Here is a 72,089-nt window from a genome sequence, read left to right as displayed (position 1 = left end):
GGTTTTTGAATCCCCGTAAATCCTAAACTCACCAGAAAGTCATCAAAGGTGGCATGGTGTTTGATGTCTACTACGCAACTTTATTCTTGTAGACACGTGTTGGGCCTCCAAGCGCAGAGTTTTGTAGGATAGTAGCAATTTTCCCTCAAGTGGATGACCTAAGGTTTATCAATCCGTGAGAGGTGTAGGATGAATATGGTCTCTCTCAAACGACCCTGCAACCAAATACAAGAAATCTCTTGTGTCCCCAACACACCCAATACAATGGCAAATTGTATAGGTGCACTAGTTCGGCGAAGAGATGGTGATAAAAGTGTAATATGGATGGTAGAAATATATTTTTATAATCTGAATAAATAAAAACAGCAAGGTACAAAATAGTAAACGGGCACAAAAACGGTATTGCAATGCTTGAAAACGAGGCCTAGGGTCCGTACTTTCGCTAGTGCAACCTCTCAACAATGCTAATATAATTGGATCATATAACCATCCCTCAAAGTAAGATGAAGAATCACTCCAAAGTTCCTATCTAGCAGAGAACATAACAATAAATTGTTTGTAGGGTACGAAACCACCTCAAAGCTATTCTTTCCGTTCGATCTATTCAAGAGTTCGTACTAAAATAACATAAAGCTATTCTTTCCGTTCGATCTATCCTAGAGTTCGTACTAAAATAACACCAAAGAAAATTCATATTCATAATACTCAATGCAACATAAAGAACTTCAAAGAGTGCCCCAAGATTTCTACCGGAGAAACAAAGACAAGAACGTGCATCAACCCCTATGCATAGATTACCCCAATGTCACCTCGGGAATCCGCGAGTTGAGTGCCAAAACATATATCAAGTGTTCTCAAATCCATAAAAGTATTCAATCCGATAACAACGAAATCTCAAAGGGAAAACTCAATTCATCACAACAAGATAGAGAGGGGAAAACATCATATGATCCAACTATATTAACAAAGCCCGCGATACATCATGCTGGGCACAACCCACCTGGGCGCGCGCTTTGGTGGGTTGTGCCCCCCTCGGGGCACCCCCCGGGTGCTGCTCTAGCCCATCCAGGGTGTTCTGGTCCATAAAAAATCTCCAAAAAGTTTCACGGTGTTTGGACTCCGTTTGATATTAATTTCATGTGATGTAAAAAACAAGCAAAAAACAACAACTGGCATTGGGCACTGGGTCAATAGGTTAGTCCCAAAAAATGATATAAAGTTGCTATAAAATGATTTTAAAACATCCAAGAATGATAAAATAACAACATGAATACTTCATAAATTATAGATACGTTGGAGACGTATCAGCATCCCCAAGCTTAATTTCTACTTGTCCTCGAGTAGGTAAATGATAAAAGAAATAATTTATAAAGTGTGAATGCTGGCAAAGTGCATAAGTTTGATCAATGACAATTTCAATCACTTTTCCTAGCATCATAACAACAATTCTTTCTCATAAAATTTCTCATGTTAAAGTAGCAACCAATTCACAGGTTAAGGTTCAAACAATGAATTCTCTTGAAACCCAACAACCTATGTTCTTAGTCACCAAGCAATTGCAATTCAACTTATTCAACAGTGTTTAAGTAAGAGCTTCACATACTCAACCATCATATAGTCTTCTATGATTGCTAACACTCACCGCATACACATGAGCAAAACGTTTCAACCGGACACATAGAAAGATAGGGGCTTATTATTTCGCCTCCCAACGTATTCGCCTCAAGGGTGATGTCAACAATAATAACTCATGCTACCCATATTCAACTGGACATATGTGCCTAGATCTTTCCTCACCACATGATGCTTGCCAAAGGAGAAAAATAAAAAGGAATAGAGAGAAAAACTTTGACTCTTTGCATAAAAGTAAATACTGAAAAGTAAAAGATAGTCCCTTCGCAGAGGGAAGCAGAGGTTGACATGCGCTTATTTGTTTGTATGCTCAACCCCTTAGTGCAAAAGAACATCATGTTATATTTCCCCTTATGATAGCAACCTTTATTATGCAGTGTGTCACTTTTATTCTTTGCCATCACAAGTTCGTACAACACTCAATTTTCTCTTACACTAAATGATCTCACACTTTTAGAAGCAATTTTTATTGCCTTATTGCACCGATGACAACTTACTTGAAGGATCTTGCTCAATACTTAGGTAGGTATGGTGGACTCTTGAAAATAAGATTTGGGTTTAAGGGTTTTTGGACGCACAAGTAGTGTCTCTACTTGGTGCAGAATTTTTGGCTAGCCAAGATGGGGGCAAGCACCACATGTTGAAGGATCTATGACAGTATAACTTCTATGTGAATATGAACAACCATAAACCATTACGTCGTCTTCCTTGTCCAACGTTAACAATTTTGGCATATAATATTTTGATGGGGGCTCACAATCACAAAATATTTCCATGATAGTGTATTTGCATGTGAAAGTTCTCTTCCTTGTACTAATTATTCGTGAATTGCTTGTATGACCAATATTGTGATTGTCAAGCCTCAAAAGATTTCACTTTCTAAACCCAATGTGAAGCTACCACTAGGCAAGATATGATTTCAACTTCATGATATTCAATTCATTCAACAATTTACTCATAGGATATAAGTGAAGCACAGGAGTAAATGACAAACTACTCCAAAAAGATATAAGTGAAGATCATGAGCATAATATTTCTTTCTCTCAAATTAATTTAAGTGAAGCAAGAGAGAATTTCTTCAAAAATACTAAAGCACACCATGCTCAAAAAGATATAAGTGAAGCACTAGAGCAATTCCATAGAAAAGAGCTTCGTTGACGGGATGTGCGTGCTGCTTACCTAGCCTCCCTGGCAACTATTTGAGGACTCTATTTTATTTAAAAACTTTCAGATCTAAGTATTTTATTAAAACAGCAAGCAAAATGGAAATAAAATGACATTTCAAGGATAGCACAACTCATGTGAAGAAGCAAAAACTTAGGCTCAACCGATACTAACCGATAATTGTTGAAGGAGAAAGGTGGGATGCCTATCGGGGCATCCCCAAGCTTAGATGATTGAGACTTTTTGGAAATATTATCTTGGGGTGCCTTGGGCATCCCCAATCTTGAGCTTTTGTGTCTCCTTAGTTCCTCTCATATCACGGTTTTCCTAAATATCAAAAGCTTCATCCACACAAAACTCAACAAGAACTCGTGAGATAAGTTAGTATAAACCAATACAAAAACCTTATCATTCTCTACTGTAGAAAATCACTAAATTATTATTCAACACTGCATACTAAATGCCTTTGCATATTTAATACTCCTATCCTCAAATAGAATCATTAAACAAGCAAACTTATGCAAACAATGCGAACATAACAGCAATCTGCCAAACCAGTACAGTTTGTAAAGAATTCAAGATTCATCATACTTCCCTAAATCCAAAAATTATGAAAATTTAACACACTGTAGAGAATTTACCAGATATTATTTTTCAAAATGTTTCAACATTTTATCACATTCTGACTTTTCTAGGGAATTTTTGCAACAGCGATAAACTTTCTGTTTTCAAACAGCAACATGTAGACTTGCAAAATAAGCATGGTAAAGGCTATCCTTGACATTTTTATTGAAATGAAAGATGCAAAACTTTATTATAAGTAACGGGAAGAAAATCCTAGCAAAATAAAATGACGCTCCAAGTAAAACTCATATCATGTGGCGAATAAAAATATAGCCTCAGGTAAGGTTACTGCTAATGTTGAAGACGAAAGAGGGGATGCCTTCCGGGGCATCCCCAAGCTTAGTTGCTTGGATCTTCCTTGGATATTAACTTGGGGTGCCTTGGGCATCCCCAAGCTTAGGGTCTTTTCACTCCTTATTCTCCTCATATCGACATCTCACGCAAAACTTGAAAACTTCAATCACATAAAACTTAATGGAACTTCGTGAGATAGGTTAGTATGATAAAGAGCAAACCATTTCACTTTGGTAATGTCAAAGATAAGATTCATAATTGTATCCACACAATTCCTACTGTAGCATATCATTTCCACAATTTATATTGAACAATATAAGCCATATTAACTAGGAAACAAGCAAACTATGCATTGAAAACAGAATCTGCCAAAAACAGAACAGTTTGTAGTGATCTGCAGAATAACCATACTTCTGCTAATCCAAAAATTATGAAAAACTTAGGAACACGTGAGCAATTTGTATATTAATCTTCTGCAAAATGAATCAACTCAAAATCACTCTTTTGTTAAAAATGAGAATTATTTTCGTGTGCGCATAAGTTTCTGTTTTTCAGCAAGATCAAAGCAACTATCACCCAACAAGATCCTAAAGGCTTTACTTGGCACTTTATTGAAACAAAAGCAATAAAACATGATCAATACAGTAGCATAATCATGTGAACACACAAAAACTGTAAGTAAAAAATGTTGGGTTGTCTCCCAACAAGCGCTTTTCTTTAATGCCTTTTAGCTAGGCATGATGAGTTCAATGATGCTCGCATAAAAGATAGGAATTGAAACATGAGGAGAGCATCATGAAGCATATGACTAGCACATTTAGGTCTAACAAACTTCCTATGCATAGGGATTTTGTGAGCAAACAACTTATGGGAGCAAGAATCAACTAGCATAGGAAGGCAAAACAAGTGCAACTTCAAAACAATCAACACATAGAGAAGAAACTTGATATTATTGAGATATGTAAGAGCATAAGTTCCTTCATCATAATAATTTTCAGAAACATCATGAATGGATTCAACAATATAACTATCACATACAACACTCTTTTCAAGATGCGCAAGCATAGAAGATTTATCACTCTTTATGGCATACATGTTATCATAATAATCATCATAGATAGTGTCGATGGTGGAAACGACACCTATGGGATCACTGGCACCCCTTCTACGGTTGGCGGGCGCGGGGTTGTGCAAAGAGCAGGTCTAGGAGCCAGCACAAAGATCATTTACCCAGGTTCGGGCCGCGAGGATGCGTAAAACCCTAGTCCTGCTTTGGTGTATGTATTTGAGTGTTCTCGAGTTCTTGAACTAGCTACGGTGTGTGTCTAGTCCAAAAGATCCGAATCCCTCTCCTGGTCGCCTCGGGCCTCCTTTTATAGACAAAAGGGGTTGCCACAGTGGCACACAGAAGGTGGAAAGGAGCATAGTACACAAGCTTATCGCTTGTCATTACGGGACAAGGCGCATTAAATGCGCTCCTTAGGTGTCCCATTGCTTTATTGGGGACGGCAACGAGGCCCGTCCCGTCCGTCGCCGCTCCGTCTTGCTCCGACACGTGTCCAGGCCAACGAGGCATGTAGTGCCACGTTGGCTGGCTGGTTGCTGAGATGGCGTGGTGGTAGGGTCTTCATGAAGATTTGCATCCCATCACGTAGGTGTTTGCTGAGCTGGCCTGGAAGCTGCATGTCGCCATGCAAGTGCCTACCCAGCTGGTCGGGCTGGCAGCTGCATGGGAGCGGCGGTGGAGTCTTGGCAGACGCGGGCCTGGCTGCGACCCCGTAGGTGTCTTGGGCAAGGGCCTTGCCGGGGCCCCGGCAAGGGCCTTACCGGGGCCCCGGCAAGGGTCTTCCCGTGGCATCGTGGTCGTCCCCGACAAGCGTCTTGTCGGGGGTCTTGTGGATTTCCTCGGCTAGGATCCCGCCGAACATCGTCGTCTTCTGGTCCTCATCTGATCTTGTGTGTTTATGATCTTGACAAAGATCTGCATGCCACCACGGAGGTGCCTCCCGAGTCCTGGTTCCAATGTGGTTGTTGGCGTCTGGAACCCTTGGGCTCAAGGGTGGTTCTCTCTGCTGGTGTTGGGCAAGTTGCCCCGGCAAGGCTCTTGCCGGGGCCGTGGAGGCCGCCTCGGCAAGGGTCTTGCCGGGGGAGTCCACCTCGCCCTCTTGCTCTTTGTGTCTCCGGTCTTGGCGTTGTTTTGCCCGTCTTGTGCTTCTGATGCTTCCCTTTGCCCTGCTCAGGGTGGCCGCACGCGCGACTCTGACTGCCCGTGCACAAGTAGAGGGGTAAAAAGGGGAGCCCCTACTTTTGTACACCGACAGGAGCCCCGGGGCCTGGGCCACACATAAGCGCAACGCGTTGTTGGGCGAGGCCCAGAATGGTGCGCGGGCAGGCGGGGGGGGGGGCGGATCTTTACCGCAGTAATTTTTTCATTCGCTGCGCTTCCCCACGACCCGCGTTGAATGCGCGACGTGGAGGGTCATGCGTGACGTGGGGGTCATGCGTGGGGCGGTTCCCGCATGCATGCGTCACATCAAAGTAAAGAGGCGGCTCACGCCTTCCCCATAAAAAGAGGAAAACGCAGAGGCGCGGCTCATTTACTGAGTGGACTCGGGTCATGGTCTTCAAGGAGTCCGCGCCCCACGATCACGGGGTGGAGAACGGTCGCGTCACCCGTCCCCTTGATTTCTGCTTGCTCGCCACGTGTCCCCCATGCCCCTAAGGTGGCAGGCGGTGGAGGCGGGAAACCGGTCATCGCTGATTGGAGCATCGGGTCGGTCTCGATTCCCTGCGCCCCCGATGGCGAGATTGGTTGAGTGGGGCGGCCGAGCCCCGACCCCGCCCCTTTATAAGAAGGGGGAGGGGAATGGCATCCCACATTCTTTCATCACCCATCTCCTTCCACCTCGCCTCCTTCCTTCTATCTGCCATGGCGAGAGGGGGCGCTGGCCCTTCGACGGTGGCGGCGAGGGTCTCTGCTCGATAGCTCGTCCCTCCTTCCCAAGAGCTGGCGGCGGCAGAGCCGGCCAAGAGAGGAAGGGGGAGGGGGCGAGGCCGAGGTCGCCGTGGCACTCGGGGAAGAGGGGGACCGGGCGGCGCACCGGCCTTGCCTCCGCCGGCGATGCCTCCCCCAATGGAGGGCCACGTCAAGGACCAGCCCCGTGAGTTCTTCATCAGGCTGCGCCGGCCACCGCGTCGTCGTCTTTGTCTCCCTACTCCATTTGCTCGGGAGATGGAGCTCGACCCGCCACAGACCCTCAGGTTGCATATGAGGGGCTGCGGAAACGGCGGCATGCGGGTCGACGTCGACTTTCCCGCTCCTCACGTCATGTACCTTCGTCGCGGATGGAAGACTTTCGCTCGTGTCCATAGCCTGACGGCGGGGCTCGTTCTCTACTTCAAATTAATGGAGAACGGCCTGCTCTCCGTCAAGGTCTTCGGGGACCTTGGAACTCGCCTGAAGTGTTGTGTGGAGAGCTCCTCCGATGATGAAGAGTCCTCCTCGAGCGGGAGTGACGAGGAGGACAGCGACAGCGTAGACGAGGGCGTCGAGCAGGGGGGCGCCGACCTCGACTCCAACTGACCGCGTCGCCCCTCCCTCGGCCATGCGCCCTGCCGAGGGCCTTCCTCGTCAAGCTCTCCATCGGCGTGTCCCCCGTCGCCTCCTTGGGCGGCTGGCGTAGGAAGGTCGGAGAAGACGAAGAAGGTGGGTGGCGGGCCATCAAGTCGGAGTACACGGGCACCGACGCCTTCGTCGCGTATTGTCGGCTCGCTGCCTCATCTTTTGGCTCCTCTCCCGGCGTCTTCTGCTGCTCGTACCTCGCCTAGGCGTTCTTTTTGCCCTCCTGCTATCTCGTTCCACCTTCTGAGGAGAGGGACAAGAAAGGGATTACGGGCATCTTATCTGTTTTTAGTTTGTAAGCCCGTGGGCATTTGTTAAATTTAAAACTTGTAATCCCCTTGCTCATGTTTTTCATTCTGTATGAACTGTACCTGTATGGGATGTTTTTTAATGAAAAAGGGTGCTTGCCGGGTTCTTTGTGCGTGAGCGAGGCCCATGCCAAGGAGTGAATCCTTGTTATTTTTAAGATAAACATTGTCGCCCGGCAACAGGCCTTGCCGTCCCCTTACTTCATTCGACCATTCTCACGCTCTTGGCGGAGGCAGGGGTGAAGTAGAGTTAGGCCCATCGTTTATTTCCTCGTCACCGCGACTACGACCCAGTTCCGAACCAGGGAATAGTTCTTGGGTATAGGAAAAAGGGGGAGCACGGTGGCCTAGGAATAAAACGAGGTTTCATATGTCCCAACTCCATACGGAATGCACAATAGGGGATCAAAAACTTATCTGGATCTGCAGCCCTCGGCAGCCTTGGCTTGCCATGGTTGGATTCTTGTGTCTGCAGCCCCCGGCAACCTTGGCTTGCCGGGGCCGGAGTACCGGCTTGTTCTCTTTCTTCCAAACGGCTCAGCAGAAACGTCCATGTACCCTGCAAACTAAAGAGGACAGAAAGGAATAGAGAGACGCACACTCGACCTCTATGCTAGGGGTTAGTCGCCGCTAAGCACTATCAACCCTAACCGAGGGAGAGACTTAACCTAGCATGCATGCTAAAACTTAGGGCGCCAGCACTTCATTTATTCATGCTCAGGGTCTGCGCCTGGCTTTGTACAGAGGGTTACATGCCTTGCCGGCAAGGCTTGTACAAAAGGTGGTTTGCCGGGGGGGCCGGCAACCGCACCTTATGGGTAAAACTTGCGAAGATGTTCAATGTTCCAGGAGTTGCTCACTGGAATAGCATCTTCGGTCTCCAGGCAGACTGCGCCGGGCCTGGTGACTCATATTACCCGATAAGGGCCTTCCCACTTCGGCGTCAACTTGTTGGAATTCTTGGCCGATTGAACGCGCTGAAGAACAAGGTCGCCTTCCTCAAAGCTTCGGGCATGAACCGCGCGGCTATGGTAGCGGCGCAAGGCTTGCTGATAGCGCGCCGCTCTCACAGCCGCCCGAAGACGATCTTCCTCAAGGAGCGTTGCTTCATCTTGCCGCAATTGCTCTTGCTCAAGCTCGTCATAAGCAAGCACTCGAGGTGACCCGTATGTGAGTTCCGTGGGGAGAACTGCTTCTGCCCCGCATACCAGGGCAAAGGGTGTCTGGCCGGTGGCTCAATTTGGCATTGTTCTGATTGACCAAAGAACCGCCGGCAACTCATCAATCCAGCGCCTTCCGCTCTTGTGCAGCCTGTCAAAAGTCTTTGTCCTCAGGCCTCGCATTACTTCAGCATTTGCCCTCTCCGCCTGGGCGTTGCTCCGTGGGTGTGCCACGGAAGCGAAACAGACCTTGCTGCCAAGGTCTTGGATGTATTGCATGAAGGTGTGGCTTGTGAACTGCGTGCCGTTGTCGGTGATGACTCTGTTTGGCACACCAAAACGGCAGACTAGCCCCTTGAAGAACTTGACGGCTGACTGTGCTGTCACCTTCCTCACTGCTTCCACCTCCGGCCACTTTGTGAACTTGTCGATTGCAACGTACAAGTACTCAAAGCCCCCAACAACGCGGGGAAAAGGGCCCAATATATCGAGCCCCCAGACCGAAAATGGCCAGAACAGAGGAATTGTTTGAAGGGCTTGAGCTGGTTGATGAAGCTTCTTTGAATGGAATTGACACGCTTCACACTTGGTTACTAGTGCCGTTGCATCCTGGAGGGCAATGGGCCAGAAGACACCTTGCCGGAATGCCTTGCCGGCAAGGGCCCTCGACTCGATGTGGGAACCATATATGCCTCCGTGTATCTCTGCCAACAGCTCCAGTCCTTCCTCCCGGGGAATGCACTTCAATTTCACACCGTTCGGTCTTTTTCGGTACAGGACGTCGTCGACGAACTGATACAGGGCAGACCGATGGGCTACTTTCTCTGCTTCTTCCTGCTCCTCAGGGAGTTCCCCTGTTTGGAGGAATCGGACGGTATGCCATGCCCATGCCGGAGCCTGGGGCTCGACGGCAAGGACTAAAGGCATTTCCTCTGCCATGGGAGCGACCGTCTCTACAGCCAGGGCTTGACGCCCTTCGGGAGTCGGTTGCCCCTCGGTAGGCTCAGTGTCCACGGCAACACCCTTGCCGGCGGCTCCTGGGGGCTCAACGGGAAAGTACTTGTCGGGGCTTGATTTACTTTGTTATTCTGCTCTGTTGACAGTTCAACGGATGGTTGAGTTAACCGAAGCACAAAAGTACCTGGTTCCACAGGTAGTTTGAAGGCAGCACGCTTCGACAGGTAGTCGGCGATGTCGTTTTTTCTCCACTCGGGGAACATGCTCTGCTTGTATACCGTCAAAGCGCTCCTCCAGCTTCCTCACCTCATCTACGTAGGCCTCCATCAACAGGCTTTGATAATCTTTGTTGACTTGCCTGACGACAAGATGTGAATCACCCCTGACGATGAGCTTCTTGATCCCGAGGTCTGCCGCGATCCTGAGACCGGCAAGCAACCCCTCGTATTCAGCCGTGTTGTTCGTGGACATCTCCCTGGGGAAGTGCATCTGGATTACATACTTGAGGTGCTCTCCGATGGGTGCAATGAGTAGCACACCGGCACCGGCGCCTTCCAGTGAGAAAGCCCCGTCAAAGTACATAACCCAGTTGCGACTTGTTTCCTTGCCGAGGAGAGAGGTCTCCTGGAAATCTTCGTCGGGCGTTGAAGTCCATTCGGCAATGAACTCTGCCAAGACTCTACTCTGGATTGTCGAAGTACTTTGAAACTTCAAGCCAAAGCTTGACAGTTCCAAAGCCCATTCCACAATCCTTCCGGTTGCGCCTGGGTTATGCAATATCCGTTGCAACGGGAGGCGGGTGATGACGGTGATTTCGTGGGCTTGGAAGTAATGACGCAGCTTCCTCGAGGCCATAAGGAGGCCGAAGAGCAATTTCTGCACGCCGGAGTACCTTGATCTAGCCCCCTACAATAGGGAGCTAACAAAGTAAACCGGGTGCTGCATCACCTTCTTCTTCTGCACCATTCCATTCGGTTGCACGGGCCCTGTCCCGCTGGCGTCAGACTCCGCCGGGGGCCTCGCCTCGCCAGCACCAGGTCCCGCCGGGGGAAGCTCTGGCTCGTCATCCGCCCGTCCTGCCATTGCCGCTGCCTCTTCGTCGACCTCCCTCTGTGCCACTAGCGCGGCACTAACCACTTGGTTCGTTGCCGCAAGATACAGCAGCAACGGCTCTTGTGGTTTAGGCGCAACCAGTATTAGCGTAGAGGAGAGGTACTTCTTCAAATCCTGCAGTGCTGCTTCGGCCTCTGGGGTCCACTCCATTGGGCCCGCCTTCTTCAAGATTTTGAAAAAGGGGAGGGCACGCTCGGTAGACTTGGAAATGAACCTGCTCATGGCGGCAACGCAGCCAGTGAGCCGGCGCACATCCTTGATCCGCTTAGGTGCCTCAATTTGCTCAATGGCCTTGATCTTATCTGGATTCGCCTCGATCCGGCGCTGTGGCACAAAGAACTCGAGAAGTTTGCCGGACGGAACACCGAAGACACACTTCTCAGGGTTCAGCTTGAGGTTGATCTTGCGCAGATTTGCAAACGTCTCTTCTAAATCTTGCACGAGTGTCGCCTTGTCCTTGGTTTTGACCACTATGTCATCCATATAAGCTTCCATATTTCTATGTAGCTGGGGCTCAAAACCTATTTGGACTGCCCTTGCAAACGTTGAGCCAGCACTCTTCAACCCGAAAGGCATTCGCAAAAGCAAAATGTACCACATGGGGTGATGAATGTTGTCTTCTCTTCATCTTCTCTCATCATGAAGATCTGATGGTATCTTGAGTAGACGTCGAGGAACGATAACAAGTCGCACCCGGCCGTGGAGTCAACAATCTGGTCAATGCGCGGCAACGGGAAAGGGTCCTTTGGACAAGCCTTATTGATATCCGTGTAGTCAATACACAGCCTCCACTTCCCATTCGCCTTGCGCACCACCACTAGATTGGCCAATCACGTCGGATGGAGTACTCCCCTCACCAAGCCTGCCGCTTCCAACTTCCTGATCTCCTCTGTGATGAACTCCTGCCTTTCCAAAGCTTGCTTCCTGGCCTTCTGCTTGACGGGTCGCGCATGAGGACAGACAGCAAGATGGTTCTCAATCACCTCCCTGGGAACGCTGGGGATGTCGGATGCTTGCCATGCAAACACATCGGCATTCGCCCGCAGGAAGGTGACGAGCGCGCTTTCCTATTTGCTGTCGAGGGTGGAGCTTATGGTGAAAGCCCCTCCCGTGCCATCCTCCTTGACGGACACCTTCTTGGCCTCTGGCGATGCAGCTCTGGATTTCTTGCTCTTGCCGGTAGAGCTCTCTGGCACGTCCTCAATGGGAGCACGACACTCCGAAAGAGGTGCGCTTGCCGGAGTGGGTGCGAGAGGTTTTGCCGGTCTTCTTCCCTCCAGGAGCATCAGCGGCAGGAGCGAGTGCCTTGGCGGCAGTCGCCGCAACTGCTTTCCGATAGAGTTGGTCGGCGCAGATCAGCGCGTCCTTCTTGTCGGAGGGGACGGTGATGACGGTCATCGGCCCAGGCATCTTCAGTGTGTTGTAGGCATAATGCGACACCTCCATGAACTTGGCTAGTGTCGGGCGACCGAGGATCCCGTTGTAGGGCAAGGGGATCTCGGCTACGTCAGAGACAATCCTCTCCGTCCTGTAGTTCAACTCGCCTCCAAACATCACAGGCAGCGTGACCTTACCCTTCGGCTGACTCCTTCCCGGGTTGACCCCTTGGAACGTGCCCGTCTCCTCGAGGTCTCCATCAGGAATCTGCAGCCTTTTGATCACAACGGGCGAGATCAAGTTCAGGCCGGCCCCGCCGTCAACTACCATCTTTGTCACCTTGAGGTTGTGTATCGTTGGTGAGACCAACAACGGCAAACACCCGACCACAGTTGTGCGATCAGGGTGGTCCTCGGTGTCAAAGATGATAGGCGTGTTGGACCACTTCAGTGGCTTCTGAGCATCAAATGATGGCTCTGCTGCTGTGATCTCACATCCCCACTGCTTGAGCTGGCGGTGAGAGGTATGCAGCGAGGCACCACCATTGACGCACATGGCCTCCGTAGCTTTCTAGAACTCATGCTCGCCGGACTCGTCGTCCTCGTCATGATCATCATCTTCTGCTTCTTGTCGCGGCCCCGAGCGGGCCTCTCTTGCTGGTTATCCTTGCTGCGGCAACCTCCTTGGCCGCCACGCTTCTTGCCGGATCCTTCGGCACCACCCTGAGCCTTCTCCTTGTCCCGCCTCTCATACTCAGCTTTTTGCTTTTCAGCAAGCAGCTCAACTTGTCGGCAGTACTGGAGGTCGTGGCCCTTGGTGCGGTGAATCTTGCAATACTGCTTGTCGGAGCCTCCTGGCTTGTCGGCAGCCGCCAAGGCCCGGCAAGTGGCGCACCCGGCAATCTCCTTGTCAGGGTCATCTACCTCAGCCTTCTTGGCAGTGCCGGTGTCGTTGGATCACTCGACGGCAAGCACGGCCTTGCCCTTGCGCTTCCCGTTGTGACGCCAGCCCTTCTTCGTCGAGGCGGCGGTGTCTTCGTCCGTAGAGTCGGTTTCCGCACCGGCGTCCTCGCCGGGGTACTTCCTTCCCTCTTCAGCTCGAGCGCATCTATCGACCAGAACATAAAGTTCGACCACATCTTGTTCATCGCCAGCTCTTCACGCATCTTGCGGTTGCACACATTCTGATGGAATGTGCTGATCACGGCGGCGGGATGAACATCTGGGATGTTGTATTGCACCCGGCTGAATCTCTGTATGTACTTGCGCAGGTTTTCACCTTCCTTCTGGGGAATGATATGCAAATCGCTTGCCTGGCCATGAGCTTGGTGGCCTCCAGTGAAGGCACCAACGAATTCATGGCACAAATTCGACCAAGAAGAAATGGAATCCGCCGGCAAGTGCATCAACCACGACATGACATTGGGTTTTAGTGCCAATGGGAAGTAATTGGCGAGCACCTTGTCGTCGTGAGCTCCAGTGGCTTGCATCGCGATGGTGTAGATGCTGAGGAACTCCGATGGGGGGGGTCTTGTCGTTGTACTTCTCGCCGACGTCAGGCTTGAACGTGCGGTAGGACGGCCACTAGAACTGCCGCAGCTCACGGGTAAAGGCTGGGCAACCCACCTTGTAGGGTAGGCCGCCAGAACCCCCTGGTGCTGGGTGGTCCATAGTGGGCCCCTCCCTCCTATCTGACTGGTGGCGCGCATCGCGCCAGCGCTCGATGGTGGTTCGAGCGTCTTCATGGGCTCGCTCCCGAAGAACTTGGCGCTGATCGCGGTGGGTCCGTGGGTCGGACGACGCTATGGAAATGTTATCACAAGCGTCATCACGACGGAACAACGCCCGTGGTGGCTGGCGTGGCGGAGGAGAGTGCATCGTGGCTGCAGCACCTCCGGTCCTTCCACCACTGGCATGCGGTGGCTCGACGGAGCACCGGCCAGAGGGCCCCGCTGGTTGTGGCTCATCTTTGTTGGCAACGCCGACGAGGCTCCGGATGGTGGCTCTCCACTCGTCGAGCTTTTCCGCATCAGGGGGAAAGTCGAGGAGCAATTGCGCGCGCACCAAAGCTTCTGCAGGCGTGGGTGGTGGCAAAAGCTGCATGGACCGTGATGCGCTCTGACTTCTAACCACGTTAGAAGGAGCTCTATCATGGCCTGCGGCTGTGCACCATTTTTGCCAGCGTCTCGGAGCGCATGCTGGCCTTCTACGCCCCGCCAATGAGGCGCAGGACTCTTCCCACGGTAGCGCCCAGGGTCACCGGCGTGGTGACGCTACTCATCGCGCACAACCTGGGAGGAACGCGTCATGGGCGCTGGCATAGGCGTCTTGGAGGTCACCGCGCCGCCCGCAGGCGGTACGACGCTGCCCCTGGAGGGCCCCGCGCCGCCTGCGGGGGGCCCTGCTCTATCTTTGGATTTGGCGGCATGCGGCTTGTCATCTCGCGCACGAACGACGCCGCTCGCCCGGCTTTGACTGCCAGAGCGTTGCGGGTGTTCGCGGGGCACGCCTCGGCTTCCGTCCGCGACCGCCCAGCCACTCGCCTGCACTAGTACGGGCCGTTCGGCCCCCGACGAACCGATTGTCGTGATCGTCTTCTTCTTGGGAGCCATGGTGATGAAGAACTGCTAAACTAGCTGCTAGACCAGATTTTCACAACTGCGCCCCCTACCTGGCACGCCAAAGATGTCAGTGGTGGAAACGACACCTATGGGATCACTGGGACCCCTTCTACGGTTGGCGGGCGCGTGGTTGTGCAAAGAGCTGGTCTAGGAGCCAGCACAAAGATCGTTTACCCAGGTTCGGGCTGCGAGGATGCCTAAAACCCTAGTCCTGCTTTGGTGTATGTATTTGAATGTTCTCGAGTTCTTGAACTAGCTACGGTGCGTGTCTAGTCCAAAAGATCTGAATCCCTCTCCTGGTCGCCTCGGGCCTCCTTTTATAGACAAAAGGGGTTGCCACAGTGGCACACAGGAGGTGGAAAGGAGCACAGTACACAAGCTTATCGCTTGTCATACGGGACAAGGCGCATTAAATGCGCTCCTTAGGTGTCCCGTTGCTTTATTGGGGACGGCAACGAGGCCCGTCCCATCCGTCGCCGCTCCGTCTTGCTCCGAGACGCGTCCAGGCCAACGAGGCATGCAGCGCCACGTTGGCTGGCTGGCTACTGAGATGGCATGGTGGTAGGGTCTTCACGAAGATTTGCATGCCACCATGTAGGTGTTTGCTGAGCTGGCCTGGAAGCTGCATGTCGCCACGTAGGTGCCTGTCCAGCTGGTTGGGCTGGTAGCTGCATGGGAACGGCGGTGTAGTCTTGGCAGACGCAGGCCTGGCTGCGGCCCCGTAGGTGTCTTCAGCAAGGGCCTTGCCGGGGCCCCGGCAAGGGTCTTGCCGTGGCATCGTGGTCGTCCCCGGCAAGCGTCTTGCCAAGGGTCTTGTGAATTTCCTCGGCTAGGATCCCGCCGAGGATCGTCGTCTTCTGGTCCTCATCTGATCTTGTGTGTTTATGATCTTGACAAAGATCTGCATGCCACCACGGAGGTGCCTCCCGAGCCCTGGTTCCAATGTGGTTATTGGCGTCTGGACCCTTGGGCTCAAGGGTGGTTCGCTCTGCTGGTGTTGGGCAAGTTGCCCCGGCAAGGCTCTTACCGGGGCCGCGGAGGCCGCCTCGGCAAGGGTCTTGCCGGGGGAGTCTGCCTCGCCCTCTTGCTCTTTATGTCTCCGGTCTTGGCGTTGTTTTGCCCATCTTGTGCTTATGTTCCTTCCCTTTGCCCTGCTCAGGGTGGCCGCAGGCGTGGCTCTGACTGCCCGTGCACAAGTAGAGGGGTAAAAGGGGAGCCCCTACTTTTGTACACCGACAATAGCAACTTTATTGTCATAGTCAATTGAAACCTCTTCCAAAATAGTGGATGTATCACTAAATAAAGTCATGACCTCTCTGAATCCACTTTCATCAATATTCTAATAAGATTCAACACCCTCCAAAATAGTGGGATCACTACTACCTAGAGTTGACACTATTCCAAACCCACTTTTATCAATGTAATCATCATAAGTAGGAGTCATGCTATCATCAAAACAAATTTTCTTATCGAAAGTAGAATGAATCAAAGGATCATATCCATTAAGCAAAGCATCCCCAAGCTTAGGACAAGCATTATTTCAAGCAAATAAATCTTCAAACATGTCATACTCATTAAACATAGCATCCCGAAGCTTGTGGTTTTGCATATCATCACAATCATTCTTATCAATAGCATGAATGGCACCAATAGTATAGCAAACATTATTATCATATTCTTCCAAGCAAGTGCTAAAAAGGTTTTCAAGATCATAAGTGATATCGTTGTTTTCCCAATCATAATCATTACAAAAAGTAGTAGGTATCACAAAATTATACTCAACATCATCATCCTCCATCAACATATTTGATTCACTTTCATGAGGCACAATGGTGATAGGAGCAACATTATTTGGGAGAGATACCTTTATTCTTTCTTGTTTTCTTCTTCTTCACCACATCATGTGTGGGTTTAATTAATTTTTTCAAGCTTCTTGTTGAAGAGATTGATTGGATAGGAAGCTCTCCTCGTTACCTGATTCATCATAATAAACACTAGGAGGGTATTGGGAAACATTTTCCCTTTCATTAGTACTCTCTTCATATTCCCTTTGTTTTCTTGTCTTTAGGTAGTTGGCAATATAAGGATTCTTAATTCAATTTACCACACAAAACATATAAATTTCTTCTAGATCAAAATCAAGAAATCTCTCGGGATTTGGAAAACCCTTAGTTATACGTTTCATTTCTTCATACCCCAAAAGAAGACTAAGCTCTTTAAGATGCTCAAGGGTAATCAAGTTATCACAATTTTTGGACACGATTTGATCATGAAATAATTTGCATTGGAGATTTAAATGACCATGTTCATTGCAAAGTTCACAAGGATGGCAAAAAAATTACATCTTTCAGCACAATTATCTAGCCTCTCTTGCAACTTTTTCGTTTCTAAATATTTATGCCTCTTACAAAATATATCTTCCCTTTTTGGTGTGCAATTGCACTCCCAATTCACTCCGCAAAAATTGACATGCTTATAAGAAACATTTTTATCATGATTTGTGTAATCATCATTAGCATTTTGGATATTCAAAGAATTCATACTAACAACATTGCAATCATGCTCATCATTCAAATATTTTGTGCCAAGCATTTTATTGACTTCTTCTTCTAACAATTGAGCACAATTTTCCGAACCATCATTTTCAAGAAAGATATTATAAAGATGATCAATAATATGATGCAACCTCAATTCCATTTTTTATGTAATTTTCTTTTATGAACCAAACTAGTGATAAAACAAGAAACTAAAAGATTCAATTGCAAGATCTAAAGATATACCTTCAAGCACTCACCTCCCCGGCACCGGCGCCAGAAAAGAGCTTGATGTCTACTACGCAACTTTATTCTTGTAGACACGTGTTGGGCCTCCAAGCGCAGAGTTTTGTAGGATAGTAGCAATTTTCCCTCAAGTGGATGGCCTAAGGTTTATCAATCCGTGAGAGGTGTAGGATGAATATGGTCTCTCTCAAACGACCCTGCAACCAAATACAAGAAATCTCTTGTGTACCCAACACACCCAATACAATGGCAAATTGTATAGGTGCACTAGTTCGGCGAAGAGATGGTGATAAAAGTGTAATATGGATGGTAGAAATATATTTTTATAATTTGAATAAATAAAAACAGCAAGGTACCAAATAGTAAACGGGCACAAAAACGGTATTGCAATGCTTGAAAACAAGGCCTAGGGTCCGTACTTTTGCTAGTGCAATCTCTCAACAGTGCTAATATAATTGGATCATATAACCATCCGTCAAAGTAAGATGAAGAATCACTCCAAAGTTCCTATCTAGCGGAGAACATAAGAATAAATTGTTTGTAGGGTACGAAACCACCTCAAAGCTATTCTTTCCGTTCGATCTATTCAAGAGTTCGTACTAAAATAACATAAAGCTATTCTTTCCGTTCGATCTATCCTAGAGTTCGTACTAAAATAACACCAAAGAAAATTCATATTCATAATACTCAATGCAACATAAAGAACTTCAAAGAGTGCCCCAAGATTTCTACTGGAGAAACAAAGACAAGAACGTGCATCAACCCCTATGCATAGATTACCGCCATGTCACCTCGAGAATCCGTGGGTTGAGTGCCAAAACATATATCAAGTGTTCTCAAATCCATAAAAGTATTCAATCCGATAACAATGAAATCTCAAAGGGAAAACTCAATTCATCACAACAAGATAGAGAGGGGAAAACACCATATGATCCGACTATATTAACAAAGCCCGCGATACAACAAGATCGTGATATCTCAAGAACACGAGAGAGAGAGAGAGAGAGAGAGAGAGAGAGAGATTAAACACATAGCTACTGGTACAAACCCTCAGCCCCGAGGGTGGACTACTCCCTCCTCATCATGGTGGCTGCCGGGATGATGAAGATGGCCACTGGTGATGATTCCCCCTCCGGCAGGGTGCCGGAACAGGGTCTAGATTGGTTTTCGGTGGCTACAGAGCCTTGCGGTGGCGAAACTTCTGAACTTGGTTCACCCTGAGGGTTTTTGGAATATTTGTGAATTTATAGGGTAAAGAGGGGGTGCGGGAGGCCACCGTGGTGGGCACAACCCACCTAGGCGCGCCCTGGTGGGTTGTGCCCCCCTCTGGGCACCCCCCAGGTGCTGCTCTGGCCCATCCTGGGTGTTCTGGTCCATAAAAATCTCCAAAAAGTTTCGCGGTGTTTGGACTCTGTTTGATATTGATTTCTTCGATGTAAAAAACAAGCAAAAAACAGCAACTGGCACTGGGCACTGGGTCAATAGGTTAGTCCCAAAAAATGATATAAATTTTCTATAAAATGATTGTAAAACATCCAATAATGATAAAATAACAGCATGAATACTTCATAAATTATAGATACGTTGGAGACGTATCAGTGTCACGTCATGGCACATATATGTCTCGGTAAAAATGTTGTCCAATTTGGGCCAAGCTTTATTACAAACCTCTTACAAACCGGAGCTTCTCTCAAAGAAGCCTCGTGGTTCCGATAGGGAAACATGTTCCCCTTGTGGGCGAAATGTAATCACTGCCCCTTTTCGCCTTGTATTTTCTTCGACGGGCAACATGGAACGACATGATATCCGTGCTGAAATTTAAACTTATTCAGGCTTTGTTTGGCCTTTTTATACACTAATTGAGTTTCCTAGGCATTTAATTTCGATAATTCAAATCTGAACTACAAATACATGCTCCAGTTTACCAAAATGGCTAGAAAAATTATAGATGTGTCCTTGAGTGCATGTTTAGGTCCCATGCCAGGAATGGGAACGAATTACAAGCGTACCGGTGTCCTGGCTCATCCTCAAACATTTCGAATCTCGGTTTTTAAATCCCCATAAATCTAAAACTCACCAGAAAGTCATCAAAGGTGGCATGGTGTCACATCATGGCACATAAATATCGTGGTAAAATCATTGCCAATTTGGGTCAAGCTTTATTACAAACCTCTTACAAACCGGAGCCTATCGCAAGAACCCTCGTGGTTTCGACAGGGAAACGTGCCCCATTGTGGGCCAAACGATAATCGCTCCCTCTTCTAGCCTCGTATTTTCTTCTACACGCAACACGGAACAACGGGAGATTCGCGCTGAACTTTGAAATTATTCAGGGCACGTTTGACCTTTTTTATTCATTAATTGAGTTTTCTAGGCATTTAATGTCCATAATTAAATCCGAACTACAAATACATGCTCCAGTGCACCAAAATGGCTAGAAAAAATGTACATGTTTCCTTGGGGTGCATATTTAGGTCCCGTGGAACGAATGGGAACGAATTCAACTATCTCGCCGTCCTGGCTTCGCCACAAACATTGCGAATCTCGGTTTTAAATCTCTGTAAATCCAAAACTCACCAGGAAATCATGAAACTTGGCATGGTGTCACTACATGGTACATATAGTTGTCCAATTTGGGCGAAGCTATATTACAAGCCTCTTACAAACCGGAGCCTGTCGCAACCCTCGTGGTTCTGGTAGGGGAACATGCCCCTCTTGTGGGCGAAACGATAATCGCTACCTCTTCTTGCCTTGAACTTTGTTTTCTACAGGTAACATAGAATAACAGGAGTGGCTGAAATTTGAAACTGTTCAGGGTTCGTTTGGCCATTGTATATATTATTAATTACTAAGTTTTGTACGCATTTAATGTAGCCCATAATTCAAATTTGAACTACAAGCACATGCTCCAGTGAAGCGAAATGGGTGGGAAATCGTACATGTGTCATTGGGTGCATGTTTAGGTCTCATTTAAGGAATGGGAATGAATTACAAACTTGTCATTGTCCTGAAACATTGAGAATCTTGGTTTTTAAATCCCAGTAAATCAAAAAGTCACCCAAAAAACATGAAACTTGGCATGGTTTCATGACATGGCACATATATGCCGTGGTAAAAAAATCGTCCAGTTTGAGAGGAGGCGCACACATTAGTGGCCAACGAAGTCCTTTTTGAAACAAAAAGCTCACACGTTAATATCACAAATGGTTGTATTATATTAACCGTGTCAAAATTTAAACATACTCGGTGGCGTGCGTGCAGCTACTTGATTAGATGGGACGAGCGCGAGAAGTCTGTCGTGCAGGCTCGACGGGACGCGTGCGAGCAGTCCGCCGCGCAGGCTTGACGGGACACGTGCGAGCATGAAAGCCGCCCATGCTCACCGAGAAGCGAGCTCTTTGACCTCCATGCACCGGCCGCCGCCCGCCTCGCTCACAACTTCTCCATTAATGGGTTAATTAAAACACCTGGATGGAGGGTGTTTGCTTGTGATCCCATGGCAACATTTGCTTTGTTCGTGTTATCAACTCGTATTCCGCCCAAATTTAAATTGCCACATAGGGCAACGGATAATACGACCACAAATAAAATGGCAACGGATAATACAATGACAAATTTACAATGGCGCAGATAATAATTGTCTTACATATTCCGGATAATTTAAAATGCCACATGTGGCAAAGCCCGGAAGACATGGGAGCAAGAGAAGAAGGAAATTGCAGACAACGATCTGGGTCGCTACTGTCTCTACTCGTCGATGGATCACCGGGCGACAAAATCCTCCAGCTCCTTCTTCAATTCCTCACCACTTTGCTTGAAAGCAGCCACAGATTCCTCCACCTCCTACTCGCGCTCGATCCGAGCTTCCACAAGCCACCCATCAGTTCGTCGACGACCGCTTTCAGCGTCATCTCCGAGGCACTGCTATGCTCATGCAACATCTTCTAGCCGGCGGCCTCCTCCTCCTTCTCGGCGACCAACTTGAGGAGCTTCGCTTTGTCACCCATGAGTTGCTCGACAAGGTCGGTCGCCGTGTCAACCGAGGCATCGCTGATCTTGAGTAGCTTCATCAAGCCGTCGACCAGCTCCTGCTGCGTAGTGACGCCAGCGAGAATGTCGTCGTTGCTGGCAAAGGACTTCAGGAACGCCGGCTCGTCGTGATGGCCGACGCCGCGAATGCGCTTGTGAGAGCCCTTGCGTGCCCGTGAGAGCTTGTTCGAGGGCTCCGCGGACACTGGGACATCTCTGCTGCGGCTGCGGCTTCGCAGCAGGACCTCTCTAGTGCTTCCGCGGCCTTGGTCTTTGCTGCCTGGTTATATGTCCACCCTAAACTCCTCCTACCGGTCATGGTGGAATGACTTGACAGGAAAGACCAGTTTTGTGGGTGATGAGCAGAGGAACTGTGAAGTAATTTTTGAGTGGGTAGTTTTTATAACCCGGTGCTAAGTGTGAACACATATTAGTTTGATAGGTGTGAACAGATTTGCAATTACTTATTGCGTTGTAATCTGCAATGTGACGAGAAACAAGGTCAAAATTTATTGATGGCAGAAGGTTGACCACGTGGTTGCTCGCCGTTGAGTCGGCTGTTTTCCATGTATCACACACATCTTGTTAAGTTGATTCGTTTCTGTTGTGTTCGCTAATCGAAAACAGTTCGTCCGAGTGAACCGTATGTCCTATATCACACACACCTTGATCTGGCTAACCATTTCTGTTGCACTCTCTAATAGCAAACAGTTCATCGGAGTGAATTGTATGTCGTATGTCGCACACACATTGATATGGCTGACCGTTTTTATTGTTCTGCCTCATCGCAAACATTTCGAACGGGTTAACCGTGTGCCCTGAATCACACACACAACTAAAATCTGAACCGTGTTTGATGGCTCCGCCATTGCAAACGTTTTGCACCTTTTTGACGGTTTTTTTACAACCCCGTTTGTGATTAATGCATCGCACACAGTTTCGTCAAAGGGCCTCTGATCGTAGTGTCACGTTAGCAGCATCCTGCAGTAGTGTAAGCTTCTGAGTGGGAGGATTGCTCTCCACTCCGAGTAGATTTTTAAGTTAGGCAAGTACGGGCCCGCGGCTAAGCCCCCGAGTGGGAGGGTTGCTCTCCACTCGGAGTAGATTTTTAACTTAGGCGAGGACGGGCTCGTCGCTAAGCCCCCGAGTGGGAGGAGTGTCTCCACTCGGAGTAGGTTCTTAACCTAGGCGAGGACGGGCTCGCGGCTAAGCCCCCGAGTGGGAGGATTGCTCCCCACTTGGAGTAGATTTTTAACTAAGGCGAGGGCGGGCTCGCGGCTAAGCCCCCGAGTGGGAGGATTGCTCTCCACTCGGAGTATGTTTTTAACTTAGGCAAGGACGGGCTCGCCGCTAAGCCCCTGAGTGGGAGGATTGCTCTCCACTCGGAGTAGATTTTTAACTTAGGCGAGGACGGGCTCATGGCTAAGCCTCTGAGTGGGAGGATTGCTCTCCACTCGGAGTAGGTTCTTTAACTTAGGCGAGGACGGGCTCGCAGCTAAGCCCCTCAAGTGGGAGGATTGATCTCCACTCGGAGTAGATTTTTAAACTTAGGTGAGGATGGGCTCGCGGCTAAGCCCCCGAGTGGGAGGATTGCTCTCCACTCGGAGTAGATTTTTAACTTAGGCAAGGACGGGCTCGCGGCTAAGCCCCCGAGTGGGAGGATTGCTCTCCACCCGGAGTAGGTTTTTAACCTAGGCGAGGACGAGCTCGCGGCTAAGCCCCTGAGTGGGAGGATTGCTCTCCACTCGGAGTAGATTTTTAACTTAGGCGAGGATGGGCTCGCGGCTAAGCCTCTGAGTGGGAGGATTGCTCTCCACTCGGAGTAGGTTTTTAACTTAGGCGAGGACGGCCTCCCGGCTAATCCCCCGAGTGGGAGGATTGCTCTCCACTCGGAGTAGATTTTTAAACTTAGGCAAGGACGGGCTCGCGGCTAAGCCCCCAAGTGAGAGGATTGCTCTCGACTCGGGGTAGATTTTTAACTTAGGCGAGGACGGGCTCGCGGCTAAGCCTCCGAGTGGGAGGATTGCTCTCCACTGGGAGTAGGTTTTTTAACTTAGGCGAGGACAGGATCGCGGCTAAGCCCCCGAGTGGGAGGATTGCTCTCCACTCGGAGTAGGTTTTTAACTTAGGCGAGGACGGGCTCGCGGCTAAGCCCCCGAGTGGGAGGATTGCTCTCCACTCGGAATAGATTTTTAACTTAGGCGAAAACGGGTTCCATAGCTAAGTCACCCACTAGGGGATTTGAACACATGTTTATGCAAGAACAATCATTAAGGAACTGCAAGAATAATGTCTTGCTAAACGATCTAACAAGTACTCTTATTACATCCTCACAATCTGGTTGTCAAGTATAAAACGACGAAGAAGATCTATATTCCAGGAGCGTGGCTCGTCTTTCTTTTGAGCTAGGTTGTAAAGGTGATAAACTCCATTGTGAAGCACCCTGGTGATGAGGAAAGGGCCTTCCCACGCCGGGGGCAAGCTTATGTGGTCGTTGCTGATCCACTCGGAGCACTAGGTCTCCTTCTTGAAACGCTCGACCCTTGACGTTCCTTGCATGGAATCGAGGGAGATCTTTCTTATAAATAGTCGACCGAATCAAAGCCATCTCTCGTTCTTCTTCCAGTAGGTCTACTGCATCCGGACATGCTTGCTCTGCTTCAGCTTCTGAATAAAGTTCCACTTGGGGTGCATTGTGAAGCGGGTCACTAGGAAGCACGGCTTCAGCCCCGTACACCATGAAGAAAGGGGTTTGGTTAGTGGATCGACTGGGAGTTGTCCTCAATCCCCACAGAATAGACAGCAATTCAGTTACCCAAGCTCTAGCTGCGTGCTTAAGGCCGCGTATGAGTCGAGGTTTCAGACCTTGGAGGATCAGACCATTTGCTCGTTCAGCTTGGCCATTCGACTGTGGGTGCACAACGGATGCGTAATCCACCCGAGTGCCCTAGGAAGCGCAGAACACTCTGAATTCTTCCGGATCGAAGTTTGAGCCATTGTCTGTGGTGATGCTATGCGGAACTCCATATCGGAATATCAGCTCTCTTATGAAACTGATGGTTGTGCTCGAGTCTAAGTTCTTGATAGGCTTGGCTTCAATCCACTTGGTGAACTTGTCGACTGCTACAAGCAGATGAGTGAAACCACTTCTGTCGGTCCTGAGTGGACCAGCCATATCCAAACCTCACACAACAAATGGCCAGACGAGTGGAATAGTTTTCAAGGCAGGTGCGGCTTGTGGGACATGTTTGTGTAGAACTGGCAACCTTCACACTTCTCAACGATTTCTTTTGCAGCTTCATTGGCCCGTGGCCAGTAGAATCCTGCTCGGTATGCTTTGGCCATGATGGTCCGAGAGGACGCATGGTGACCACAGGTCCCCAAGTGGATCTCATCCAATATCAGTCGACCCTCTTCTGGAGAGATACATCGCTGAGCTATGCCAGTAACACTCTCTCTGTAGAGCTGTCCGCCTATTACTGTGAAGGCCTTGGACCTAGGGACGATCTGACGTGCCTCAACTTCATCTTCTGGAAGCTCCTGCCTGAGCAGATACGCGATGTACGACACAGTCCAGTCGGGGGTGATTACTAGGATCTCCATAACCAGATCAATAACTGCTGGTACCTTGATTTCAGTCGGATTGGTAGGACTTATTGCTTGGGGAGGTTCTTCAGTAAAGGGATCCTCTTGCACTGACGGGGAATGGAGATGCTCAAGAAACACATTGCTGGGGATAGGCTTCCGAGTGGAACCTATTTTCGCCAGATCATCAGCTGCTTGATTCTTGATTCGGGGAATGCGGTGAAGCTCCAAACTCTCAAACTTTTTCTCCAACTTCCTCACTGCATTGCATTATCCAGTCATGGCAGGGTTTCTGACATCCCACTCCTTCATCACCTGATTGACCACCAAATCTGAGTCGCCGTCGACCATCAGGCGACGAACGCCAAGTGAGATGGCGATACACAACCCGTAGAGAAGTGCTTCATACTCAGCTTCGTTATTAGAGGAATCGAAGTGAATCTGGAGGACATAACTGGGTTTATCACCTCTTGGGGGACACCAGGACTACTCCAGCACCAGAACCATTCAACATCTTAGATCCATCGAAGAACATAGTCCAGTGTTCCGAGTGAACTTGAGTCAGTTGTTGCTGTTCAATCCACTCGGCCAAGAAATCCGCGAGTGCTTGAGACTTGATCGCCTTATTTGCCTCAAAATGATATCCAGAGGGAGAAGTTCAATTGCCCACTTTGCCACTCGACCAGTTGCATCTCGATTGTTCATAATTTCAGATAATGGAGCATCGCTGACGACTGAAACCGAGTGATATTGGAAATAGTGTGCAACTTTCTTCGTAGTCAAGTAAATTCCATAATGTGGATACCTCTGTTTGGATGTGGTCAATGTCGGTGTCCTGGGAACGGGGGTGCCCAGAGTTGCCTGCCTGCGGCCCGCGACGTGGCTCCACCAACGGCTCGGTATGGCCTAGCTTCGGCAGCAACAACTCAAGACCCTCGCGAGGGGCCAAGCCTCACGAGACAGACGACACCAAGACTTCCTTGGGGCGGGCTCGCTAGGCTGGCTCCTGGGGAGCGGAGATATCTATGCGGGGGGCACCTCGCAAGGTTCACATGACGTGAGCTGTGACGACCAAGGCCAGGCGGGCGCCAACGGGCACAATGTACCAGTTTCCTCTTTGGTGCTAAAGAGGCAAGCGCAGGCGAGGAGTCCCGAGGCATCAGGCAAAGGTTTCCATATCGGTGCAACAAGACCAAGACCAGCAGGACGGCAGGACGGTGGTCATCGCGGAGCCCACAGCAGCGTCACCACCAGAGCCTTTGGCAGGTGAAGACTACTTTTGTCAGGATAGCTTGTACTAGTTGTCTCCCTTCAAAATTGGCCGCTGTGGGGTCCCTTCCCGCCTACATTTGGGAAGAGGACAAAGGCCACTATAAATAGGACTAGCCACCACCATAGGAGGCATCTGATCTTGGACGGGATCCATTCCACCAAGGCCATCTCACCAGCTCATAGAACTCCAGAACACCTCTCCTCCTGAGGCTGTTCTCCCACTGTACTAGTTCATCCTCAGCCCTTGAGGCAATCCACCACCACCACACTGTAGTAGGGTATTACACCACACCGTGGCCCGAACCACTATAAACCTTTGTGTCTCGTGTTCTTTGGGTTCGTCGAGCTAGGACGTGGAATTGTTGGGTAGGCAGGCTGGGGAGAAAGACTCCTTCTTGCGCACCCCAGAGTTCGAACCTCTCAAGGGTCTGCGGAACCCCGAATCCGACATTTGGCGCGCCAGGTAGGGGTGCGTCGAAGCTTCGCCTGTCCGCCTGCTTTACCTCTTCATCCGGCTCCCATGGCTGGCGCCGCTCCTCCGACTGGATCAACGGATGTGCGCGGAGGCGCCATGGGCCTCCGGGCCTTCACCCCCGTCTTGCGGCAAGTGCAGTGGCCGCACAAGTTCAGGCTGGAGATGCCGCCTCGCTATGACGGCGCGGCGGATCCATCGGCCTTCCTGCTGGCGTACGAGGAGGCCGTTCTGGAAGCCGGAGGCGACGACAAGGTCATGGCCAACTGGTTCCCCATGGCCCTCGCCGGCGTGCCACGCGCCTGGCTGCTCAACCTGCCGGGATCTTCTGTGGCCTCCTAGGAGGAGTTGCGCGGCCTTTTTGTCGCGTGTTCGCGGCCCCGACACCCTTCGCCGTTGCGGCCCTCCTTGGCGGCTCGCAGGCACCGCCCTCGGACCGCCACATCAAGCAGTTTTTCTGCCAAATGGGCACCGCCTCTATGCAGTAGGGAGCCCCTCCGGGATGGGCGGCACCCAAGGCCGACCTCACCTTTGACTCAGGGGACCACCCGACCACCACGGCTGGCTCGGGCACACTCTCGATGCTCTGCACACCCACCGTCTTCAACGTAGCGGTGACCAAGACCCTCATCGACGGCGGGGCCGGCCTCAACGTGCTCTCCGTGGAAGCTTTTGGCTTGCTTCACATACCGTCCGGCCGGCTCCGTCCCACCAAGCCCTTCTCTAGAGTTGGCAGCAGTTCCACCAGCCCCTAGGGCAAATCCGCCTCCCAGTCACCTTTGGTACTCGCGACAACTACCGTACCGAGCTTATCGACTTCGACATCGCTCGCATCGGCCTCCCGTAGAACGCCATTCTCGGGTACCCTGCCCTGGCTCAATTCATGGCGGCGTCCCATCCGGCCTACAACCTCATGAAGATGCCGGGAAGCAGCGGCGTCCTCACTGTGGCCGGAGACACCAAAGAAGCCCTGACGGCCCTCAAGCTCGCCTTAAGGGCCGCAGCGGCAGCACGCCCAGCCGACGGAGCCGCCCCTGGGGCTAAGGGAGCTGCACCAGCAAAAAAAGAAACAATTGTTCAGTCAAGATCGAGCCAAGACGAAGCAGGTGCCGATTGACGATGACGGGGCCTCGGGGGCCGCTTTCACCATAGGTGCCGAACTCGCCCCAGACCAGGAGAAGGAGTTGGTGAATTTCCTCCATGCGAACAAGGAGGTATTCGCCTGGGAGCCCAAGCAGCTGGTTGGGGTCCCAAGGGGGGTGATCGAGCATCACCTGAGGGTATGCCCTAACGTGGGCCCGGTGAAGCAGAAGGCATGACGACAGTCCACGGAGAAGCAGTCCTTCATCGTCCAGGAGACCCGCAAGCTACAAGAAGCAGGTGTCATCCATGAGATGCGGTACCCGGAGTGGATGGCAAACCCAGTCGTCGTACCCAAGAAAGGCGGGAAGGAACGCATGTGCGTCGACTTCACCAACCTCAACAAAGCCTGCCCTCAAGACCCGTTCCCGCTTCCGTGCATCGACCAGATCATTGACTCCACCACCGAGTGGGACTTGCTATGCTTCCTAGATGCCCTCTCGGGCTACCACCAGATCAAGATGGCGGTGCAGGACGTCGAGAAGATGGCCTTCTTGACTCCGTGCGGGGTGTACTGCTACACCTGCATGCCGTTCGGGATGCGCAATGTTGGGGCGACCTTCCAGCGACTGATGCACATCGCTCTAGGCCAGCAGCTATGGAGGAATGCTGAGGCCTACGTCGACGACATTGTGGTCAAGTCTCGGGAGGCAAGGACCCTCATTCAGGACCTGGAGGAGACTTTCGCTAGCCTACGCAAGGTGGGCCTGCGGCTCAACCCGGAGAAGTGCGTGTTCGGCGTCCCCTCCGGCAAGCTGCTGGGTTTTCTCGTGTCGCACAGGGGGATCGAAGCGAATCCGGAGAAGGTCAAGGCGATAGAGGACATGAGGCCGCCGCAAACTCTCAAGGAAATTCAAAAGCTCGCGGGCTGCGTGACCTCGCTGGGGCGCTTTATCTCCAAGCTGGGGGAACACGCCCTGCCGTTCTTCAAACTGATGAAGAAGAAGGGCCCGTTTGAGTGGACCCCTGAGGCCGACTTGGCGTTCCAAGACCTCCAGATATACCTGACCAGCCCACCAGTGATGGTAGCGCCTCGTCCGCTCGAGCCCCTGGTGCTTTACCTGGCCGCCACGCCTCATTCCGCCAGCGCAGCACTGGTGGCCATCCGGGAGGAGCGCCAGGCCAAGGGCCTGCCGCACCTTCAGTGGGGACGATGCGGCACCGAGACGGCGCCCCTGAAGCCACAGCGGCGCCAGCAGATGACCAGGCTCCACAAGACGGCGCTCCTGAGACTGTGGTTGCCCTGATGGGTAACCAAGCTCCTGAGGTCCCCCGGCCTCAGGAGGCGTCCCACCCTCCGGAGGCCTCGGCCTCCATCGACGCTCCCGCCCTCGTCGAGCACCCGGTGTACTTTGTCAGCACGGTGTTACGGGATGGAAGGGAACGCTATCCCATGCCACAGAAGCTTCTACTCACGCTCCTCGTGGCCTCGTGCAAGCTGCCTCACTACTTCCAAGGCCACCCTATCAAGGTCGTCTCAGCCTACCCACTTGAGAGGGTGCTTTGGAGCCCCAACACTACAGGAAGAGTTGCCGAGTGGAACATAAAACTGCAGGCATTCCAGCTGGAGTGCAGCACAACCAGGGGCATCAAGGGAGCCGCCCTCACCGACTTTGTGGCAGAATGGACCGACGCTTAAGAACCCGAAGCAGGCGAGAACCGATCCCTCTCACCAGGAAGTGAAGCACCAGATGGCTGGGTCATGTACTTTGATGGCGCCTTCGCGCGTCAGGGCGTGGGGGCTGGAGCCGTGCTCATCTCGCCCACCCAGTACAAGCTCTACTACGCCGTGCAGCTCTGTTTCCAGCAAGGCGAGAAGGTCTCCAACAACATCACGGAGTACGAAGGCTTGATCGCTGGCCTTAAGGCGGCGGTGGCCTTGGGAGTGAAATGCCTCACCATCAGGGGTGACTCATAGCTCCTCGTCAACTTCCCCAACAAGGTATACGAGCCGAAGGACGAGCATATGGAGGCATACCTTGCGGAGGTGCGCAAAATAGAGAAGCAATTCTTGGGTCTGGAACTGCAGCACGTGCCCCGTGGCACGAACCAGGAAACCAACGAGATCGCCAAGAGGGCGTCCAGACGCCTGCCCCAGGAGCCCGGCGTCTTCGAGGAATGGCTCTTCAAGCCTTCAGTAGCCCCTCCGGCTGCAGAGCCGGTGCCACCTCAAGAGGGGCTTCCCCCATCACCAGCCTCGGGAGCCCCCACATGCGGTCCGACCTCGGGAGCACGCCTGCTCCTAGCGCTTGAGCCCCGGGAGGGGAGCTGGACCAAAGAATTCAGGGTGTACCTGATGCAAGGAACACTGCCAGAGAAGGAGGAAGACGCGGAGCACGTGGCCTGGCAGGCTACACCATACTGCATTCAGGATGGTGAGCTGTATCGAAAATGACCGAACGATGTTTCCTTGCGATGTATCTCCAGGGAGCAGGGGTGCGAGCTGTTAGCTGACATACACGGTGGGGACTGCGGGCATCATTCGTCATCATGCACCTTGGTGGGCAAGGCGTTCCGCAGCGGATTCTACTGGCCCATGGCGCTCAACGACGCAACCGGGCTGGTGAGGTCTTGCGAGGCATGCCAGTTCCACGCCAAGCAAATCCACCAACCTGCTCAGGGCCTCCAGACTATCCCGCTCTCATGGCCATTCACGGTCTGGGGGCTGGACATTCTGGGTCCGTTCCCTCGAGCGCCCGAGGGCTACCGCTACCTCTACGTCGCCATCGACAAGTTCACCAAGTGGGCGGAGGTGGAGTCAGTACGTACCATCCCTGCCGGCTCGGCAGTCAGGTTCATCAAGGGCCTCGTGAGCCGGTTCGGAGTTCCTAATCGTATCATCACCAACAACGGCTAGCAGTTCACTAGCAATCTCTTCAAAACATATTGTGCTAACCTTGGAACGCAGATCTGTTACGCTTCAGTAGCGCACCCCAGGAGCAACGGCCAAGCTGAACGCGCCAACGCGGAGGTCCTGAGAGGCCTCAAGACAAGGACCTTCAAGAAGAGACTCGAGGCCTGCGGCTGGGGCTAGCACGACGAGCTCCAGTCCGTGTTGTGGTCCATCCGCACCATGGCCACCAAGCCAACGGGCGAGACTCCATTCTTCCTCGTCTATGGAGCCGAAGCGGTTCTCCCTCACGAGGTCAAGCATCACTCCGCGTGGGTCTTGGCGTTTGACGAGGCACGTCAGGACGCCATGCGGGGGATGGACCTCGTGCTGGGGGAGGAACGCCGCCGCCAAGCCTCGCTCCGGGCGGCAAGGTACCAGCAGGCGCTGCGGCGGTACCACTGTCGCAACGTCCGCTCCAGGACGCTTGAGGTGGGCGATCTCGTCCTGAGGTGGGTGCTCTCCAGGGAATGGCTGCATAAGCTCTCACCCATGTGGGACGGCCCGTTTAGGATTGCCCGCGTCTCCAGGCCTGGCGTCGTGCGCCTGGAGACGCAGGACGGGATCCCCATGCAGAACGCGTGGAACATCCAGCACCTCCGGAAGTTCTACCCATGAAGCAAGGCCCAGTGCCTGCGAAGGTCTCCACTCATGACACCCTCACGTAATAATGAGTGGGGCTGTACACGCCCCGGAGTCTCCGGAGTGCCGCCCTCGGGCCTCGGGGGCTCCATCCCATGTCCTAGTGGCAGCACTTAGCTCCGCGATGGTGATAAGACTAGACTAGGTGCCGGACGCGGCTGTTCATTTGCTTTCTGTAGCTGGTTTGCAACCTTTTTAATGGAATTTGAAGTTCTGGTATTTCTCAATTGCTTGGCTGGGTTTCTCTTTTCTCTTACTTCGCTCACTTCTTTGTCTTGCGTTAGGGAGGGCGGCAGTTGCCCGATGCTCTCCCTCGTACGCCTCGCACAAGAGCTGGGCAGGTGTGTGCGTGCGCTGGGCTAGCCCAGACCGCGGGCGAACGCACCTCGCCAAAGCCCTGTCGCCCCAGAAGCTTTGGCTCCCTTGATCTTCGTGAGGCGCCCTCGAATGAGCTCGCGATTGGCGCACCCTCCCTAGGTCCGTGCCCCACGGGTACCACGACGTGGTGCGCTAAGCCGTGATCAGGCCATGCCTGAGGGCTCACGCAAGGAAGAACAAGGCGCCCGACAGATGACCTAATAAATCATGCAGCTTCGCGATGCCTCCTGAGGTCAACGGCTCCCGAGTTGGCAGCAAGGAGACCTCACCAGATGCCAGAAGGCGCACCCTCGTGAGATGGGAAGCCACCCCAAGCATACCAAAAGCTAAGTTATCCCTCTACGTCTACATGGAGCACGAATATCACAACACGGCACAAGAACAATAAACATAGCATAATGGCACGGATACAATGGTTCATTACATACCCCAGCAGGGCCAACTACTTTTTTCCAAATGCAGGAAGAAAGGAAAGGTTAAACAAGGCAGGCACACAACCGCAGCGCTCCCCGGACTCAGGCAGAGCCCTCCTCGCGCTTCACCGGAGCATGGCGCCGGGACGACCCGCCATAATCCTCGAAGCGAGCCCGGCGACATGGCGGCTGGTCATAGCTGCTGCTGCTGGAGATCTCGCTGGAGGAGGAGCCGCCGCCGCTGGATGAGCCACGGTCGTCGCCAAGGGAAAGCTCGCCATCAGCGTTGTCACGGTTGTCGTCGAGTCCAAGCTCGCCATTACCACCGCTGTCCTCGAGGCAACACCCTGCTCGGCGACCGTCTTCCCCCAAAACCCTCACGTAGAGGGTCGCGATGCCGTCATACTTGAAGTGGAGGGTGCACCGCCCACTCAGGCCGCGCGCACGGGCGAACGTCTGCCAGCCGCGGGCCTGGACCGTGTTGCCCGCAACAGAAACCTCCACCACGAACCACGAGGCCTTGCTGCAACAGTCGTCGGCATGCATCCAGAAACCGTCGAGACCCGTGGCCGGCAGCTCGCCGGCAAAGGAGCGCGGGAGCTGGAGCCAGGTGCCGGCCGGCTACTCCGACCACACGACGAACTCCGAGAGCACCTCCGCTGAGTGGAAGCGCGGCCGAGGGGGCCGGGCGGCCATGGCGCGCCTCCCCTCGGCACAGGGGCTGCTCCGCCTAGAGCAGCCCCGCCACGGGAGGAGGCACCGTTGCGGACACCCAGGACGGCGCCGAACCCTGAAGGAGCACGTCCGCGCCCCCGAGGAGCAACAACAGGGGTCACGGCATGCTTACGGGGGCGACCGCGCCCCCTCTTGGGCGGTGGCGAACCGGGCCCCTCCTGGCGAGCCTTCCCTTTCTCCACAGCCGAGAACCTTTTCGTCGCCGCCATGGGTGTCGCAGCAAGACGGCGAAGCGAGAAGTTAGAAGAAGGGGCGGGCAGCGAGAAGAAGAAGATGAGCAACGGGGGCTCCGCCCCTCTCTTCATTTATAGCTAGAAGGAGGCCAACCGTCGACCCCCACGATCGCGTGCAATGATGGTTTTCTTCTGCATGCAGCAGGGTCTCGTCAAGTCGAGGACGGTTGCCGAGGCAGCATGGGGAAGCGGAGGCGTCCACGTCCCATCAATCGCCACGCGTCGACCGAGGCCGCAGGCGGTTGGGGGCCTGCGGCGCTCCGCACTTGTCCTTTGGCTTCGCCTCGAAGCCAAGTCCGAGCGCGTCTTGGGCCCAGGGGCTACTGTCGGCGTCCTGGGAACGGCGGTGCCCAGACTTGCCTTCCTGCGGCCCGCGATGTGGGTCCACCAACGGCCCGGTATGCCCCAGCTTCGGCAGCAACAACTCAAGACCCTCGTGAGGGGCCAAGCCTCGCGAGGCGGACGACACCAAGACCTCCCTGGGGGCGGCCTCGCTAGGCTAACTCCTGAGGAGCGGAGATATCTATGCGGGGGGGGCACCTCGCGAGGTTCACATGACGCGAGCCGTGACGACCAAGGCCAGGCGGGCGCAGCGTACCAGTTTCCTCTTTGGTGCTAAAGAGGCAAGCGCGGGTGAGGAGTACCGAGGCATTAGGCAAAGGTTTTCATATCGGTGCAACAAGACCAAGACCAGCAGGACGACAGGACGGGGGTCATCGCGGAGCCCATAGCACGTCATCCTAGAGCCTTTGGCAGGCGAAGACTACTTTTGTCAGGATAGCTTGTACTAGTTGTCTCCCTTCAAAATTGGCCGTTGCGGGATCCCTTCCCGCCTACATTTGGGAAGAGGACCAAGGCCACTATAAATAGGACAAGCCACCACCATAGGAGGCATCTGGTCTTGGATGGGATCCATTCCACCAAGGCCATCTCACCAGCTCATCGAGCTCAAGAACACCTCTCCTCCTGAGGCTGTTCACCCACTATACTAATTCATCCTCAGCCCTCGAGGCAATCCACCACCACCACACCGGAGTAGGGTATTACACCACATGGTGGCCCGAACCAGTATAAACCTTTGTGTCTCGTGTTCTTTGGGTTCATCGAGCTAGGCCGTGGAATCGTTGGGTAGGCAGGCTGGGAGAAAGAGTCCTTTGTGCACACCCTAGAGTTCGAACCTCTCAAGGGTCTACAGAACCCCGAATCCGACAGTCAAGACTTCGGAGATATAATACACTAGGTGTTGAACTTTATAGGCTTTGCCTTCTTCCTCTCTCTCCACTGTGAGCACCGTGCTTTCAACCTGACTAGTGGCTGCTATATATAATTGTAGAGGCTGGGTGGAAAGCAGGGCTTTGAGCTCCACAAACGGTGCTTCAGCTTCAGGAGTCCACTCGAATGTATCGGACTTTTTCATCAGTCGGTAAAGAGCGAACGCCTTCTCACCAAGATGCGAAATGAATCGACTCAGTGCAGCAAGACAACCTGTGAGCTTCTAAACATCATGCACACGCACAAGGTGTTTCATTCGGAGAATTGCATCGATTTTCTTGGGATTGGCATCTATCCCTCGTTCGGAAATGATAAAACCGAGTAACTTTCCTCCGGGAACTCCGAATGTGCACTTGGATGGATTCAGCTTGATGTCATATCTTCTCAGATTGGCAATGGTTTCAGCGAGGTTAGTCAGCAGGTCGAAACCTTTGCGTGACTTAACCATGATATCATCCATATACGCTTCCACATTCCGACTGATCTGAGTGAGCAGGCACTTCTAGATCATGCGCATGAATGTGGCGCCAACATTTTTGAGACTGAAAGGCATGGTGACATAGCAAAAACATCCGAATGGGGTGATGAAGGCCATTTTTATTTCATCTGGCCCATACGTCTGATCTGATGGTATCCGGAATACGCAACAACAAAAGACAATCGCTCACACCCCGCAGGCGAGTCAACTATTTGATCAATGCGAGGGACCAGAAAATGATCTTTCGGCCAGGCCCGATTGATATGCTTGAAATCAATGCACATACGGAGTGAATTATCTTTCTTAGGGACCATGACGATGTTGGCGAGCCACTCGGAGTGGTATATCTCGCGGATGAACTCAGCTGCCAGGAGCTGAGCCACCTCCTCACCAATCGCCTTCCTCTTCTTCGAGGCGGACCGACGGAGATGCTCCTCGGGCCAAGTCTTCCCAACAGTATATGCTAGCAGGAGCCAGCTGATTCAACCAGGCCCTGGCCGAGCCATCAAGCATCAAGGGGAGGTGCTTCATGGCTACTCCATCATTGCCTCCACAAATCTGCACGGCCACTCGACAATCTTCCAACCATGTGTCTGGCTTTGACTCGCCAGTAAACTTGCTCACTCCTGGAGCCAACCTGAAGTTGGGAGGAATCTCAGTTGCACGAATGGCTATGCTGAAACACTCGGGCCCAGAGATGAACGCTCTGCTGCCACTCGGATGATTTTTGTCCAGCCCTTCTCTGTTAGCTCTGCCTCTGTCAACCAGGCCCTGCATGAGGACTAACCTTGCATCAAAATCGGGATCTCTTGGGTCGACTGGAACCCTCCGCTCGTCACCGCATGGGCGCATGTCATCATACCGCCGGGGCGCGTACGAACCACCCCTCGGAGGGGGCATGGGCACTCGAAGGTGGTCATCACGGTGGTATCGAGGATCAAACTGTCTGTGGCCTCGACCCAGGTACCGGTCCTGGTGATAACCATGATCTTCACGTCGTGAAGGCGATCTTGGGCTGTGTGCCAACTGAACGGTGTCTACCATGACAGACCTACTGTGAATCCTATTGAGCAACTGGGAAACAGCCGAGTTATATTCCCCGACCACCCTAAGCAATGCCTAAATCTGTTGTAGGCCTCTACCAGCCTTAGAGCGGGACGGCTGGATTGAATCTGCAATACGCGCAGCCGCCGCAACATTTTGGATCGGTGTACGGTAAACCTGACACTCTTCTCGAGGCCCAGTCGGGAACAATTGCCGTTGCCGTCGACTGGAACTTGGGATCTACCTGCGAGCATGGTCGTCGAGTGCTTGCTGAAGATTCTCCAGGCACGTACACTCAGCCAGAGTGGCTAAACATGCAACCTCCAGGGCCTGAGCCTCGGGGGTCTCCCCAAGGATGGCGGTCTGGAGAGCCTGATTGTTTCTGTGGTGGAGCTCTTTCCTCTGCTCCGCAGTGAGAGCTTGAGGGTAATACTCGTCGTTGTCGCGCGACGAACCACTGCTGTCGCCTCCACCACAGGGGAATCCAGGCGGGCTATGCTAGGAGCGGACCATGAGGACTTCCGCCGCAGGATCATTGCTTTCGCACTCGGAGAGGGTATCCGAGTGGCCAGTCGACATATCAAACAACCCATAGAGGGATTCATCAGGCTCGATTGCCGCAATTTGCGGAGTGGCTGACTGACGGGCCACCGCATGCTTCACCCACCGCTGGAGCCGCGAGCGACCGGATCACTTGCGGCGACGGACAGCGGGGAGCAAAGACGCCACGGGAGCCAACCGATACTGAGTCGACGGCTGCCGCAGGCACTCGCGCGGAAGTGCGCCGCCCCGTGAATGGGGAGCGCCTCGATGTCGAGGGGGGGCTTCTTGGAGCCAGGCCATATCATCGGCGATGAAGGTGAGCGCGCCGAGATAGATCTCACGACCCAAGGACAATCCACCGCCGGAAACCATGTTGACGAAGATCAAAGATCACAACCTCACCGGAAGTCGCTTAGACGCGTGCCCCATAGTGGGCGCCAACAGTAGTGGGAACGGATCTGACAGTAGATATGGGGGTACGTAGGAGAGGGCGGACTCCTAGCTACAGCGAGGTTGTACACTCGGATTTACGAGTTCAGGCCCCTCTCGGAGGAGGTAACAGATCTACGTCTCGGTGCCACGGAGGCTGGTTGATTGGAGTGTTGAGTTATAGGGGGTGTGAACCCTTGTTCCAGAGGGGAAGGGTGGCTTATATAGAGTGTGCCGACCCTTCGCAGTCCTCAGTTACGCAAGGGTTCAATGAGAGTATAATGTCACGTACGTTACTGGTAACGCCCATACTAAATGATCTTTATGATGACAAAGTGAATGTCTAACCGTTGCCATCCAGGGGTGGCTCTAGGTCTTCTATCCTCCGGGTGGATTCTTGTCTTCCGATTGAATAACGACGGTCGAGTGGAATTGGGATATCCGAGTGAGATCTTCTGTCGAGTGGATTGCACTTCATGAGGATTTCAGTCGGTATCTTCTGTTTAACTTTGTGGGATTGGTCTCTTATGCGGTGTCCTTGGGTGGGGCATGCAGGTCAGGCCTATGACCCTACCCTAGGTACATGTCATCATCAGTCGTCGTCGACGTAGTCGATCGCAGCGGCATCAGCATCGGTCTCGGGGTCTACCGGAGAGAAGAGGGGGAAGAAACAGTAAATATAAGAAAACAGATGCATGGAAGGACTACATGTAGAGCTAGGGGTGTTCTAGCGCGGTGCTACACGACATAGATGAAGGGTGATAACATCCGGGAAAGTTTTCCCGGAGTTTGCATTTTTCAAACAGATGGAACGGAGGGGAACGGTTCCACATTCGCTATGCTAGGGGTGTGTGACAGACGAATGGAGGGCTTATCCGGATTCGTCTCGCTTTTCTGAGAAACTTTCATGTAAAAAGTATTTTCATCTGATAAACGGTTTATTTTATATTATTTTTCAAAGTTTTAAACATATTCTAGAATTTCTGGATTTAACTTAATTCACAAATTAATAAACATAAAACGCCATGGGTACACAGAAGTGTACCCAGCATTTTATACTATGGGTATGACCGGTGGGTGATACGTCTCCAACGTATCTATAACTTTTTATTGTTCCATGTTGTTATATTATCATTCTTGGATGTTTTACAATCATTTTATATCATTTTTTGGGACTAACCTATTGACATAGTGCCCGGTGCCAGTTGCTGTTTTTTGCTTGTTTTTTACTTCGCAGAAAATCAATACCAAATGGAGTCCAAACACAGCAAAACTTTTTGGTGATTTTTTCTGGACCAGAAGACACCTATTGGGCCAAGAAAGTACCTGACGGGAGCTCCAAGGGGAGCACAACCCACCAGGGCGCGCTTGGTCCCCCAGGCGCGCCCAGGTGGGTTGTGCCGACCTTGGTGGCCTCCCGCACCGCCTCTTTGCTCTATAAATACCCAAATATTCCAGAAACCCTAGGGGAGTCGACGAAAATCAATTCCAGTCGCCGCAAGTTCCAGGACCACCAGGTCCAATCTAGACACCATCACGGAGGGGTTCATCATCCTCAATGGATCCTCTCTGTTGATGCGTGAGTAGTTCATTGTAGACCTACGGGTCCGTAGTTAGTAGCTAGATGGCTTCCTGTCTCTTTTGATTCTCAATACAATGGTCTCTTGGAGATCTATTTGATGTAACTCTTTTTGCGTGTGTTTGTTGGGATCCGATGAACTTTGAGTTTATGATCAGATCTATGTTTTTATCCATGAAAGTTATTTGAGTCTTTTGATCTCTTATATGCATGATTACTTATAGCCTCGTATTTATTCTTCGAATCTTTGGTTTAGTTAGGCCAACTAGATCGATTTTTCTTGCCACGGGAAGAGGTGCTTTGTGATGGGTTCGATCTTACGGTGCTTGATTCCAGTGACAGAAGGGGAACTGACACGTATGTATTGTTGCTATTAAGCATAACAACATGGGGTCTATTTCTACATAAATACATCTTGTCTATATCATGTCATCGTTCTTATTGCATTACTCCGTTTCTCCATGAACTTAATACACTAGATGCATGCTGGATAGCGGTCGATGTGTGGAGTAATAGTAGTAGATGCAGGCAGGAGTCGGTCTACTAATCTTGGACATGATGCCTATATAATGATCATTGCCTGGATATCGTCATGATTATTTGAAGTTCAATCAATTGCCCAACAGTAATTTGATTACCCACCATATGCTATTTTTCTCGAGAGAAGCCACTAGTGAAATGTACGGACCCCGGGTCTCTTCTTTATTATATTTACCTTCGCGATCTGTTTTTATTTGCTTTTATTTCAGATCTATTAATCCAAATATACAAAAATACCTTGCTACAATTTTTTTTAATTTTATCTCGCGTTCCCGCGAGATCTATTTATCCAATCTACTACAGTTTTACCTATCTTTTTACCCGTGAGGGATTGACAACCCCTCTCTTACGTCGGGTTGCAAGTATTTGTTCTTTGTGTGCAGGAGCTGTTTACATGGTGTTGCGTGGTTCTCCTATTGGTTCGATAACCTTGTTCTCATCACTGAGGAAAATACCTACCGTAGCTGTGCTGCATCATCCCTTCCTCTTTGGGGAAATACCGACATAGTTCAAGCCGCATCAAAAGAAATTTCTAGCGCCGTTGCCGGGGAGGATCAAGTCAAGATAGTCTCCCGTCAAGTAGCCAATTTCTGGTGCCGTTGGCGGGGAGACATCACCAACATCTACTAGGTTCCTAATCACAAATATCATCTCCTTGCAATATACATTATTTGCTATTTGCCTCTCGTTCTCATCTCCCCCACTTCACAAAAATTTGTCGTTTTATTCGCCCTCTTTCTCGTTTGCCTTTTTCCCGTTTGATCTTTTCTTTGCTTGTTGATATGTCTCCAACGTATCTATAATTTATGAAGTATTCATGCTGTTATTTTATCATTCTTGGATGTTTTACAATCGTTTTATAGCAACTTTATATCATTTTTTGGGACTAACCTATTGACCCAGTGCCTAGTGCCAGTTGCTATTTTTTACTTGTTTTTTACATCGCAAGAAATCAATATCAAACAGAGTCCAAACACCGCAAAACTTTCTGGAGATTTTTTATGGACCAGAACACCCAGGATGGGCCAGGGCAGCACCTGGGGGGTGCCCCGAGGGGGGCACAACCCACCAGGGCACGCCTGGGGGCCCAGGCGCGCCCAGGTGGGTTGTTGTCGGTGTCAAAACCGGCGGATCTCGGGTAGGGGGTCCCGAACTGTGCGTCTAAGGTCGATGGTAACAGGAGATAGGGGACATGATGTTTACCCAGGTTTGGGCCCTCTCTATGGAGGTAATAACCTACTTCCTGCTTGATTGATCTTGATGAATATGAGTATTACAAGAGTTGATCTACCACGAGATCGTAATGGCTAAAACCCTAGAGGCCTAGCCTGTATGACTATGGTAATGTATGTCTCCTCTCCGGACTAAGTCCTCCGGTTTATATAGACACCGGGAGGATCTAGGGTTACACAAGGTCGGTTACAAAGAAGGGAATCTACAGATTTCGTCGCCAAGCTTGCCTTCCACGCCAAGGAGAGTCCCATCCGGACATGGGTGCAGTCTTCGGTCTTCGTATCTTCACAGCCCATCAGTCCGGCCCATGACTAACAGGCCGGACGCCCAAGGACCCCTTAGTCTAGGACTCCCTCAGTAGCCCCTGAACCTGGCTTCAATGACAAGGTATCCGGCGCGTAGATCTGTCTTCGGCATTGCAAGGCGGGTTCCTCCTTCCAAACTCCAAGATAGTCTTTGGACATATTGAACGTGTCCGAACCTGTAACACACGCACCACACACAACTGCAGAGAGAATACAATATTCCACGAGTCCAATCCGCTGACAACTTTTTGTAACATGACATCACGTCTGTCCGGTCATAATTTCGAACCGTTTTTCATCAGCCGCTCCATATTTCGAGACGCGGTTGCCATTGGCACGTCTTGTCAAAGCAGAGATTGTGTCCCCTTATTGCGGGATTTTCATCAATACGGGCGTGGGTAACCCAACCGTGTCGTTTACACAATCCTTGGGATTGGGCGAGGTTTAAGGCGGGTGGGGAGGCGTTCAATATTCACGGCCTTTATAAGGAGATAAGGATTCCCCTCCTTCACCCATGCCTTCTCTTCCTCTCTATCCTTCCATTCTCAAGCTCCAGCGCCCAAGTTCCCATCTTCTCCATCTCTAGGAAGCACTCAATCATGTCCAGATCCGGAGGCCAAGGCAAGTGGATGGTCTCCTCCGTCAAGGAGAAGGACATCACCCAGCTCCGGGCGGCGGGGTACCTGGCGAAAGGAATCGCCCACCGTCTGCCCACCAAGGGGCAGGTCATCCCCACCCCGAAGCCTACTGATAGGGTAGTTTTACTCCCTCACTTCGTCCACGGATTGGGGTTTCCACTTCACCCCTTCGTCCGCGGACTGATGTACTATTACGGGCTAGATTCCCATGATCTAGCCTCAAACTCCTTCCTCAACATCTCAGCATTTATTGTCGTGTGTGAGGCCTTCCTCCGCATCCATCCCCACTTCGGCCTATGGCTCAAGGTTTTCAACGTGAAGCCGAAGGTGGTGGATGGTCAGCACGCGGAATACGGAGGCGCCATGGTGAGAAAGATGCCCAACGTCACTTGGCTTGCAGGCACTTTCGTGGAGACTGTCAAGGAGTGGCAGAAGCAGTGGTTCTACATCACAGAGCCACGCGGCGCCACTTGGGCGGCGGCTCCCGAGTTTAAGGCCGGAGCTCCAATGCGGCTCACCTCCTGGACGGAGAAGGGCCCCAACTGGTCTACGTCAGACGAGCTGATAGCGCTGCAAATGCACATTCAGAGCATGGTGGATAAAAACATCAAGCTCGTCGACGTGATCCAGGTAATGCTGGTTCGCCGGATTCTCCCCTGCCAACGCCGAAGCTTCCCTTTATGGGAATTCGATCCAGAGAAGCACCAGACCCTGGGAGGGCTCTTCGGAACAACTCACGAAGATGCCTAAAAGTTGCTCTTCAAGGGCAACGAAAAGCCACCGGTCATAGATTCGGACCGTGGGCACGATCACACCCATCCTGCCAATGAGGTAAGTTCTTTAAGGCGTACCTTCTACTTATTTGTTCAAGGAGGATACCTAACCTTTGCTGTATTTTTTGTTTCTTCCAGGCGTGGACGGAGAGAGCGGAGCGGATCCATAGTTCGGCTTCGCTGCCCGAAGAGCCAGTCATCCCGCTCCTGGCGAAGATGCTGGTTCCGGCCCTATAGGCCGCCAGAAAAGAAGGCCAAGGAGAAGGCCAAGGGGGCCAAAGGTGGCCCCTGTCGCAAGGGTGCTTCGGACGTGACGCCCGAAGACGAAGTGACCCTTTCCTCCGCCATCGAGGATGACGACGTCGAGGAGGAGGAGGAGGAGAACAACCCTCCACCCGATGAGGGAAAGAAGAAGAGGGCGGCCTCCACAAACCTGGAGGCAGAGACGTCCAAGAAAGGGAAAGGCTCCCTTGCGGATAACTCTGCATGGGACGTCGACGGCAGTCCGGAGCGACACCCCCGCACTAAGCCTCGGGTTGCATCGTAAGTGCTAGGACTTATACATGCCCATAAATCTAGCCTCTCCTCTTCATTGTACTAACATGATTAGTTATGCTATTGCAATCAGGCCCATGACAGCTCCCAGCAATCCTCGTCACGAGGTTCGTTGGATTCAAAGGCGATGGCCAGCGAGTCGCCGCCGACCGCTCATTCCCCCAAGGCCAAGGATGAGGCAGAGGTGCTGTCCTGAAGGACTTTCCCAGGCCGGGGAGAGGCTCAGGAGGCGCCGGGAGGCGAAGCCTCCGTCGCCGGACACCAAGGGGAGCCGACCCCCATGGAGACTGGCGATGAGGGCCGTATTCAGATCGGGCCTCAGCCGGATTTGATTCCGGAGACCGATACGGCTCCGGAATCTGGCGCGCAACCTCCTTCAAAAGAAGGGGGTATGCCTATTCCGCCGGTGACCCCTGTCCAACAAGCGGCACCGGATAATCTCCTGGAAGTGCTGCGAGGTGCTTCCATTGTGGATGAGCACCGTGTTCTTATGGGCACGGTAATTGAAAGGGTTCAGTCCGCCAAGAGCGGACTAACCGAAGCCTGCAGTAGCCTGCTGACAGGTTTTGAGGTAAGCGACGCGGAAAGAGAAAAATCCCAATATAGACAGTAGCCCCTAAGACACTGTCCGGTATTCGGAAAGAAAAAGCCAGACAGAGGATCAACCCCTTATTGCAGGAAACTAACTAAATTTGTCTAAAATGAATACACAGGCGTCGTTGTTGGCCGCAGCCTCGCATACTGCCGAAGTCTCTGCACTGAAGCAGAGACTGGAGCAGACCGAGGAGGAGCTCAGCCAGGTGAGGAGGCAGCTCCAAGAAAAACAAGGTATGTAATAACCTGTTATATGTCCGAAAAAGGTAAAATGATATGCATTGACAGAAGTGTCATGATATGTATAGAAGCGACGACCAAGGTCGAGGCCCTGAGAAAAGCCCTGGCAGAAGCCGAGGGGAAGGCTGTCAAGGAGCAGGCCGCCCGTAAGAAGCTCAAGGCCCGGGTCAATGAGGTCCAACAGGAGCTCCAAGAGGCGGTGAGGAAGTGCGAGACCTTGGAGCGCGATGCGTCGGCTCAAGAGATCGAACTCGCCAAGGCTCGTCAGAGTGTGGAGACGGCCCGGAGTGAGGCCCAGGGCGCCCTCCAGGAGATCCAGGAGGCCAGGAAGATCGCGGCGGGTAAGGCATTCAGTATGCAAAGCAAATATGTAAGGAGGAAGTATCTTTTACTAACCCGGATTTGAAGTTCTCCAGGGGCTTTTGTTGATCTGCCGCATAGTGTGTCCGACGCCGCGGAGTTCTTCCGAGCCGAAGAAGGGAGCTCCACGGAGAAGCTGTTCTGGTCGCAATATCTTGCGCCAGAACATCCGGTGCCCTTCAGCGATCAGCTAAAGTAGCTGGTCGAGCTGCTCAGGGTGGCCGAACTGGCCATGAGGGATTTAATAATCCGGCTGTGGCCAGCCGAAGCTATACCCAGCAGTTACTTTGGCCTCGTGAAGCGGCTGGTGGATGCCTGTCCTCGGCTGGACGCCGTCAAGCAGTCCGTCTACATCGAGGGCGCGCGCCTGGCCTTATCCTATGTCAAGGTGTGGTGGGCGAAGATGGACGTCGTCAAGCTAGCGACCGAAGGGCTGCCCGAGGGCAAGGAGCACCGCACACCCGAGCGATATTTTGGAGACGTCCTGGAGGGGTCCCGCATTGTTGCGGAGCAGTGTGCGAAAGACGTGATCTTTGAATGAATACATTCATATTTTGTCTCGCCCTGTATTATGAAAACAAAGACAGTTGATGTAATATAATGCTTTGTGTTAGATTTTTACCTCCTGTGCGGCCGTTTTTATTAAATCTGAGAGTTGGCCAGTTGTCGGCTTCAGCCCCCACATAGGAAATACGGGGGTGTTCGGTATGGAATCTAAACACTCTTGATCCAATTATTTGGTCCTTGAAGGGGGTGTTTAGCGCAACGAACAAGGCAATCGGACTATAATGCTTTATCACCCTCATTTAGCCATAGGAGTTTGATAATAAAGTTTTAGGAGCAGCCCCTGGTATTCGGAAGTCCGAACTAGGGGATTCTGTAAACACCTGGTCGGATAAAAACCGATTCATCACGTAATGCGGAAAAAACCTCTAGCGATTTGAAACCTCCGAAGAGCTGACCGGCTCTCGCCGCATCATGACAGTCAGTTTTCGGCTTTCTCTACTGAGGTGCTCGTCTGGATGAACCAGGGCACAATCGCAGTAGTTCTCCCTTTACTACCCTAGCCGATATAGCGGAACGTAAGGTAGTAAGCACAGGAGCCGGGCAACCCAACTATTGACCAAAGACATGATTCGGAGCCAATGCATATAATGCTAAATTCGGGGTGCCGAACTATACTGTAAAAAGTGCTCGGACTTTGTTGTCATATTGCGGGGCGCTATAAAGCCCCTGGCAAATGTACACTCTGGTACGGTTGCTGTCTGATAAGGTTTGTTAACAAAGAATAAAGGAAAACAGAAAAGGAGCAAAGGTAATGAGCTAGGGCTGCAAAATTTGGGCCGCGAACAGTTTTCATTGCAATTTTATTAATACGTCAAAGCGCATTGATACAAATAGTGCGTTAAGCAACAGGCTATTTAACATGCCAAAAACCAAGGAAGAGCTGCATGTGGGTCCTGAAAACAGGTAGAGTGATTGTTAACGAAACCACCTTGAAATTCCCCAATACGTTTGTGCTTCTTGCCATCTTGGCGTATTTGTCTTTCGAGAGGACCGGTGATCTAGCCATCACGGAAGGTCTGTGGAAAAGAAACCTGAAAAAAGGAAACAATTAAAGTATATGTGTCCGGGAGCGGTCAAGCCGTATTGTGGGTCACCGGCTAGTTATGCCTCCGTTTATGCCCATGGTATTTTGAGTGCGTAGTTATGTATGCGCGGTACTAGTGCCGCCACCTGATCGGGACTGGGATGGAGGCCGAATTGCTAATCAAGCTCCTGACGAGCCGAGTTGTCATGCTGCATGATGATCCGGACTCTCTTGACAGTGTCCGGGAGCTTGGCCGCCGAATTAAGGTTCTGCTTAAGAAGGCCGCTCTGTACTTCTGCTGCTAAGGCAGCGGTGTGCTCTTCTATACGGAGGGAGCGTTCCGTGTTTCCATTAACTGTTATGACGCCACGTGGCCCGGGCATCTTGATCTTGAGGTAGGCATAATGAGGCACCGCATTGAATCGAGCAAATGCGGTTCATCCGAGCAGTGCGTGATAACCGCTGCGGAAAGGGACGATGTCAAAGATTAACTCCTCGCTTCTGAAGTTGTCCGGGGATCCGAAGACAACCTCTAGCGTAATTGAGCCCGTACATCGAGCCTCTACACCTGGTATGACTCCTTTAAAGGTGGTCTTTGTAGGCTTGATCCATGATGGGTTAATGCCCATTTTGCACACTGTATCCTGATAGAGCAGGTTCAGGCTGCTGCCGCCGTCCATAAGGACTCGCTTTAGGTGGAATCCGTCAATTATTGGGTCAAGGACCAATGCGGCTGAACCGCCATGACGGATACTGGTCGGATGGTCCCATCGATCAAAAGTGATCGGGCACGATGACCATGGATTAAATTTTGGGGCGACTGGCTCTATCGCATAGACGTCCCTGAGCGCGCGCTTGCGCTCCCTCTTGGGGATGTGTGCAGCGTATATCATGTTCACCGATTTGACCTGGGGGGGAAACTTCTTTTGTCCCCTGTGTTCGGTTGCCGGGGCTCCTCTTCATTGTCCTCGCTTTGCGACCCTTTTCTTTGTTCTCGGCATTTAACTTGCCGGCCTGTTTAAAAGCCCAGCAATCTCTGTTGGTATGATTGGCTGGTTTATCAGAGGTGCCATGGATTTGGCACGGATGATCGAGTATGCAATCCAAGCTTGATGGTCCCTGATTGTTTCTTTTATATGGCTTCTTCCGCTGGCCGGACTTGGAACCACTGAATCCGGCATTGACTGTTGTGTCATCGGTGTTGTCACCATTACTTCGGCGTTTGTGTCTGCTGCGTCGGAGCTTGCCGTTGCTATTTTTGGCCTCGGAGGTGCCCGTGTCACTTGCTGTATTTTTGCTATGGGCCAGCCAACTAAGCTCTCCCGCACAGAAGCGGGTCATAAGTGCCGTGAGGGCTTCCATGGATTTTGGCTTTTCCTGGCCGAGGTGGCGGGCAAGCCATTCATCACGGATGCTATGTTTAAAGGCCGCGAGGGCTTCGGCATCCGGGCAGTCGACGATTTGGTTCTTTTTAGTTAGGAACCTAGTCCAGAATTTCCTGGCTGACTCTCCAGGTTGCTGGACTAGGTGGCTTAAGTCATCGGCATCTGGTGACCGGACATAAGTACCTTGGAAGTTGTCAAGGAAAGCTTCTTCCAAGTCCTCCCAGCTGCCAATGGAATTTTCAGGCAGACTATTTAACCAGTGTCGAGCTGGCCCTTTGAGTTTTAGTGGAAGGTATTTGATGGCGTGAAGATCATCCCCGCGGACTATGTGGATGTGGAGAATGAAATCCTTGATCCATGCCACGGGGTCAGTTGTTCCATCATATGATTCGATGTTTACGGGTTTGAACCCTTCTGGGAATTCATGATCCATTACAGCAAAGAGGGTGTGCAGCACCTCTATATCGGGCCGCATCGCGACGTAGCTCCGATGGAGTCCGTCTGCAGTTTTCGGCTCGGGCATGACTGGGTTTGTCACGTACGAATAGATAGCCGTCCTCGCATGTCAAAGCACGTCCTCGCGATCCGTAGATCGATCTTGTATGTCCTGCTCTATTGTCCAAGTCTTGACGAAGGTCATATGTATAGCCCCGAGCTGTCTTATCCCTGCCTTTGCGGCGAGGTGGGACAGTCTGGTTTTCGGCTCGGGTTGCCGTTTTATCAAATTGCTACCTCAGTTCGACGATGCCGGTGCGGGCTCTGGCGCCTCATCATCGAACTGACGTAGCAATTTGCACTTTGGGTAACTTTTGGCTGGGCGTTTAAGGCCGTATTCCTCGGCTGCCAGGACATCGGTCCATCTGTCATTGAGCAGGTCTTGATCAGCTTGAAGCTGCTGCTACTTCTTTTTCAGGCTCCTCGCAGTGGCTATTAGCTGAAGCTTAAAGCGCTCCTGCTCGAGAGGTTCCTCAGGCATGATGAAGTCTTCGTTGCCGAGGCTCACCTCCTCCTCGGAGGGCGGATGATAACTGTCGTCCTTCGAGTCTTCTTCTATGGCCTGTTCGTCAGGGCTGACTTGCCCATCTTCCCAATTGTCTTGTTCAGCAGTTTGTTCGTCGGGTTCTTCTGTGTCTTCGGCACCATCCGGAGTGTTGTCGTCTCCTGTGTCGGTGTTGCTGTCTCTGTTGCAGCGCGATTTAGAGCGGAGCCGCTGACGCCGGTGCTTTGGTTGTGTCTTAGGAGGGTCCTCCTTCGTTGGGTTTTCCTTGTCATCACCGCTATTATTTTTCGGCATATCTACCATGTATACGTCATATGAGGAAGTGGCCATCCATCATCCAGTGAACAGCGGGTTTTGGGCCTCCTCGTCTCCGGCATCGTCGTCCATACCGTCGATGTCTTCGGAGTCATAGTCAAGCGTGTTAGTTAAGTCTTCGACAGTGGCTATGAAGTGGGTGGTGGGTGGGAAACGAGATTCTCCATCATCAGCCTCCAGTTCAAACCGGATACAATTCGGCTGTGAGTCCTCTGCCAAGGACAGGTTCTTTAATGAGTTTAGCACATCACCGAAGGGCGAGTGTTGGAAGATGTCTGTGGCGCTGAACTCAAAGATCGATAAACGACCAAGTTCGGCATCCGCGGGCTCACATGGTTCAGAACTTACAACCAGAGACGAGTCCAGAGTTCTGGTGACACAGTATCATGTGAGGTTAAGTCCATGTGCGGCTCCAACACCGGGGAATCTGTGGCCTCCGTGGTGGGGTTGAGCTAAACTCCCGTCCTTGGATGGCGCAGTCTGCTCCGGATCTAAGGCCAGAGCGGTTACAGGAGCTGTCTCCTGGATGCGATCCGATGACAGATTTAGGTCATTTTCATCGGGGTGACCAGGAGTGGTTGCCACGGTATCGAATCCGGCGAAGATCAAATCCCCACGGATGTCTGCAACGTAGTTCAAGCTCCCAAATCTGACCTGGTGGCCAGGGGTGTAGCTATCGATCTGCTCCAGATGGCCAAGCGAGTTGGCCCGCAGTGCGAAGCCGCCGAACACGAAAATCTGTCCGGGGAGGAAGGTTTCTCCTTGGACAGCATTGTCGTTGACGATCGAAGGGGCCATCAAACCTGTTGGGGACGGCACAGTGGAACTCTCAATGAAAGCACCAATGTCGGTGTCAAAACCGGCGGATCTCGGGTAGGGGGTCCCGAACTGTGCGTCTAAGGTCAATGGTAACAAGAGACAGGGGACACGATGTTTACCCAGGTTCGGGCCCTCTCTATGGAGGTAATACCATACTTCCTGCTTGATTGATCTTGATGAATATGAGTATTACAAGAGTTGATCTACCACGAGATCGTAATGGCTAAAACCCTAGAGGCCTAGCCTGTATGACTATGGTAATGTATGTCTCCTCTCCGGACTAAGTCCTCCGGTTTATATAGACACCGGGAGGATCTAGGGTTACACAAGGTCGGTTACAAAGAAGGGAATCTACATATTTGGTCGCCAAGCTTGCCTTCCACGCCAAGGAAAGTCCCATCCGGACACGGGTGCAGTCTTCGGACTTCGTATCTTCACAGCCCATCAGTCCGGCCCATGACTAACAGGCCGGACGCCCGAGGACCCCTTAGTCTAGGACTCCCTTAGTTGTGCCCACCTCGGTGGCCTCCCACACCCCCTCTTTTCCCTATAAAATCCCAAATATTCCAAAACCCTTCGGGGTTAACCTAGATCAGAAGTTCCACCGCTGCAGGCCTCTGTAGCCACCGAAAACGAATCTAGACCCCGTTCCGGCACCCTGCCGCAGGGGGGAATCATCACAGATGGCCATCTTCATCATCCCGGCGGCCACCATGATGAGGAGGGAGTAGTCCACCCTCGGGGCTGAGGGTTTGTACCAGTAGCTATGTGTTTAATCTCTCTCTCTCTCGTGTTCTTGAGATGTCACGATCTTGATGTATCACGGGCTTTGTTAATATAGTCGGATCATATGGTGTTTTCCCCTCTCTATCTTGTTCTGATGAATTGAGTTTTCCCTTTGAGATTTCATTATTATTGGATTGAATACTTTTCTAGATTTGAGAACACTTGATATATGTCTTGCAATTGAATACTCGTGGTGACAATGGGGTATCGTATTGATTCACTTGATATATGTTTTGGCACTCAACCTGCGGATTCCCGAGGTGACATTGGGGTAATCTATGCATAGGGGTTGATACACGTTCTTGTCTTTGTTTCTCCGGTAGAAATCTTGGGGCACTCTTTGAAGTTCTTTGTGTTGGATTGAGTATTATGAATATGAATTTGCTTTGGTTTTATTTTAGTACGAACTCTAGGATAGATCGAACGGAAAGAATAGCTTTATGTTATTTTAGTACGAACTCTTGAATAGATCGAACAGAAAGAATAGCTTTGATGTGGTTTCGTACCCTACAAACAATTTATTCTTATGTTCTCCGCTAGATAGGAACTTTGGGGTGATTCTTCATCGCACTTTGAGGGATGGTTATATGATCCAATTATATTAGCATTGTTGAGAGATTGCACTAGCAAAAGTATGGACCCTAGGCCTCATTTTCAAGCATTGCAATACCGTTTTTGTGCCCGTTTACTATTTGCTACCTTGCTGTTTTTATTTATTCAGATTATAAAAATATATTTCTACCATCCATATTACACTTTTATCACCATCTCTTCACCGAACTAGTGCACCTATACAATTTGCCATTGTATTGGCTGTGTTGGGGACACAAGAGATTTCTTGTATTTGGTTGCAGGGTCGTTTGAGAGAGACTATCTTCATCCTACACCTCCTACGGATTGATAAACCTTAGGTCATCCACTTGAGGGAAAATTGCTACTGTCCTACAAAACCCTATGCTTGGAGGCCCAACATGTGTCTACAAGAATAAAGTTGCGTAGTAGACATCAAGCTCGTTTCTGGCGTCGTTGCCGGGGAGGTGAGTTCTTGAAGGTATATCTTTAGATCTTGCAATCAAATCTTTTATTTTCTTGTTTTATCACTAGTTTGGTTTTGTAAAAGAAAACTAAAAATGGAATTTAGGTTGCATCATATTATTAATCATCTTTATAATATCTTTCTTGAAAATGATGGTTCGGAAAATTGTGCTCAGTTGTTAGAAGATGTTAATAAATTGTTTAGCACAAAATATTTGAATGATGAGCATGATTGCAATGTTTTTAGTATGAATTCTTTGAATATCCAAAATGCTAATGATGATTGCACAAGTCATGACAAAAATGTTTCTTATAAGCATGTCAATTTTTGCGCAGTGAATTGGGAGTGCATTTGCACACCAAAAAGGGAAGATAGATTTTGTAAGAAGCATAAATATTTAGAAATTAAAAGGTTGCAAGAGAGGCTAGATGATTGTGCTGAAAGATGTAATTTTTTCGCCGTCCTTGTGAACTTTGCAATGAACATGGTCATTTAAATCTCCAATGCAAATTCTTTCATGATCAAGTCGTGTCCAAAAATTGTGATAACTTGATTACCCTTAAGCATCATAAAGAGCTTAGATTTCTTTTGGGGTATGAAGAAATGAAATGTATAACTAAGGGTTTTCCAAAATTTAATCTCGAGAGATTTCTTGATTTTGATCTAGAGGAAATTTATATGTTTTGTGCGATAAATTGCATTGAGAATCCTTATATTGCCAACTACCTAAAGACAAGAAAACAAATGGAATATGAAGAGATTACTAATGAAAGGGAAAATGTTTCCCAATACCCTCCTGGTGTTTATTATGATGAATCGGGTAACGAGGAGGAGCTTCCTACCCAATCAATCTCTTCAACAAGAAGCTTGAAAAAATTAATTAAACCCACACATGATGTGGTGAAGAAGAAGAAAACAAGAAAGAATAAAGGTAAAAAGGTATTTCTCCCAAATAATGTGGCTCCTATCACCATTGTGCCTCATGAAAGTGAATCAAATATGTTGATGGAGGATGATGATATTGAGTATGATTTTGTGATACCTACTACTTTCTGTAATGATTATTATTGGGAAGACAACGATATCCCTTATGATCTTGAAAATATTTTTATCACTTGCTTGGAAGAATATGATAATAATGTTTGCTATACTATTGGTGCCATTCATGCTATTGATAAGAATGATTGTGATGATATGCAAAACCACAAGCTTGGGATGCTATGTTTAATGAGTATGATATGTTTGAAGATTTATTTGCTGGAAATAATGCTTGTCCTAAGCTTGGGGATGCTTTGCTTAATGAATATGATCCTTTGATCCTTCTACTTTCGATAAGAAAATTTATTATGATGATAGCATGCCTCCTATTTATGATTATTACATTGATAAAAGTGGGTTTGGAAGAGTGTCAACTCTAGGTAGTAGTGATCCCACTATTTTGGAGGGTGTTGAATCTTATTACAATATTGAAGAAAGTGGCTTTGGAGAGTTCATGACTTTATTTAGTGATGCATCCACTATTTTGGAAGAGGTTTCAATTGACTATGACAATAAAGTTGCCATCTATTATGATTATTATGATGACATGTATGCCATAAAGAGTGATAAATATTCTATGCTTGTGCATCATGAAAAGAGTTCTGTATGTGATAGTTATATTGTTGAATCCATTCATGATGTTTCTGAAAATTATTATGAGGAAGGAACTTATGCTCTTACATATCTCAATAATATCAAGTTTCTTCTCTATGTGTTGATTGTTTTGAAGTTGCACTTGTTTTGCCTTCCTATGCTAGTTGATTCTTGTTCCCATAAGTTGTTTGCTCACAAAATCCCTATGCATAGGAAGTAGGTTATACCTAAATGTGCTAGTCATATGCTTCATGATGCTCTCTTCATGTTTCAATTCTTATCTTTTATGCGAGCGTCATTGAAATCATCACGCCTAGCTAAAAAGGGATTAAAGAAAAGCGCTTGTTGGGAGACAACCCAACACTTTTACCTACTGTTTTTATGTGTTAACATGATTAAGATACTATATTAATCATGTTTTATTGCTTTTGTTTCAATAAAGTGCCAAGTAAAGCCTTTGGGATCATGTTGGGTGATAATTGATTTGATCTTGCTGAAAAACAGAAACTTTTGCGCTCACGAAAATAAGTCTCATTTTTAACAGAAGAGTTCTTTTGAGTTGATTCTTTTTGCAGAACTTTTAATATACAAATTTCTCACGTGGTCCTAATTTTTTCATATTTTTTGTAGTAGCAGAAGTATGGTAGTTATCCAGATCATTACAGACTGTTCTGTTTTTGACAGATTCTGTTTTCAGTGCATAGTTTGCTTGTTTTCTAGTTTCTATGGCTTATATTGCTCAATATAAATTGTGTAAATGATATGCTACAGTAGGCATTGTGTGGAAACCATTATGAATCTTGTCTTGGACAGTACCAAAGTGAAATGGTTTGCTCTTTATCATAATAACCTATCTCATGAAGTTCCGTTAAGTTTTGTGTGATTGAAGTTTTCAAGTTTTGGGTTAGATGTCGATATGAGGAGAACAAGGAGTAACAAGACCCTAAGCTTGGGTATGCCCAAGTCACCCCAAGGCAATATTTAAGGAATATCCAAGCAACTAAGCTTGGGGATGCCCCGGAAGGCATCCCCTCTTTCGTCTCCAACATTATCGGTAGCCTCACTTGGAGCTATGTTTTCATTCGTCACATGATATGTGTTTTGCTTGGAGCATCAATTTATTTTGTTAGGATTTGCTTTCTGTTATTTATAATAATGTTTTGCATCTTTTATTTAAATAAAAGTGGCATTGATAGCCTTTGCCATGCTTATTTTGCAAATCTACATGTTGCTGTTTGAAAACAGAAAGTTTACCGCTGTTGCAAAAATTCCCTAGAAAAGTCAGAACGTGATAAAAATGTTGAAAATTTTTGCAAAATAATCTCTGATACATTTTCTACAGTGTGGCAAATTTTAATAACTTTTGGAGTTAGGGAAGTATTTGATACTCTTGCATTCTTTACAGACTGTACTGTTTTGACAGATTGCTGTTATGTTTGCATTGTTTGCATATGTTTGCTTGTTTAATGATTCTATTTGAGTATATGAGTATTAAATATGCAGAGGCATTTAGTATGCAATGTTGAATTATAATTTTAGTGATTTTTTACAGTAGATAATGATAAAGTTTTTGCATTGGTTTATACTAACTTATCTCACGAGTTCTTGTTGAGTTTTGTGTGGATGAAGCTTTTGAAATTTAGGAAAACCGTGATATGAGAAGATTTAAGGAGACACAAAAGCTCAATCTTGGGGATGCCCAAGGCATCCGAAGATAATATTCAAGAAGTCTCAAGCATCTAAGCTTGGGGATGCCCCGGTAGGCATCCCACCTTTCTTCTTCAACAATTATCGGTTAGTATCGATTGAGCCTAAGTCTTTGCTTCTTCACATGATGTGCGCTATTCTTGGAATAGCATTTTGTTTTGTTTTTGCTTGCTGTTTTAATAAAATACTTAGATCTGAAAGTTTTTAAATAAAATAGAGTCCTCAAATAGTTTCCAGAAGGCTAGGTAAGCCGCACGCACATCCCGTCAACGAAGCTCTTTTCTGTGGAATTGCTCTAGTGCTTCACTTATATCTTTTTGAGCACGGTGTGCTTTAGTATTTTTGAAGAAACTCTCTCTTGCTTCACTTAAATTAATTTGAGAGAAAGAAATATTATGCTCATAAACTTCACTTATATCTTTTTGGAGTAATTTGTCATTTACTCTTGTGCTTCACTTATATCCTATTAGTAAATTGTTGAATGAATTGAATATCATGAGGTTGAAAATGTATCATGCCTAGTGGTAGCTTCACATTGGGTTTAGAAAGTGAAATCTTTTGAGGCTTGACAATCACAATATTGGTAATACAAGCAATTCACGGATAATTAGTATAAGGAAGAGAAATTTCTAATGCAAATACACTATCATGGAAATCTTTTGTGATTGTGAGCCCCCATCAAAATATTATATGCCAAAATTGTTGACGTTGGACAAGGAAGACAACGTAATGATTTATGTTTGCTCATATTCACATAGAAGTTATATTGTCATAGATCCTTCAACATGTGGTGCTTGCCCTCCATCTTTGATAGCCAAAAATTCTGCACCAAGTAGAGATACTACTTGTGCATCGAAAAACCCTTAAACCCAAATCTTATTTTCAAGAGTCCACCATACCTACCTAAGGATTGATCAAGTTCCTTCAAGTAAGTTGTCATCGGTGCAATATGGCAATAAAAACTGCTTCTAAAAGTGTTAGATCATTTAGTGTAAGAGAAAATGGAGTGTTGTACAAACTTGTGATAGCAAAGAATAAAAGCGATAGACTGCATAATAAAGGTTGCTATCATAAGGGGCAATATAACGTGACGTTCTTTTGCACTAAGGGGTTGAGCATACAAACAAATAAGCGCATGGCAACCTCTGCTTCCCTCTGAGAAGGGCCTATCTTTTACTTTTCAGTATTTACTTTTATGCAAAGAATCAAAGTTTGTTTCTCTCTATTCCCTTTTATTTTTCTATTTTGGCAAGCATCATGTGGTGAGGAAAGATCTAGGAACATATATCCAGTTGAATATGGGTAGCATGAGTTATTATTGTTGACATCACCCTTGAGGTGAATACGTTGGGAGGCAAAACAATAAGCCCCTATCTTTCTATGTGTCTGGTTGAAACATTTTGCTCATGTGTATGCGGTGAGTGTTAGAAATCATAGAAGACTATATGATGGTTGAGTATGTGGAGCTCTTACTTAAACTCTATTGAATAAGTTGAATTAAAATTGATTGGTGACTGAGAACATAGGTTGTTGAGTTTCAAGAGAATTCATTGTTTAAACCTTAACATGTGAATTGGTTGTTACTATAACATGAGAAATTTTATGAGAAGAATTGTTGTTATGATGCTAGGAAAAGTGATTGAAATTATCATTGATCAAACTTATGCACTTTTCTAGCATTCACACTTCATAAATTATTTCTTTTATCATTTACCTACTCGAGGACGAGTAGAAATTAAGCTTGGGGATGCTGATACGTCTCCAACGTATCTATAATTTATGAAGTATTCATGCTGTTATTTTATCATTCTTGGATATTTTACAATCATTTTATAAAAACTTTATATCATTTTTTGGACTAACCTGTTGACCCAGTGCCCAGTGCCAGTTGTTGTTTTTTGCTTGTTTTATACATTGCAGGAAATCAATATCAAACGGAGTCCAAACACCGCGAAACTTTTTGGAGAATTTTTATGGACCAGAACACCCAGGATGGGCCAGAGCAGCACCTTGGGGGTGCCCTGAGGGGGACAAACCACCAGGGCGTGCCTGGGGGCCCAGGCGCACCCAGGTGGGTTGTGCCCACCTCTGTGGCCTCCCGCACCCCCTCTTTGCCCTATAAAATCCCAAATATTCCAAAACCCTTCCGGGTTAACCTAGATCAGAAGTTCCGCAGTCGCAGGCCTCTGTAGCCACCGAAAACCAATCTAGACCCTGTTCCGGCACCCTCCCGGAGGGGGGATCATCGCCGGTGGCCATCTTCATCATCCCGGCGGCCACCATGATGAGGAGGGAGTAGTCCACCCTCGGGCTAAGGGTTTGTACCGGTAGTTATGTGTTTAATCTCTCTCGTGTTCTTGAGATGTCACAATCTTGATGTATCGCGGGCTTTGTTAATATAGTCAGATCATATGGTGTTTTCCCCTCTCTATCTTGTTGTGATGAATTGAGTTTTCCCTTTGAGATTTTGTTGTTATCGGATTGAATAATTTTATGGATTTGAGAACACTTGATATATGTCTTGCAATTGAATACTCGTGGTGACAATGGGCTATCATATTGGTTCACTTGATATATGTTTTGGCACTCAACTCGCGGATTTCCGAGGTGACATTGGGGTAATCTATGCATAGTCTTCGTTTCTCCGGTAGAAATCTTGGGGCACTCTTTGAAGTTCTTTGTGTTAGATTGAGTATTATGAATATGAATTTGCTTTGGTGTTATTTTAGTACGAACTCTAGGATAGATCGAACGGAAAGAATAGCTTTATGTTATTTTAGTACAACTCTTGAATAGATCGAATGGAAAGAATAGCTTTGAGGTGGTTTCGTACCCTACAAACAATTTATTCTTATGTTCTCCACTAGATGGGAACTTTGGAGTGATTCTTCATCGCACTTTGAGGGGTGGTTATATGATCCAATTATATTAGCATTGTTGAGAGATTGCACTAGCGAAAGTATGGACCCTAGGCCTCATTTCCAAGCATTGCAATACCATTTTTGTGCCCGTTTACTATTTGCTACCTTGCTGTTTCTATTTATTCAGATTATAAAAATATATTTCTACCATCCATATTGCACTTTTATCACCATCTCTTCGCCGAACTAGTGCACCTATACAATTTGCCATTGTATTGGGTGTGTTGGGGCACAAGAGATTTCTTGTATTTGGTTATAGGGTCGTTTGAGAGAGACTATCTTCATCCTATGCCTCCTATGGATTGATAAACCTTAGGTCATCCACTTGAGGGAAAATTGCTACTGTCCTACAAAACTCTGCGCTTGGAGGCCCAACACGTGTCTACAAGAATAAACTTGCGTAGTAGACATCACTTGTGTGACCATGTGTCTTCTATTTGCCTGCATCTTCGCTTGCTAAAAATCTATGATGAAGCAATTGCTAGTGGGTTGAGTGCGCTAGATTATCTTTATGAAGTTTTGCTTGAGATTCATGAATCTGAAAAATTGTGATGAAGTGTTAAAAGAAGGAATTTATAAAGTGATTCATGATAGCTCCTTGGATGAAAAGCATGATTGCAATGATGTTATTCTAAATTCTATTAATGTCAATTGTGCTAATAATATGCAAAACCCCAAGCTTGGGGATGCTAATATTGCTATGTCCACTACTTATTGCAATGATCATGATTGGGGTGATAATGATTCTTATGATCTTGATAGTTTATTTAAGCCTCATGATGAATATATTTGCAATAATATTGAAAGTGGGTTTGGAAGAGTGTTAACTCTAGGTAAAAATAATCCCGCATATTTGGAGAGTGTTCAATCTTGTGAAATTTTTGATAAAAGTGGGTTTGCAGAGGTCAAGACTTTAGTTGATGTTAATCCCACTATCTGGGAAGATTATAAAACTTTTATGAATGTGGATCATGAAGAGAAAAGTTTATAAGATAGCTATATTATTGAATTTGATTATGATACTACATGTAATTATTAAGAGAGAGGAAAATATCATGGTGGAAATTTTTATGTTACTAAATTACCTCCTGTTATGTTGAGATCGCCAATGTTTTATTCTTCTACCTTGCATATGCTAGAAATTTCTTGTCTTGATAATTTGTTTGCTTATAAAATGCCTACGCATAGGAAGTATGTTAGACTTAAATGTGTTTTTCACATGTTACATAATGCTCTCTTCATGTTTCAATTACAATCTTTCGTGAGCATCATTGAAATATTATGCCTAGCTAGACGCATAGAATGATAGCGCTCGTTCGGAGGCAACCCAATGAATAAAATTTATTTTTGTATTTTTCTTTCTGTTCTTGAGTGTTTGCACAATTGTGCCTCTGTTTAGATCTCTTTTTGTGGTTTAAATTAGTGTTTGTGCCAAGCAAAGCCTTTGGGATCATGTTGGGTGATAGTTGCTTTGATCTTGTTGAAAAATAGAAACTTTTGCATCCAGAAAAATAATTTTTTAAAATCACAGATGCGACGAAAAATTCTGAAATTTTTACACAAGATTGATATAAAAATTGCTCATGTTGTGCTAATGTTTCAGAATTTTTAGAGTTACAGAAGTATTCGAAATATTCAGATGGCTAAGACTGTTCTGTTTTTGACAGATTATGTTTTCTTTGCGTTGTGTGCTTGTTTTGATGATTCTATGGTTTCCTTTGAAGAGTTTTTGCCATAGAAAAGTTGGAATACAGTAGATATAGTGCAAAAATAAAATATGAATGGGTTTGCAACAGTACTTAAAGTAGTGATTTGCTTTCTTATACTAACGGATCTCACGGAGTTTTGTTGAGTTTTGTGTGATTGAAGTTTTCAAGTTTTGGGTGAGATCGCGATGGATGAAGGAATAAGGATTAGCAAAAGGCTAAGCTTGGGGATGCCCGAGGCACCCCAAGATAATATTCAAGAAGTATCAAGCAACTAAGCTTGCGGATGCCCTCGAGTGGCATCCCCTCTTTCTTCTAACAACCATCGATATTTTACTTGAAACTATATTTTTATTCGGCACATGTCATGAGTTTTCACTACTGCAGGTTGCTGCTAACGCGACACTACGATCAGAAACCCTTCGACGACACTGTGTGCGATGCATTAATCGCAAACGGTGGTGTAAAAAACCCATCAAAAAGGTGCAAAACGTTTGCGATGGAGGATGCATCAAACACGGTTCAGATTTTAGTTTGCGATGTGGCAGAACAAAAGAAACCGGCAGCCAGATGAAGGCGTGTGCGATATACGGCTTACGATTAACTCGGATGAACTGTTTGTGATTGTGCAACACAAAAGAAACGGTCAGCCAGATCAAGGTGTGTGCGATATACGGCATGCGGTTCACCCGGATGAATTGTTTGCGTTGAGACAAGAGAACAGAAACGGTTCAATATATCAAGATGTGTGTGATACGTGGCAAACAGTTCTATAATAAGAAATGTGTGCGAAGACCTATAATAACACAGACGATTGCTTCTAATAAGACGTATGTGATATGCTCTGTCTACACAACATCTATTGGCCATAATGATGCGAAGAGGCATCCTATATCAGCAAGGACTAGTTGTTCCACCAGTAGCTCATCTAAGAGAACTCTCAAGTTAAGTGTGCTCAGGCTGGAGCAGCCATCAGATGGGTGACTGGATGGGAAGTTGTCTTGATGTTAAATTAACTGATGGGATGGGTCATCCCGGTCAAATTAAATTACCTTTGACCTGGATGATCCATCCCATGAGTCAATTTAACCTCGAGGTCCTTGTTTTTTATTTTTTTATTTTTTAACACATGTTAAAGAAGGTCTACCGCATTACTTTTTGACAATGTGTGATACGTGGCATACAGTTGATCCATCCGACCTGTTTGTGATGGAATAAGTCGTGTGTGTTGTGGGCAAACGCTTGCTAGTATTCAACCGTTTGCGATTGATGAATTCATCACCGACGGGTTCCCTAGTGTGGTCCGTGTTCATCTGATCATCATCTACTTCTTGTGCTAGCTCAATATTCCTTCTACGCTAAGTTTCCATTAATTGATGGCATTTTATGAACACGCCACCATTGTGACGCCCCCGATTCGACCGTACACTAATCATACACGCAAACGTGTACGATCAAGATCAGGGATTCACGGGAAGATATCACAACACAACTCTAGACACAAATCAAAATAATACAAGCTTTATATTACAAGCCAGGGGCCTCGAGGGCTCGAATACAAGCTCGATACACAAGAGTCAGCAGAAGCAACAATATCTCAGTACAGACATAAGTTAAACAAGTTTTGCCTTAAGAAGGCTAGCACAAACATCAACGATCGAAGAGGCAAGGCCTCCTGCCTGGGACCTCCTAACTACTCCTGGTCGTCGGCAGGCTCCACGTAGTAGTAGGCACCCTCGGGGTAGTAGTCATAGTCGACGGGGGTGGCATCTGACTCCTGGGGGCCACCATCTGGTTGCATCAACCGGAAAGAAGAAGGAAGGGGAAAGGGGTAGCAAAGCAACCGTGAGTACTCATCCAAAGTACTCGCAAGCATCAGATCTATACTAAGTATGCATTGGTATCAAATGGAAGGGCTGTATCTGTGGACTGAACTGCAGAATGCCAGAATAGGGGGGAAGTCCTAGCCTATCGAAGACTGGCATCTTCAAGCAGCTCCAAGCGTCTTGCAGCATGTAGAAGAGTAAAGAATAGCAGTTTATAATTAACAAGCATGTTGTAACATTAATGCCCAGAGATCCTTCCTCGACTCCCTGCGAGAAAGCAATCCCGGAGCCACATATCCATCACATATCAAGTATCCATTTCTAGTTGTATAAGATCAGGATACAAGTCTGAACGTCCATTACCGTGGACACGGTATTCGAATATATATCTTCCCTGCAGGGGTGCACCACGTTTTCCAACACGCTCGATCACTCTAGCCGGACACACCTTTCTGGGATCAATGCCCGGCCTCGGAAGATCAACACGTCACAGCCCTACCTAGGCTCAGCAGAGAGGTCCCCGCCGGTCTACATCCTAAGCACTCCGGGGTCTGGGCCCATCGCCCGTTGCACTCCGGGTCGTTGTGCGCAAGGGGATACCAGCACCACCGGTGAAGTGGATGGCACGATCCGGCCCGGCCACAATGCTGAACTGGACATCCGACAAAGCTTCGGCTGATACCACGACATCGAGGCCCATAACTATTCTCGCGTGCTGGTTAGTGCGTAAAGGCCAAAGGCCAATTCAGAACAAATACCCAAACCTGTTAGTGCATTAACAATTAAAGTAGTGACGGCTGTATGGACAAGTCCGGAGCTATCACCCCTCCTGGGTGATACCGCTAAAAGGCCAGCCGCCACTGTCACATTGCATGGGTGCTCTTCGGGCCCGCCCGGCTTTCACAACAGTCTCAAGTAAAGTCAAGGTAACCGTGTGTCCAGACATCAAGGGGAAAACCTGAGGAATCACCCCCGGTGGATTCCACTCAATGTAATCATCAAGGTGAGCGTAAGAGGGACCACCCTCGAGGTTCATACTTGAGGTGTTGCACGATAGAGCCATATCGGGAATGGTGAAAGAGGAACCACCCTCGATGACCACACCGAATAGCTACACTATAGAATTATCATCAGGAGTGCGTTAAGAGGGATCACCCTCGGCACTCGATAGTAGCTCTGCAGAGTCGAGCAACTAAAGGGCGTGATGTGATGTGAGGTGTCAGGCTCTGGTCGTCGATGATGAAGCAGGGGCAACCAGGACATGGTGGGGGTCACTGATGGATCTCTAACCAACCTATACTAAGCAGTTTAGGGTAAGCAGGTAGGTAACAACAGCAGGTACAAAAGTAGGCTATGCAACAGAATAGGAGCAATCAATTACAGTAGCTCTAATGTAAGCATGAGAGAATGGAATGGGCGATATCGGGATGATCAAAGGGGGGCTTGCCTGGAAGCTCCGCTGAAAGGGGAGAAGGGTCGTCGTCGACGTAGTCGATCTCAGGGGCATCGGCATCGGTCTCGGGGTCTACCGGAGAGAAGAGGGGAAGAAATAGTAAATACATAGCAAGCAAGTGCATAACAGGACAACGGGCAGAGCTAGACGTGTTCTAACGCGGTGCTACACGTTACCGGTGAAGGGGATAACATCCGAGAATGCTTTCCCGAAGTTTGGCATTTTCCGACAAACGAAATGGAGGGGGAAAGTTCCATGTCCGCTATGATAGGGGTACGTGACAGATAAACGGAGAGCGTATTTGGATTCGTCTCGTCGTTCTGAGCAACTATCATGTATACAACTTTTTCATCCGAGTTACAAATTATTTTCTATGATTTTTCAAAGATTTAAACAATTTCCTGAATTTATTATTAATTCGAAATAAATAGCTAAAATGCTATATGCACCCAGATCTGTGTACACAGAGGTGTACCAGAGGGTGACATGCGGGTCTAGGGGGTCCCAGTTGACCAGTCAACGATTGACTGGTCAACAGGGGGTGGGGCCCCACTGTCATGCACTATTTAGACTAGCCTAAAAGTTTAGTTAACTAAACTAGGTGATTAGGCTAATTAATCCCGAGTTAAATAAGTTAATTAATTTTTTAATTAATTAATTAGCTAATCTAATTATTATTATTATTTTAAAACATATATTTTTTATCTATATTTTTTTGTTCTTATCCAGGGGCTGGGCCCCGTGTGTCATAGGCACTGGGGCCAACGGGTCGGGCAAACGGGCGCTGGGGCGCGGGCGACGGCGCCCGTCGAGGCGGAGGGGCGAGGCCGGCCGACCGGGGCTATGCCCGGCAGCGGCGAGGCCATGGCGGGGCGGCGCAGGAGCGCGGCGCGGGCGAGCGCCGGGGAGCGGGCCGCGGGCGCCGGTGGGTGGGAGCGGCAGCCGGCGATGGGGACGCAGGAGAGCAGCAGAGGCGTACGGGGGGTCGCGCACGAGCTTGTGCTGGGCGCGGTCGGAGCGAGGACGAGCGGCGAGGGTGGCTGGGCGGGGCAGCACACGCACAAGGCCGCGACGGGCGGGCGTACGGAGTAGATGGGGGGGCGCGAACCAGTGGCTCGCGCGGTCGCGGACTACGGCGGGACACAGAGAGGGGGGAAGGAGGGTAGCTCACATCGGAGCACATGGAAGGCTCGGTGAGCGGCTTAGTAGCAGCAGAGCTGGGGATCGAGGCGACGAGGTTCCGGTGGCCGCGGGCGTTGACGGAGACGACGAGGTGCGCTGCTCCCCGAGACGAAGCAGAGCACCAGCTCGATGGAGACGAGGGCCACGGAGCACGTGGCCAGGACGCGGGGACGAGTCAACGTCGGTGACCGTGGTTATGGCAAGGGCGAGCCCTCGGGGCAGCGTCGGGGCGAGGTGGCGCCGGCATCAGGGAGCCACGGATGGAGCGGATCTAGCGAGGGGAAGGGGAAGGAAGCGAGGAGGAGAAGGGGGAAGTGGAGCGGGGAGGCGAGGGGACCGAGGGGAGGGCGGCCTTATCCCCTCCCCATAGGCGTCGGCGAGACGGTCGGGGGCAACCCCCTCCCCTGTAGCGACTGGGTCGCTGGAACAGGGAGACGACCGGTGGGGTAGGTGGGCCAGCTAGGATGGGCCGAGGCCTAGGGGGGCCAGGGGCTTTTTTCCCATTTTAATCCTTTTCTTATTTTGTTTCTCTGTTTTCTTTTAGTCTTTTATTTTTAGTCTTATAAAATAAAATACTTGCATCTAAATTAGTATTTGAAAATAGGCCGCTGTAAAAAAATAGTATGAAGTTCAAATAAAATAGTTTAATATTTCTATAATAAAAAAACATTTAATAATTCTTTTTATCCACTGTTATATTCACAAAAGGGCATTTAAATACTTTACAAAAGTGTTGTGTCACCACCATAATTAGTTATGGAACACTTCCCACACTTTGAACATTTTATTTTGCGTGTTTGAGATATTTGAATTATAGGCTTTAATTTGAATTTGAGTTTGAACTAAGATTTGGATCGAGCGAGGATTAGCAACAATAATGTGATGACATGGCACAATTAGCAGAGGATTACTGTAGCTTAATTATCCGGGCATCACAACCATTTCCCGCCATTTCCTCACCTGTTTCCCGCCACCCAGCGATATTGCGCATAAACCTAGGCGGCGCGCGACGCATGGAGGCGACAAGCGCAGCCTGTAGCACATTCACCTTTTCCAAGCATGCCAACCCACCAAAGCACCGCCTCTGCCATCAACCTTGTCGACGAGGAAAACGAGCAGGCGCCACGGCCGGTCGAGGCCGAGGCGCTCCCCGGCAATGTGATGGACGACGCCATGATGCGCGTCATCGCCAGGGTTGAGCAGACCTTTGGCACATGGCACTTGAGCACCGCTGATCAAGATAGGCATGTCAGCACCGACAGGCTGCAGCTCACCGCACAACATGATCGATGGCGTGCCGTAGAGCAAGCTAGGCGCGTCCGCATCGATAGGTTGCGGCTCGCCGCACGGCGAGACCGTTGGAGCGCCGCAGAGCGAGAGGCGCGGCGCGCCGCACAGCAAGAGCGGATCCATCAGCACTTGCCTGCTGTCGACACGGTGTCGCAGCTAGGTACACGACCCGTTAGTACCCCCATTCCTCGACAGAAGTGGGCGGAGGCCCTCTGCGCCATACTTGCACCAGAGCCCGGCCGCGCCATACTTGCACCGGACGCCCGCCGTGCCATTTGCATGGGTCACGCCGTTCGCCTTGTCCGTGGCCCGCTCGATGCCAACGCGCTGGTCGGTAGGCTCGACCGCCTCCATGGCCCAGGTATCCACCTGGGCGTAGTAGAGGAACATGGTCGTTGCATCTTCGAGCTGGTGATCTCCGATGAAATAGCCAACTTGGAGCTCGAGATCGCGTTCCAGATGTACCGCAAGCGTGTTGACCGCTTGGACGAACGCCTGCACGAGTTCAGGAAGAGCCAAGAGCTACCGTAGGCAAGGGCTGCTGGTCATGGTCTCATGGACACCTTTTATTTTGTTGAGTCGTTTCGATGTGGATAGCAATGTATTCACAGCAATCATAGTATTGCTCTGTTTATTCTTGTGTTTCAATGTGTGTACTCTGTTTTCCGATCTTATATGTTCTGTTTCAATGTGTGTATATATGCTTTCCATTCTGTATATGTGGATGATAACAGTTAGATTCAAATTAATATCAAAACAGATAGAAAATGGAATTCATAATATATATATATATTAATTATTCATTAGTTCATCACAAAAATATATATATATATAATAAATTCACATATACGTGATGATACTTAACTACTAGGTACAGTGCATAAAATTGAAAACGAACAATACTAAAACTAATAATCCCTCCTAGGGCCAGTATTCCGGTAGCCCCTCACCAGCAGCTCCCTGGTGCGCGGCGTCTTCCCAGTGCGGAGGCAGTACTCCGCCTCCTCCGCCTCGCAGTGCTTGACATACCGATCTGCCTCTTGCTGGCGGATGAGCGCGAACGACCTTGCCATTTTGTTGGGCGCCCACCGGAGCTCCTCGTCAGTGGCATGCTGGAGCTTATCGGCCCACCTCCATGCGGCGATGAGGCGCCCAGCGCCTTTGACCTTCCTTGCAAAGTACCCGTCTTCGTACACCTCCTCCGCACAATGATGCGCCCGCCCCCAAAGCTCCACCGCCTCCTTTTTCCAGGCGGCATCACGGGCTTCACGGGCTGCCTGGTACCTGGCTTCCTCCTCCGCTATCTCCTTCTTGAACGCCACTTGCCTGGCTTTCTTAGTCGGCGACAGCGACTTCCACAGACAAAGATTGTACTGGCCCCAAAACCAATCAAAAGTTGGGGGGTCCGGCGCAACCTTGTCCAGCGGCGCATAGGGGTCCTCATCGCAGCTATTCGAGTGAGCGTCCTCGCGGGGCGGCGACTCCTCGTCGGCAAGTGGGCAGACCGGCGGCGCCATGGCAGGGATTTGAGAGAGAGAGGGCGGGCGAGGGGGGATGTAGATGAGCATGCAGACGGGATGACGTGAGCAAGGTAGTATTTATTGGTGGCCGGAATCTAGATCGGCGGGAACAGTACACACGTCGGTCGACAGAATTTACGAGTACTGTAGTTTGAATTACACATGATTCACGCAGCAAAATCCATGTGTGAACATAATAACTGACGGTTTCCAATACAGAACCGTGTGTGATTAATGATCCCCGCCACTCACCTACCAAACCTCGAGCCGCAAGATAGGGTGCCAATCGTGTGGGGGCCGGTTGTCTTGCCAGATCTTTACATTTTCTTTTTTGAACACCAGATACTTACATCATCTAATGATTTTTTAACTCGCACACAAGTACACAAAAATATGATTTTTCAAACCATTATGGTTAGCCGTTGCATGTAGATGTAGTTCAAATTTTAATTATGGTCAATTAATGGCTAGAAAATTACTTAAATGTCTTTAAAAGGTCAAATGACCCCTGAAATTTTCCGCATTTTCACATCACGGTTGTATTAGTGCATGTTAAACGTAGAAAAACATTTGAAGGCCGTAAGAGGAAGCTATCTCCCGTTTCTCATCAAACATGCATTGTTCCCTCTCAAAACCACGAACCTTCTAGAGAGTTGCTCCGGTTTGTGAGGGGGGTGTGTCCAAACTTTCGTCAAACAGGCCAATTTTTTACCACATCATCTTGGTGGCATGAAATTACATCAAGCAAGGTTTCATGTTTTTCTGATCATTTTTTAAATTTTTGGAAGTAAAATGCCATGGCACTCCATGCATACATATGCATGTGTCCATGTCGTGAGACCAATATGTTTGAAATTCCTTCTAATTTACTGCACATGGAGTTAACTCGCACACAAGTACACAAATATGATTTTTCAAACCGCTATGGTTAGCTGTTGCATGTAGATGTAGTTCAAATTTGAATTACGGTCATTAAATGGCTAGAAAATCACTTAAATGTCTTTAAAAGGTTAAATGACCCCTAGAATTTTCCAAATTTTCACAGTACAGTTGTAGTAGTGCATGTTAAACATAGAAAAAATTGAAGGCCGTAAGAGGAAGCTATCTCCTGTTCGTCATCAAACATGCATTGTTCCCTCTCGGAACCACGAGCCTTCTAGTGAGTTGCTCCGGTTTGTGAGGGGTGTGTGCCCAAACTTTCGTCAAACATGCCAATTTTTTTACCACATCATCTTGGTGGCATGACATTACATCAAGCAAGGTTTCATGTTTTTCTGATCATTTTTAATTTTTTGGAATTAGAATGCCATGGCACTCCATGCATACATATGCATGTGTCCATGTCGTGAGACCAATATGTTTGAAAATTCCTTCTAATTTACTGCACATGGAATTAACTCGCACACAAGTACACAAATATGATTTTTCAAACCGTTATGGTTAGCCTTGCATGTAGATGTAGTTCAAATTTGAATTAAGGTCATTAAATGGCTAGAAAATCACTTAAATGTCTTCAAAAGGTCAAATGACCGCTGAAATTTTCCAAATTTTCACATGACAGTTTTATTAGTGCACGTTACACGTAGAAAAATTTTGAAGGCTGTAAGAGGAAGCTATCTCCCGTTCATCATCAAACATGAATTGTTCCCTCTCGGAACCACGAGCCTTCTAGTGAGTTGCTCCGGTTTGTGAGGGGTGTGTGTCCAAACTTTCGTCACACATGCCAAATTTTTTACCACATCATCTTGGTGGCATGACATTACATCAACCAAGGTTTCATGTGTTTCTGATATTTTTTTAATTTTTTGGAATTTAAATGCCATGGCATTCCATGCTTAATTGTGTCATAGCCGTTAGACCAATATGTTTGAAAAATCCTTCCAATTTACTGCACATGGAACTAAATCGCACACAAGTACACAAAATATGACTTTTCAAACCGTTATGGTTAGCTGTTGCATGTACATGTAGTTCAAATTTGAATTACGGTCATTAAATGGCTAGAAAATCACTTAAATGTCTTAAAAGTTCAAATGACCCCTGAAATTTTCCAAATTTTGACATGACAGTTGTATTAGTACTACAAAATTTCTCGTTCATTTAAAACACCATCCGTTGCCACTTTACTCCAAATTCATCTTTCACAGCTAATAAAAAAATATCTACAACATCACACACAGTTGTTTTCTAGGAACCGTTTGCGATGAAAATATCTGGGTCTATTTAAGTCTCCCTCCTTAAGCTTCACCGGCTCGTCTGCTCCAGTGCCGGCAACCCCCGAATCCACGAATCCCGATCCCCATTCCCGCACCCCCTTCTTGCGAAGATGACACCGTGGAAACACTTCGTGAAGGCCCGTACGATGGTCGCATCCCCCCCTCCCGAGCGCCGCTGCCTGTGCCGAGAGCGCGACCAACTACGCCGAGAGTGCCGCCGCATCCGCATTGAGCGCGGGCGCTTCCGCCAAGAGGGCGTGTGCGGCAGCCGACAGGGCAGCTGCAGCAGCCGAGACGGCTGCAGCTGCTGCTGCGACGGCGGCTGCAAATGCCGAGAGCGCTCGAGCTGCCGTCCGTGCCGCCGATGTCGCCCTGGCCCAGGTCGAGCCCATCCACGCCAAAATCGAGGATGCACACGCCAAGATATTCTAGGCCACCTCGGACTCCAGCATGCAACCCACGTCCAAAAGGTGGCGGTGTCCATGGAGCACCTGCTTCCTCATGAGGTCGTCGAGCGGGAGCTGGAGATGCAGGAGGCGGTGGAGATCGAGGAGCACCGGGAGGAGGAGTTGCGCGTGGCCGAGGTCGAGGTAGAGAAGGGTCTGTCCGTCGAGGAATCGGCAGTGGAGTACCAATGCGAGCTCTGGCGTAGCCACTACTATGAGTACTACAACCTTGAGGGCGGCGCCGAGGACGAGGTCGAGGACGCGGTCGACTTCAGCAGGGGGACGCGGAGTCCACCAACGGCAGCATGTCGCCAGGACAAGTCATCGACGTCTCATCTCACACAGGCGATGCATAGGCCAGCGCGGCGGCGGATTTGTTAAAATTATGCGTACTTAGGCTTTGTTTTTAATGTTGTTCTTTTGTTGGAGCAATGTTTAGGTCAACTGGCTCTGTTTAATTACTAAAATTGCTCGATTCAGTAAGTGTGGTATGTCTGCTGTACGCTCTTTTGTGTGCCCAAATTAGCAAGCGATGTTAAATTATACAATGACGTACTTGGGGAAATTTCCACCAAAATTTGAATTATCAAACTCATCCCATGCACGTAAAGCAGAAGAATCGTTTGCGATGCACACAATCATTCAAAGTGAATGGTCCAGCGGCACCGTGCGCAAAGTTTCCCTGCACATTTCCAAAATTCTGGCCTACCGCCAAAATATCTACCCCCGCCCCCTCCCTCCCTTCCCCACCCCCTTTTCTCCCCGACCACAAGTCACATTTTCCTTGTTTCCTCCTTCCTTCTTTCCTTCCTAAGCTATAGTCACTTCATCGCTCTCGTCGTCTCGCATCCTACCGCCGGGGTCGCCATGGTCTTCTTCAAAGACCTCTCCAGTGGTTCCTCCTCCGGCGACGACTCCTTCACCACCCGGGTATGCCTCTCTTCTCTCTCTCAGGCTATGACTTGGAATGAAGGATTTTTACCCAGCGGTCGATTTGAGTCATTTCTTCCTCTTGTGGCTCCCTAGGACCATCAGTGGCAACGAATGGAGCGGGGTGGCTGAAGATCTATCTGCTCGTTGTCACCATCAATCTCCATGTGTGAAGCTAGTTGCGTTTGAATCTGTGGACAGTGGGAGGAAGTTTCTGGCATGTGCAGAGAAGGTTAGACCCTCTTTCGTTGTTATAAATCATTTGTTAGATGTGATTCAGACACTGTCACGGTCCTAACCCATTCATACCACACCTTCAACCGAACGCATCCTAAGACAGTGTCACAGTTTGTACCTAGTATCTAAAATTGTTGCCATCTCATCAGCGGTGCCATTAGAAAATTATTTGGCACCGCTTCAGTAGTTTGTGCAGCCAACTTTGGTCCACACATCCGAGCAGCCAAGTAGTAAAATACTAAATCTTTATGGCACGAAGGAACTGGGCATCAGAGCAACTAGGTGCTCCAGAGTCCGGGTCCCTGATTTTTTTCTGTTGTATCGGCTCGCCAGTGCAGGGCACCGGTGCGAGATGTAGCAACAGTTGTCTTTACACCAGTTTTGGCATACATAGTGGACAACCTTAGTGCTATTAGTTCTATGTTACTAAATTTTTGCATGTACACACCTGTTAGTATCAATTTGCTGTCATCCAAACACTGTCGCTATGCTTGTTATTTATTGTACATGAGTAAGAACTTGTAGCGTTGTTGTAGTTAATTATATCTTCTGATGTTCCAGAATTTGGTTGTTGTCTCAGTAGCAATTAATTCATTTGCACATTGATCTTTTTGAGAAGATATGTCATAATTAACAGTTTCTTCAGGTTTTCAAAATAAGCATCGGTGATTTTCTATGTTTCTAAAAACCCATTTCCCCTACAATTCTTACTGATCTAGTTTTAAATATTATAGGATGAACGGAAGTGTTCTTACTTGGAGTGGGTTGATCAAGAGTGGCCACAGACTTTGAAGATGTGCCTAGCGAAGCTCTGGAGCATGTCTGAGGAAGAGAACAGAGAAAGTGTTGTCAACGCTAAAGAATATTTGAAGATGCGGGATAAAAAGAGGAAGGTGGAGAATGAGCTCAGATTTTTTAATCAGACTTTGCTAAGATGGTGTTGGCAAAGGAGGAGGCACTTTCCAAGTTGGCCAGTGCAAAACAGGTTCTTACTGAACTGAAAGCAGAGGTGGATAAGACGATCCTGGATGATCTCGATTAGGGAAATGAATATATTGTTCTTATGAAGTTGAACTAGCTATATGTTGTAGTGTGTTATTTTCATGTAGCTATTGTACTGTGATGTTATAATATATTTATGTGCCTGATATGAAATTGGCAAACAACTGTTCGATATGAAATGTGAATTTGCGTAATACTGGAATTATTAGTTGTAAAGCAATAAACCTGCTAAATGTGCCATGGAACTTTGCAGACGGTTCTAGCAGTAAAAGCGCTTATGATGGATAGCCCAATGCCACACAGTTTTCTTCATCAAATCGTGCGTGATGTAGTTGATAAAAGCAAACGGTTCACCAAGGCAGAACGTGTGTGATAGTTACACCTTGCACACACGAGCCTACACATAAAACTGTGTGGGATGTACATACGAATGGAAACTTTTTCCCTGGATTGAGTGTGTGGGATGTACATAAGAACGGACATGTTTTCCCTGGATTGACTGTGTGGGATGTACATAAGAATGGAAACGTATTCCTTGGATTGACTGTGTGTGATACACATACCTACGAAAATGTTTTTCTGGGATTCACCGTGTGGGATGTACATACCTACGGAAATGATTGGGTTTCGGTGCCTCGCCCGATCGCACACGAGCTCATTTGGTGTCCCAGGAGGGCCTATCCCCGATGATTTCTGGGTCGTGTGGGAAGGGCCCCCCTATCGCCCACACTCACTTGGCGACGGTTCCAGATGCCATCGCGGAAAGGGGCTAAAAACCGTTTGTATAGCACCGACGCGCACCGGTGTTTGCTTGGAGCGCCTTGTATGATATGAGTCTTTGCTTGTTTTGCTTTTTATTTTTAGTCATGATCCTTGCCGGACACACCTATTTTGGAGAGCCAAATTATGCTATGCTTGCTCCTATGCTTCACTTACATTTTTAGAGCCTTGGAATTACTCTAGTGCTTCACTTATATCTTTTTGAGAACGGTGTGCTTTAGTATTTTTTGAAGAAATGCTCTCATGCTTCACTTAGAATTATTTGAGAGTTAGTTAATTTTTTAAG

The 72,089-nt window shown here is 48.9% G+C and overlaps 1 protein-coding gene and 1 long non-coding RNA gene across 2 annotated transcripts; one reads left to right on the top strand and one right to left on the bottom strand.

Annotated features, from left to right (window-relative positions):
• Positions 1–30,115: 30,115 nt before the first annotated feature.
• LOC109758190 (uncharacterized) lies at positions 30,116–30,544 on the top strand. Its single transcript, XM_020317033.1, has one exon. The coding sequence runs from the start codon at positions 30,116–30,118 to the stop codon at positions 30,542–30,544; it is 429 nt and encodes a 142-aa protein (XP_020172622.1).
• Positions 30,545–60,422: 29,878 nt separating this feature from the next.
• LOC141042012 (uncharacterized) lies at positions 60,423–63,766 on the bottom strand. The gene is made up of 3 exons (XR_012203819.1): positions 63,372–63,766; positions 62,195–62,272; positions 60,423–60,712 (listed from the first exon to the last, which is right to left on the bottom strand). It is a non-coding gene; the product is annotated as an uncharacterized lncRNA (long non-coding RNA).
• Positions 63,767–72,089: the final 8,323 nt, after the last annotated feature.

Source organism: Aegilops tauschii, chromosome 2 (assembly GCF_002575655.3).
Source record: "Aegilops tauschii subsp. strangulata cultivar AL8/78 chromosome 2, Aet v6.0, whole genome shotgun sequence".
Classification (NCBI taxonomy): Eukaryota; Viridiplantae; Streptophyta; class Magnoliopsida; order Poales; family Poaceae; genus Aegilops; species Aegilops tauschii.
Note: the sequence above shows the minus strand (reverse complement) of the source record. Positions and strands in the feature narration are given on the sequence as shown.

Excerpts from the sequence above, each read along its gene's own strand:
- LOC109758190 (XM_020317033.1), top strand. The coding sequence starts at position 30,116 with ATGGAGGCATACCTTGCGGAGGTGCGCAAAATAGAGAAGCAATTCTTG.